At 35.9% G+C, this 72,089-nt stretch overlaps 2 protein-coding genes and 1 non-coding gene across 3 annotated transcripts; 2 read left to right on the forward strand and 1 right to left on the reverse strand.

Annotated features, from left to right (window-relative positions):
- Window positions 1-38,932: 38,932 nt before the first annotated feature.
- LOC141699292 (small nucleolar RNA R71) lies at window positions 38,933-39,039 on the forward strand. Its single transcript, XR_012565765.1, has one exon. It is a non-coding gene; the product is annotated as a small nucleolar RNA R71 (small nucleolar RNA).
- Window positions 39,040-43,837: 4,798 nt separating this feature from the next.
- Window positions 43,838-45,550, forward strand: LOC141695423 (uncharacterized). The gene is made up of 2 exons (XM_074499670.1): window positions 43,838-43,893; window positions 44,818-45,550. The coding sequence occupies exons 1-2, from the start codon at window positions 43,838-43,840 to the stop codon at window positions 45,548-45,550; spliced, it is 789 nt and encodes a 262-aa protein (XP_074355771.1).
- A 4,365-nt stretch (window positions 45,551-49,915) lies between these two features.
- Window positions 49,916-52,612, reverse strand: LOC141696684 (cytochrome b561 domain-containing protein At4g18260-like). The gene is made up of 4 exons (XM_074500796.1): window positions 52,150-52,612; window positions 51,827-51,988; window positions 50,879-51,027; window positions 49,916-50,421 (listed from the first exon to the last, which is right to left on the reverse strand). Exons 1-4 carry the CDS (start codon window positions 52,261-52,263, stop codon window positions 50,073-50,075), a joined length of 774 nt encoding a protein of 257 aa, XP_074356897.1. The 5' UTR covers window positions 52,264-52,612; the 3' UTR covers window positions 49,916-50,072.
- Between the last annotated feature and the right edge of the window lie 19,477 nt (window positions 52,613-72,089).

The following is a 72,089-nucleotide window of genomic DNA, read 5'->3' on the forward strand; positions in this document are numbered from 1 at the left end:
CTAACTTTAAAAAATCATTTTGAAGACTCGAAAATACTTTAAAGAGTGTTTGGAGTAATGCTGATTTAATAAAGTAAATCAGTCCCAATATATTAGAAAATATCTGAATATTATCATTTAAGTAATATTACCATAAGGATAATCCTTATAAAAATAATTGAAGTAAAAGTTTTAAAACTCATACTTGAAATGAATAATAAATAACAAAAGATATACTTATGCGAAAGTACGATCTTTATTTGAATAATCGAAAATATGTTTGATTATCGAAATGTTATTCTTTAATAAAATAAAGAATATTATTTAGTAAATAATCGGAGTCATAGGTCCTCAAATGAATATTCAAATAATATTCATTAAATAATATAAACTGCGTCATAAGTCCTCGAATGAATATTCAAGTAATATTCATTAAATAATATAAACTGAGTCATAAGTCCTCGAATAAATATTCAAGTAATATTCATTAAATAATATAAACTGAGTCATAAGTCCTCGAATTAATATTCAAGTAATATTCATTAAATAATATAAACTGAGTGATAAGTCCTCGAATGAATATTCAAGTAATATTCATTAAATAAAATAAAGTTATCGAATAAACCTTATTCGATTAATAGTTTTGAAAACTATATCAATATATATATAAATATATATATAATATACTCGGGAACATCGACTCCCGGTTTTAGAAAAGGTTCACCTTAGGGTCCCCTACACTCAGGGTATACGCAACTACTGCTTATCTCTAGCTTAGGTATTATGCAACTAATAAGCATTTGAATCAACAGATATATATCAAGATTACGAAACAGACATGCATATAAACCATATCACATGCTCCAATATATCGCAAGAATTTGCTAATTAACCATCATGCATCTATCACAACATAATGCATATACATATGTATACATCACAACAACAGTATAACGGGTAGAAAACTTGTCTGAGCAACTGGGGGTGACAAATGGCTTGGGACGAGTCTGGTAACCTATAAACAACATATAAGTTGGAATTAAACCAAAGTCGCTTATGAATCTATACTTTAACTAATTAGACTCTAACACTCGTTTTGCGCTCAACGATTCCCTTAAGTCGCTCGAGTACCCTTGGCTCCACCATTTTTAATAAATTAACCATTAAGGGTTTTAAGGCGATTCTTTCGCAAGTGACTTACCAACTACCTAATACACTTTAAATAAATGATTCATACTCCAATTAGTCCTTAAAGGTCTTTAATCTATGTTTCAAAGTAAGGCAAGGGGTAATGGTTCATTCGTGAAACGCCGTTACTTAAAACGGTCGTTTCTCCTAAACCGTACATCGGATTCAAACGAACTACATATCAAAACGAAGCTCGTAACATGAACTATCTAATCATGGCAATGGTCAAAATCTAGGAGGGAGTTTTCGGGTCCTAATTTTAATAGCAAAAACAGTCTAAAGTAAATCGGACATTACGACGACTATGTTTACGCGATTACCAATTTTATTCTACTCCAAACCAACCCACAATCAACATCTCAACCAAACTCCATCCATACTTCACCATAACAGCCCCAAAAACTCAAAATTATCAATTTATACTATTCTCAAACATGAATTTAAACTATACTTAAGTTCATTAATCAATACTCCAAGAATTACAACTCCAAAACATCACAAAGCCAACTAACCTCTACATACACAATAATCAAGCCTCTCATGAACTATAACAACAAAACTAAACCTAATACTCAAGTAAAGTTAGGGTTTGGAGGGGTTATACCTTCCTTGGAGAGTGGAGAATCAAGTAATTAGCTTGGAATCACCCTTAAAAGTCCTTATCCAAGCTTAATCTAAACAAAAACTCAAGAACAAACTATTCACCATCTTCTTCCATGATTTTTAGGAAGAGATTGTGAATGAATTAGAATCTCAAACTTATAGGATAGCTATATCTATACATAAGGAGTCTTAGATAATTACCTTGCTAATTAACAAAGCTTGGAACTAGGATTTTGAATTTTCTTTATTTGAAAAAGAAAAGAAGCCGAGAGCTTTTGATGAAGAAGGTGAAATAGCTTTGTGTTTTTGGTGAAAATGAATTGTTGGTTGACTTGGTGGATTTGTTTTGTTTTGATTAATTACCTTTTTAACTATGAAAAATTGTGTGGTTATTAATCAACCACACCTCCTTCCCTTATGTCATGCTTAGGTCATCATGTGATGTCACTCTCCCACACTTGTCCTCTTCTTGTTGGTTTGATGACATCATCATCCCTAACCTCCTTGATTAACTCTTAATTGCTTGTCTAATGACCGCTGATCTGTTATACGGTTCACTTAACTTTCGTTCTCATTTATCGTTTGAGGGATCATACCCGGGATCTTATTACTTGGGTTCCCTTAACCTTTCTCAATACATTATATTCCTTTTATGATCCTCTCTTAAAATACTTGAATTTAAATCCTTTTTATCCTGTTACCTTATACTCAATTCTTTCGGTATCTGGTGGATTTTCGGGAAAAATCAAAGTGTTCGGATTTGGATTCTGACGATCTTTACATACACTTATTTAACATATAGAGCACTAATACGATCTCTGAATAACAATAAAAGAACCCCTACATAGTGTGGCATGAAAAGTTTTCTTATTCAACAATATCAGCAAAAACACTATTCATAAGGGTTACAAAAAAAGTTCAAAATTTTGGGGTTATTACACTCTTACTGCTAATCCTGTGTTGTATCTGGATTTGTTAGGAGATTTTTGGAACACAGCAACAACAAGGACAGTTGTGCATGAGAATCAAGCTGCAACCATTGTGATAAACTGCACAATCAAGGGACAAAAGGTGAAGATTCTTGAGGATGATGTCAATAAGGCTTTGGGCATTCCTACTGACAAACTGGTGGAGGCTCCAACTCAGGATGAGCTGTATGAATTCATGGACTTCATCAACTACTCTGAGAAGATCAACCTGGCCAACATGAACAAGAAACATCTAAAAAGGGAATGGTCATTTCTGTTTGACTCTGTGATAAGGGAATTCACCTGTAGGAAGTCAGGGTTTGACAACATATCCAGTGTTGTCCAGAAGCTGGTTTACTCAATGGCCACCAACAAACAGATTAATATAGGACACTACATACTGGAGGAGTTGAGCACCATGCTAACAATGTCATTGGAGTTAAGAGGTAAGGAAATTTTTCTACCTAGATTTATTATATCAGCTTTAAACTATAAGGTTAATGACATACATATGTTCGAAGAAGTAGACAGGTCATTAATTGGAAATTGTAAGAAAATATCTAAAATTTTATTTGGATCATTTCTTACTAAAAATAAGGTTCCAGTAAGTCTTAAGTTATCACCTTTCATGATTGAAATATTTAGGAATTATCCTTACTATATGCCAGACATGAGAGGTAATGCAAGTCAACCCATTGCAACAATAGTTCCTGAGCCTGTGAAAGCACAAACACAGGCACACCCACAGGAACCTACCCATGTTGAGCCTATTCTTTCAAAACCAGTAGTAGCTAGGAAACAACCCACTTCATCCTCTCAAAAGGATGAGGTGAGTAAAAAGAAGAGAAAGGAGGTAACCTTAGCAGCTATAACTGAGAGTGGTGAGGACCAAACTGAAACTAAGTCACCCTTGGTCAAGAAATCAAAAAGGAGTAAGAAATCTGAGCTGACCACTCAAGCCACCTCTGTATCCTCCCAACAGGATACAGTTGTAAAAATGGGGACTAAACAAACTCTAGATACATCCTCTCAATAGGGTATGTTTATTGAAAAGAGCATTCACCCCAATGCACCTTGTATAGAGTCTGCACAACTTGCAACTGAAGCAATTCAAGTGTATGGTAGGAGAAATAATAACGGCACACACAATGAGGGCACATCTTTTGAAGCTCGCTCATCCATTTAGGGGAGCTTCCAACATTCACATCTGAGCAACACTCTCTACTCTCTCAAATTTTTTCCCTACCTACAGCACTTGAATCCATTTTTCAAGTGCAAGCTATATCAAGTGACTTGGTTTAAGAAACCTTGCTCACCACCCATACACTACATTTAGATGGTGAGAGGCTACTACCTGGGGTAGACCTTGATGACACAATCAAAACCATGGGGGATTCATCAGTTTTTACTAAAGACCCCAAAGAGATACCTAATGCACCTTCATGTGCAAATAAATCTTCACAGACTGTAAGGTTTGAGGGTAGTACTCCTGAGGTGGAGCTATATAAATCCTCTCCAATTCAATTGGAGGTTCCTCATGTAGGGACAATTCCCCTCAAAACCCTAGTAGAAATTGCATTAGCAGTTGTTGCTAGGAGAACAATTTCCAATGATCCTGCAATGGGGGAGGCAAGTTTATCACATTCAAGTGACAGTGCTTTGCAAGAAGCACAAGGGTTTGAGACGGGTGCACATGACAGTATCCCAGTCAAATCTCCTCCAATTCAATTGGAGGTTCCCACTTTATGTGAGGAGCACCAACTTGTCAAAACCACAGAGCAATCTGTGAGTAAAACTGTGACTTCAGTCACAGGTGGTTCTGATTCACAACCCTCTACCTCTTAATCACACCTCATCTCCCAATGGCTCTAAGACACTAAAAATCAATCAACTACTATTGAAGATGTTAGAGTTGATTACTTGGAGGCCCTGCTCAAATCTCATAACAGCTACTCACATCCAATATGTCCAATCAAGACTACCAAGCTATCATGCTCTCCTACTAGGATGATGTGGAAGATAATCAAGCAAAGATTGTTGATGAATCTGGTCAAGATGCTAACTGTGATGCTTGGTTGGACAAGGAGTTCACAATTGAGATGGATGTTGTGTTGGAAAAATTCAAGGAGGAGTACATTACAATTTTGGGAAGCAATGCCAGATCCCTCACTCCACAAGAGGTATATGATGTCATCATTGAGGTCTACATGGCTCAAATAAAGGATTTCCACAATTTTGGAAAAGCTCTACAAATAACATTGAATGGACATCAAGACAAAGTAATGAAGATGGTCAGAGAAAAGATGGACTAAAACATCCCTTCACAAACTAAGATCAAAAACCAATTTAAGATCTTCTCAGAACAAATGTCTAGGTATGATCTTAGTGGGATTGACAAAAGTGTATATCAACTCAAGGAATCATTTGTAGCCTTGCACAAAGTTGTTCAAGATCATATCAGTAAAACCAATGACACAAGGTTGAAGTTAGATCAAATGCACACTGCAAGATACACTCCTTCACCTTTGGTCATGGAAGAAATTTCAGAAATTTGTGCAAGCTACTTTTGGTCAATCTATTACAATCTCTACTACAAGATCTTCTTCTCAAGACATTCAAGATCTCAAGACTCAAGTAGCTTCTTTGGAAAACTCCAATGCTTCTCTCAACACTCAGGTTCAGGCTTTGACTTCTCTAGTTAAAAGTCAACAGACAGACATAAAGACCCTGGTGGACTCTCACAAGCACCTTCAAATGCAAAAATCTGTTGCTTTGGGAGCCATCATGGAAAAGCTCAACATTCCCCTACCATCACTTCCATAACAGATAAGGCCTGAAATTCCTACCCCCTCCTCATGCCTTCCAACAAGACTAAGGGGGAGATAGAGGCTAGGCTAGCAAGATCAAGATCATCTACTCAACAAGTCCATAATGCTGAAAAGAACTCAAATCAAGAAGTAGATCTTGACATGGAGAGACTTTTTAGGGCTGCTGAAGAACCTAGTTTGAGCAGAAAATTTGATAAATTGCTCAAGGCCCTAAAAGAATCTCTAAACAATAATCACTTCACATAAAAAAAGGCCCTGGACAAGATAAGAAACTTCTTAAAGGTGATCATGGTGAATCAAGATATTTTCTACAAAAGAGGATTGTGGTAAATACAAATGACTCTGGGATAGACAGATGTATGCAGGTGTCCCTCAATTATCTTTTCTCGAGGAGGGCGTCTGAGTTGGATATTCTGATAAACAAAGTCAGAGTTGTGACTCATGAAGACACCTTGCTGCTAACTGAATTGAAGAATGCTCAAGTGGCTGCTTTTTTTGAAGCATACCTATAGCCAAGCAAAAGAATGTCATACATCTGTCCAAAAACCAAACACTTCAAACATTTCCAAATCCCTAAACAATGTGTCATGGCCAACAAGAAGCTTATCATGATTTTGGAAACTGACTTAAAATCAAAGAAGAATAAGAATTATGATGATGTAGAAATGATAAAGCTGTTGGGGAGATATTTGAGCAATATTGAAGCCAACTTGCCCAAAACTCAAAATCAACAAGGATAATTTGGATGATGATGAGAAGAAGAAAGATTATCAAAATCCTTCTGGCTCAAATCCAAGTCAATCCACTAAGTCACCTAGAAGCAAGGATGGAGAGAGCAAGAATGAGGATAAAAAGAAAAATGATGAGAAGAAGAGAGCAAGTGAGAGAAGGAGTAAGAGGAGACATGATGGGTCAGAACCATACAAAACCCTAAAAATCCAAACACAACTAGCTCAACCTTTAGCTCAACCTTCAAAATCAATTATCTCAAACATCAAACCACCTCAAGCTTCTAAGCCTAAATTTCTATACAAGCAAACTGCTAACTCTTTCCTAAAAATTCCAATCACCTCAAGCCAAACATCTCTGAAGAAAATCTCAGTCCTACCTTTTGTTAAACCATCACACAAAACTCATTTCAAATCTGTTGGAAAGAAATCTAAGAAAGCCAAGTCTACTGAAAATGTTGAAGTTACTGAAAGGGCCATCTGGAACTGCTTTAAGCAAAGTGAATTTCTACCTTTAAATTGGTGCATCTAAGATGAGGATTATTTCCAACATCTAGCTGAAGAAATAGTTAGAGTCTGGGTTGTATCTCTAAGGGAAGTTAGAATTTATCGTGAAGATGAGTCCTTCACCTTCCTTGGCTGTGATTTTACTGGATTCTCTTTCTCCCACAGAAATTAAAAGAATGATAAGTTTGCTAAAGGACATGGATACTGCTACAAGGGCATGGAGATCAGTTCTAGCTGAATGGTTGATTACAAGGGAGGAAACAAAGAAAAGAAATGAGGCTGAATCTGAAGAAAGGGTGAGGAAGTATGATGAAGAAATTGAGATGTTCATAAAATGATCAGAAGAGCTCAAGGCCAAAGGAATGAGTAGAATCTCTAAGGATGGGAAATTTTTGAACATTAAAACTGGTGGATTCTCAAGATTTTGGATTGATTTACTAGACAGTGGTTATCCAAAGGCAGCAAGACAGAAACTTGTAGAAGCTCTAAGTGGAACACCTATTAAAAAAGAACTTGAAATTCTTGATCACTTAAAGGATCTCCTTAGAGAAGAAGCAAATACAAAAACTGTCTTTACCTGATACTTATAACCATTAAACTTTATAAATCTCCTAATGTATAAAAGTTGTAATTCTATCAAGCTTTATGTATTAATTTCATTTTCCATTTTTTTAAACTTGGGGTTAGTCTTGTTAACAGGCAAGAATTTGTGTGAAGCAATCTTCTCAAAAATGGGGAGAGATTGTTGTGCAAGACATGCCTGTACTTCAACAAGACTAAGTCAAATTGACAACCCTAAGTAAGTTGTATTGTAATCTTATTTTTCACTTTGTATTGTAACACTAAAGTCTGTAAAAATGTCAAAGAGTAGACTGAAGTCTTTTTCTTTTAAACTATATCAAGCCTAAAAATTCTATCTGGAAGAAGATCAAGAGAAGATCATGCCTCAGAAGAATTATGAAGAAGCTTGGAGTTGAATAAATTTGTTTTGGGAAAAATGTTCTAAGTCAAGATCTCTACAAGTCACAAATTTAGTGTTATAGAGAAGCCATTCAAGAACTCCAAATGACTTATCAAGAAGTCAGGAAAGCTACTAGAGAACTCATAGATATCGACAAGCCAAATTGAAGATATAAAGATTGGAGATATCGACAAGTCATTTCTTCACAAGAGAACTCAGAGTTATCGACAAGTCAACATTCATTAGAGAACTCTGAGTTATTGATAAGTCAAATTCCACTATAGAACTCATAGATATCTATAAGCTAAAATTCACCAGAGAACTCTAAGTACAAATTTGACTAGAGAACTCTGAGTTATCGACAAGTCAATAAACCACTAGAGAACTCAGAGATATCGATAAGTCAAGTGAAGATTTGAAGACTAGAGATCTCGACAAGCCAAAATTCTCTTATAGAGAACTCAGAGACCTCTACAAGTCAAATTAACAATGGAGTATTAGAGATCTCGATAAGCCAATATACTTATTGAGATGTCAAGTTCTCTATAGACCAAACTGGAGATCTTAAGGTAAAATCTCAAAGTACAAAATTGCAGACCAATTCAATATCCAAGATTTAAAATCAACAAAAAATCCAACCAGCTGGATTGACAAGTCCACAAAAAGCAGCTTGAAGAGTGTGCAAGATCAAGGGTGAAGATTAACTGACAAAGGAAGATCAAAGTTAACACAATATGCAAAGATATGCTAAGCCAGAAACGGAAGATATACTTTTCCTTAAATGGAAATGACAAGTGACAGTTTACTAAAGTTAATAGCATGTCTTATTATACACTATGTAAACCAACAGTTAACTGAGTTATAAAGTTAACACTTGTCCTTTGTTAAAAGTAACAATTTAGATCAGGAACTCTGGTATTCTATCAAGAAAGAAGATAAGCTCTTTATCAACAAAAAGCCTAGAAATTTTGTAGCAAAACATTCTTAATTTTAATATAAAATTAAGTGAGTTTTGAAAGATTTGTGTTCTTTATTATTGCATGTTTAATTTTGGCATGAACACATTTCACAACAACGATTGATTTACTTTGTTCACAACCAAAATAGTTCAAGAAAAGCATTAAAACATGAAAAACACATTCACCCCCCCTGTGTGTAATTCATTACCTAACACAACTCATTATGCTCCAAAAGATCCTTCTGAGTACACTGAGCCTGAGAAAGAGAAAGTTTCCCTGGATAGTGGCTTCCAGCTAATATTGATAGAGTCACTTGACAATGTAATGTACAAAACATTGTCAACTGTGACACTGCCAAGCATATCTGAGAAAAGATTGAAATACTCTGTGAAGGAACTGAGGAAGTTAGATCTAATCAAAGAAGGATATTGATTTCACAGTATGAGAGTTTCATGGCTAAGCCAAAAGAAAGTATCACTGATGTGTTTGAAAGGTTCAACAAGCTGATAAATGACTTGCAGCTCCATGACAACTACTATAAAGCTGAAGAAGTGAACTTAAAATTTTTGCTTACACTCCCTGATAATTTGGAACAGAAAATTTCAGCAATCTGAGAAGGGAGAGACTTGAGCAGAATAACTCTGGAAGTTCTATATGGAATCTTAAAAATATATGAATTAGAAATGATTCAAAGAAAATCATTAAGAGCTGGTCAAGGGCATGTTGTAGATGGTCCAAGTGCTCTAATTGTCAATGAAATCCATACCTCTAATGATGAGCCAAGATCCCAGACTCCAGATGCCTCAACAAGTGAGCAAAGAACCAATAATTTACAGGAACAAGTCATTCTGGAATTGGAAGAAGATGAGTTCTACACCCTGGATGAATTTGATGAGCTTGATCAGTCAATGGCCTATCTGGAAAGAAAGTTCTCCAACATTAGAGTAAAGAAGCCAAGATTCTTCAAGGATAAAGGACAATCATTCAACAAAGACATTAGCTAGAGAGGAAATATGAAGTACACATCTGATAGCAAAAATGGCTACAAGACTGGATCTGTTGACTAATCAAAGATAAGGTGATTCAATTGTGATGAACTAGGCCATTTTGCTATAGAATGCAGGAAACCCAAGAAAGAAAAGAAAGACAAAGATTATCTTGAATTGGAAGTAAAGTATGAAGCTCTTCTGAAGAAACAACAAAGCAAAGCTTATATTGCAAAGGAAAAAAGTTGGGATGACTCTGATAATGATGAAGATGGAAATTATGCACTCATGGCCTTGGAGCAAGGAGAATCATCCTCATCAAAATCACAGGTACCAACTTTCACTACCATTGATTTAAATGTGAGTCAATATAAGGAAACTGTATAAAAGATGAGCACTAAATGTTTCACATTCATACAAGTATGATTGTTGCTAATGAAGAAGTTAGCAAACTGATAAAGATAAATGAGAAGCTTGAAAATGAGAAACAAGAAGCTGAATTGTTGTTGGTAGAGCTTGAAACGGTAAGACAAGAAAATGCATATATGAAGAACATGCTCAAGTGTGCAAGTGAAATCGAAGCAGTTCTAGAAGAGAAGCTGGAAAAGAATGAGGTGAAGTTGAAGTCCTTCAAGAATGCATCTAATTTGGTTGGACAAAATCATGAGAAAAATAAGCCATGTGCAAATATTGCTATTGGTGACAAAGGAAAAACAACAGAAAATGAAAATGTTCCAGCAATGCTAAAGAAGGTTGTTTCACCTATGTTCAAGGCATGTGAAGTTAACTTCAGTGAAGAAGAATTGATTATCAAGCAAGAAATTGCTGATGAAGATTATGAGAAGAAAAATGCATAAGCAACTCAATCTTCCAAAGCTGAAGAGAAGCTCATAGACAACCAAGGTTCCAAAATACCTGTCAAAAAACCAAAACTGAAGATGCAAGAAAGAAGAAGAAAAATAGAAATGGGAAAATTGGGATAAACAAAATCAATAATTTTTTTTATGTTGCAGATGCTCCAAGAAAGAAATGTGAGAAATGTGACTCTGTGAATCACCTAACTCACCTTTGTAAAAAGGTTGTTAACAAGCCAGTTGAAGGAGCCTGTAAATACAATAAAGCAGATGCAAATGATCCCTACTCAATTTGTGACAAGTTTTATTGCATTCCTTACAAGTTGAAAGTGATGAAAAGGTGCCACAAACTGAGATTAGACCTTAAAGAAAAAAATGGGTCTACAGCAGATAGGGAAAATGCACATCAGTCATTGAACTCTATTTTATTTTAAATAACTCATTATACTTCTGCTAAATCAGTTAACAAGAAGAAAGTAACCAACACTGCTTGGGTTGCTAAACACACTTAAAACTCATTGTGTGAAGGGAAAAATGAAGAAAGTCATATGGATCATAGACAGTGGGTGGTCCAGACATATGACAGGTAATAAAGCCCTTTTATCACAGTTTGAGGAGAAGGTTGGCCCTTTGGTGACCTTTGGAGACAACAGCACGGGATTCACAATGGGATATGAAAATATTTTTTCTGGAAATATTGTCATTGATGATGTAGCATTAGTAGCTGGTCTTGAAGTGAATCTACTCAGTGTTAGCCAATTTGCAGACAAAGGTTTTAAAGTTTTATTCAATAAAGAATAATGCACTTTTATCAGCAAGAAAACTGGTGAAGTTGCTCTGAAAGGAGCAAGAAAAGGAAGCTCGTTTGTTGCAGACTTGGACTCAATAAATAAGGATGGTATTTATTGCTTCTACACCAAGGCATCAGAAGAACAAAGCAAGCTATGGCATAAAAAGTTGTCTCACTTTAATTTCAAGGCAATTAGTACCTTGGTCAAAAAGGAATTAATAAGAGACATGCCAAATCTAGAATTTGCTCAAGTTGAAGTCTGTGAAACTTGTTAGAAAGGAAAAATGAAAAGATCAAGTCACAAGTCAAAAACTGTAAACTCTATAAGTGCACCATTGCAGCTTATTCACATGGACTTGTTTGGGCCAGTAAATGTCATATCAATTTCAAGAAACAAATATGCACTTGTGATGGTGGATAATTTCTCAAGATAAACTTGGGTATAATTTCTGCACTCTAAAGATAAGACTCCATATATCATAATTGAGAACATCAAGAAGATAGAAAAATAGGCTGAAGATCATAATTGTGTAAAGAGATTGAGAAGTGATAATGAAACCGAATTCAAGAATGCAACATTGAGAAAATTCTGCAAAAGCAAAGGCATTTTTCAAGAATTCTCAGCTGCTAGAACACCTCAATAAAATGGAGTAGTTGAAAGAAAGAACAAAACATTAGTTGAAGCTGCTAGAATAATGCTGCAAGATGCCAAGTTGCCAACAAGTTTCTGGGAAGAGGCTGTTAACACTGCATGCTATACTCAAAACATATATCTCATTAACAAGGCACATGGAAAATCACCTTACTCAATCATGTCTAAGAGAAAGCCTACTGTAAAGCATCTTCATGTGTTTGGAAGCAAGTGTTACATTTTAAAAGACAACTCTGAATATATGGGAAAATTTGACTAAAAAGTTTTTGAACAATTTTTCTGGGATATTCATTGGAGAGAACTGCCTACAAGGTCTATGTGATTGATCAAAAGAAGATTATAGAAAGCACGGATATGATTTTTGATGATGAAAAGTGTCCAAGCTTGGAATACCTTGATGAAAATGAAGCTGAAACCCTTGCATTTGAAAACCTCAACATTAATAGTGATTCCGATGAAGAAGATGAAACTACTGCACAACAAATGATGAATGAAGTGACTAATGAACAGGAAAATCATGGAAATAGAAGCTCCTCTCAAACACTTGAATTTGATAGCACAAACTTAGGGGGAGAAAGAGATGAAGGATCTACAAGTCATACCAATGATGAAGAAACTGATGAAGGCACAAGTCAACCGACTCACACAAGAAAGTAGGATAGAAGTCATACTAGAGAAGCATTTATTGGTGATTCTACTTCTGGTGAGAGAACTAGAAGTGCAACTACTAATGAGTGGCTACATGCATGTTTTCTGTCTCAAGTAGAGCCTGAGAAAACTGAAGAAGCTCTAATGGATCCTGATTGGATATCTTCTATACAGGAAGAGCTGAATCAGTTTGAAAGAAACAAAGTTTGGGAGTTAGTTCCTGCACCAAAGAACAGAGGTATAATTGGAACAAAATGGGTGTTCAGGAATAAGATGGATGAAAATAGTATAGTTACCAGAAACAAGGAAAGGCTGGTTGCTAAAGACTACTCACAGGAAGAAGGAATTTATTATAATGAAACTTTTGCTCCAGTTACAAGACTTGAAGCAATAAGGATTTTCCTAGCATATGATGCACACTCAAATTTTAATGTATATCAAATGAATGTCAAGAGTGCCTTCCTAAATGGTGAGCTAGAAGAAGAAGTTTATGTGCAACAACCATCTGGCTTTGAAGATCCAAAATTTCCAGATTTTGTGTACAAGTTACTCAAGGCTTTATATGGACTGAAGCAGACACCTAGAGCTTGGTATGATACATTTTCAGAATTCCTACTTAAACATGGTTTTATTAAATGTACTATAGACCAGAATCCCTTTTACAAAAAGCATGATGATGATATGATCCTTGTTCTGATTTATGTGGATGATATCATCTTTGGCTCTATAAATGAAAAGCTTTGTCAAAGATTCTCCAAGCTTATGCCGAGTGAATATGAAATGAGTTTGATCGGAGAATTAAATTATTTCCTTGGACTCCAAGTAAGTCAAAAAAGTGATGAAATCTTCATCAGCCAAACTAAGTATGTCAAAGATTTATTGAAGAAGTTTGGTATGGTTGATTGTTCACCTGCATCTACACCTATGTCTACTACAACAAAGTTGGATGAAGATAAAATGGCAAAAGTATAGATATTTCAAGCTATAGAGGGATGATTGGATCATTGCTTTGTTTAACTACAAGTATGCCAGACATCATGTTTGCTACATGTCTGTGTGCAAGATTCACGCCAATCCAAAAGAATCACATTTGATGGTTGTAAAGAGGATTTTCAGATACTTGAAGAGGACTCCAAACTTGGGATTATGGTATCCTAAGGGAACTGGTTTTGAAGATGTTGGTTACATAGATGCAGATTTTGTTGGATGCAGGGTTGACAGAAAAAGTACTAGTGAAAGCTGTCAATTTCTTGGACAAAGACTTGTATCCTGGTATAGCAAGAAACAACAATCTGTATCAACTTCTACAGCAGAGGCTAATACATAGATGCAGGAATTTGTTATGCTCAAGTGCTTTGGATTAGAAATCAGCTAATGGACTAAGGCCTAGTGTTACACAAAATTCCAATTATGTGTGACAATACTAGTGTTATATCTATAGTGGCTAATCCAGTTAATCATTCTAGAACAAAGCACATTGATGTAAGGTACCATTTTATTAGAAAACATGCTACAAATGGTACCATTGAGCTTATCTTTGTTCCAACCAAAAAATAATTAGATGACATTTTTTACTAAGCCTTTCGATGAAACAACTTTCATTAGACTTGTAGGTGAAATTGGAATGCTTAATTCTTCATCCTAAGGAAAGAACTCAGCTAATGTGTTGTAGCAGATTAATTTCTAGTAAATCTAAATTAATTTGATTTAATTGGAAATTAACTAAAATATGAATTATAAATATTTCATAAATCGGTGCATATTTATATCTCAAAAATAAAAATTTAACTTGAAAATTTTCAAATTTTAAGTAAACTGCTAAGTTGTTAATTTACATCTTTAATATGTAAAATTAACACAAAGCAGACTTAAATTGATCAAAAGTATATAGAGAACTGAGTTCTCGATAAGTCTAACTGACTTATCGACAAGTCATTTTGAGACTTCTCTAGTGAGTTCTCGATAAGTCAATTTACTGACTTCTCGAGTGACTTCTCGATAAGCATTATTATGACTTATCGATAAATCATTGTAGAGTTCTCTATAAGTTTAAACTTACAGAGTTCTCTAAAAGTATTATTTTAGACATATAGATACCTCAGAACTAAAATAATTTAATTCAATAAATTATTTTGGTAAAATACTTTGGCAAAATTATTCTAATTTTATTTTGAATTTATTCAAATAAAAATTGGAATCAAATTCAGTCCATTTTTAGACAAACTGGGTATTTATTTGACATCTTGATAAGTCAATTTTTATTTCTCTATAAGAGTAATTTAAAATGACTTCTCGATATGTAATTCTTTTTCAAATTGACTTCTCGATAAGTATATCTCAAACGTCTATTTTTAACTTCTCGATAAGCCATTTGCTTTTACTATAAATATCCAGACATCTCGATACATATATATACTTACAACTTTCGAGATCTCAAGCGACCTAGCTTTTCAACCCAAAACCAATTTCTCTCTCGTTTTTACTCCTTTCTTACTAATTTTTCTTACCCATTTACTCTCACTAAACAAAAATGGCACTTAATATTGTTAGAGCTATTATCCCAGAGAAAGGAATAAATTACCTAGCTTTTACTGATGCTAACCAAGCCCCTGATAGTTTCAAGGGGTTTGTAATTTTTTTGTCTGAATCCTACCTTGCAGGATCCTTAACTGCTAACCCAGTGTTGTACTTAGATGTTCTGCATGAGTTTTGGACAATAATTGTGGTACTGTATCTCTGGTGGTAACTTGCTCAGTTGGAAGCCAACAAATAGAGTTTAATGAGCAAGATGTAAACATAGCCTTGGGTCTTCCAATTACAAACTTGGTGGAGGTGACAACCCAGGATAAATTGACTGAGTTTATGGACTTCATCAACTATGGTGGGAGAATCAACTTGTCAAGCTTGAACATGACAAATTTAAGGAAAGAATGGTCCTTTGTGTTTGATTCTATAGTGAGGGCCTTCACATGCAGGAAGACAGGGTATGACAACATTTCAAGTGTGGTGCAGAAATTGGTGTACTCAATAGCCCACAACAGACAGTTGAATGTTGGTCTATTGATCCTGGAAGAACTTGCAACCAGGCTGACCATGCCCTGTCTGCTAGAGGTAAGGAAATCTTCTTTTCTAGATTCATCATGTATACTTTAAATCATAAAGTAACAAACATACATTTGTTGAATGGTACAGATAACACCAAAATAGGCAATTGTAAGCAAGTGTCCAAAATAATATTTGGTTCACTTACTACAAAGAATAAGTTAAATGTGAATCTGAAAATCACTCCATTTATGATGGAGAGATTTAGGACTTATCCTTACCCGATGCCTGACATGAGATTCAATGCACAATCTAGCACAACTATGGTTCCTGAACCTGTGGAAGTACAAACACGAGAACACCTACAGGGACCTTCCCAAGCTGAAACCACTTCTTCAAACCAACCAATAGCATCTAGGAAACCAACCACCCCATCTTCCCAAAAGGATGAGGTGAGTAACAAGAAGAGAAAGGAGATCACCTAAACGGTTTTGACTGAGAGTGGTGAGGACCAAACAAGAGCTGAGTCACTATTGGTCAAGAGAATAAAGAAGAGGAAGAAATCTAAGCTGACCACTCAAGCCACCTCTGTATCCTCCCAAAAGGATGCAGTTGTAAAAATGGGGACTAAACAGACTCTAGATACATCCTCTCAACAGGGTATGTCTATTAAAAAGAGCATTCACCCCAATACATCCTGTATAGAGTCTGCACAGCCTGCACTTGATCAAATCCAAGTGTATGGAAGAAGAAATAAGGATGGTACACACAGTGAGGGCACATCTATTGAAGCTCCCTCATTCATTCAGGGGGAGCTTCCAATACTCACTTCTGAACAACAACTTCTAATCTCACAAATTTCTTCTCCACCTACAGCACTTGAATCTATTTTTCAAGTACAAGCTAAATCATGTAACTTGGTTCAAGAAACCTTGCTCACCACCCAGACACTACAATCAGATGGTGAGAGGCTACTAGCTTGGGTTGACCTTGATGACACCATCAAAACCATGGGAGATTCATCAGTTGTTACTAAAGACCCCGTAGATGTCTCAAATGCATCTTCATGTGCAAATCAGCCTTCACAGGTTGTTAGGTTTGAGGGTAGTACTCCTGAAGGGGAGCTATCTAAATTCTCTCTAATTTAATTAGAGGTTCCTCATGTAGGAACAACTCCCCTCAAAACCCTAGCAGAAATTACATTAGCAGTTGATGATGGGAGTACAATTGCCAATAACCCTGCTATGGGAGACGCAAGTTTATCACATTCATGTAACAGTGCTTTGCAAAAAGCACAAGGGTTTGAGACTGGTTCACATGAGAGTAACCCAGTCAAATCCCCTCTAATTCAATTGGAGGTTCCCACAACTAGTGTGGAACAACTGGTCATAAACATATAGCAATCTATGAGTAAAACTGTGACTTCAGTCACAGGTCGTTCTGATCCCTCAACATCTCAACCTTCATCCTCACAACCTCAATAAAAATATATTATTTCTCAATGGCTACAAGAATCTGACTCTCAACCTACATCTGTAGATGATCTTCTAGTTGAGCAGATTTCTGGATTAGTAAACATCTCACAACATCTACTCACTTATGACATGAGCAATCAAGACTATCAAGACATCATGCTCACATATAATGAAGATGTTGAAAAACAGAAAGAGAAGATTATGAATGAAGAAGAATAGGATGGTAATGTAGATGTATGGCTATCTGAGAACTTTGTATTGGAGATGGATCAAGTCTTGGCTAGGTTTAGGGAAGAATATGTCACTATTCTTGCAAGTAATGCCAAGGTCTTGACTCCACAGGATGTCTATGATGCAGTGATTGAGGTCTACAAAACTCAACTCAAGGCTTTTTATCTATTTGGTAAAGCTCTAGAACTCAAGTTGGCTGGTCATGAAGACAAGATAAAGAAGCTGATGAAGGAGAAAATGGATGAGATTATACCATCTCAAGTATAGATCACCTCCAAATTCAAGCATTTTGCTGATCAAATGACTAGGATGGATCTGAGTACTATTGAAAAAGAAGTCAAGAATCTTAAATAATCCTTCATTGCCCTTCATGAAGTTGTTCAAAAGCAAATCACCAATACAAATTACTCAAAGGTCAAACTGGAAAAGCTTCACCATAGCAGATTTGAGCCCTCTGCCTTGCTTATAGATGGCATCAAACAAGCTGTGGAAGCAACCTTTGGCTCCACAAACTCTTATCAGCCTGGCTCAACCTCTACAAATTTGCAAATCCAATCTCTCCAACAACAAGTCTCAGACTTGCAGACCTCTAATGCTTCTCTCAATGCACAAGTACAAGCCTTGACCTCTCTAGTCAAGAGTCAAGAAACAGACATCCAGACCCCGGTGGACTCTCACAAGCATCTTCAAATGCAGAATTCTGTTGCTTTGGGGGCCATCATGGGGAAGCTCAACATATCACTGCCTGCTTTACCTGAACAAATAAGGCCAGAGTTACCAACTCCCCTCCTCATGCCTGTCATCCAGACTAGGGGGATTGAGGTTATGATTCAACAATGTAGGGATGCTAAGGCAAAATCTAAAGAACCTGTTCAGGTGGGACAAAGCTCAAGTGCTCAAGTTGATGTTGGAAAAGAAAGACTTCTAAGGGTTGTAGAAGGACCCAATCAAGATCAGGAATTTAATGACCTTATTGCAGCACTAAGCGAGTCTCTTCAAAACAACTATATGGCCTGCAAGAAAGCTTTGGACAAGAACATCAATTTCATAAGGGCAGTGATGGTGAAAGTTGATAACTTCCTAAGGAAAAAGATTGTCATGAACATCAATGATGGTGGTATGGACAGGTGTCTTCAGGTGACTCTTCCATATGTTCAAACTTTAAGAGCATCTGTGTGGCGCCTTCCAAACCCAGGTCAGAAGTTGGGGGTCCACACACATACACATACATTATTATAGCCTGCTTATAACAATAATAAAGATAATAATAATATGCAGTGACCCTAGTTACCGACTACCATGGACCGCAACAGGTTAAAGTACGTCCACAAGCCACATACACACACTTATATTACAAACATTCAAATCCTGACTATTCAAACTTAGAACTGAACATTAAACATTATTACAAACATTTAAAACTTAAACTATCTCAAAAGCTTCCAGCTAGCTTAACTTGATCAACCTGGACCCCTAGCTCTCGTACTGGATTGGGGATTCTCGCTACCAAATGGTTCCTTCTTAACTGGAAAAGAACATAAACAACATCGCACAAATGAGCTAACTAGCTCAGCAAGTCACAATGACAAGACTGAGAATAATGATCATCAAGTGAAAAGGATTAAGGTATCAAGTGAAAAATGATTAATAATTTAGAATTGGATCTTATATTTTAATTTTTAAAATCAAGGTTAGGCTGCTGATCAGTCACACACTAACCCCGAGCAAGGCACACAACTCTTCTCTAATTACTGGACCCAAGGCACACAATGGCCTGACTTGACCACCAATCTGGTCTGACCACGAATCTGGTCCACAATTTTATAAAACAATCCAATTCTAACATAATAACAGAATAAACAATGTAAAGCAATAAAAAAAATCATAAGCAACATTGGATATTCAATAATGAAATTGTTGCAATCTTCACAAAGGATCAATATGCCAATTTCAGAGAATGGTTGTTAGGTAATGAAAGAATTGGATAACAAAGGAATCAAAGTATCAAGGTAGCAAGGATTTGGTCTTTCAAAACATAAGGTACAATGGTTTAAGTATGTAAGCAATTTGAGTCAGCGTTTGGCATTTAGTTTGTATGTATTCGTGGAGTGGTATCGTATATCTGTAATTCGTATTCGGGTATACAACAATCAATGGTTCAGAAGGAATAAGGTTTACGGCTCAAAGATCAACAACTGGAATCAAGGTTTAGGGTTAAGTGCTTCAAAGCACTTACAATATGAAACAAGACTATTAATCAACTATAATATATCTCGAGAAAGTTCGGAACACTTTCCTGGTACTAGCTTGCTATACTGCACTAATTTTCAATCACAACCGTCTTACTCCTCGACTATTTGCTTCCCTTTCCTAAACCTTGCCTCTTCTTCTCACACATTATAAGCATCTATCAATACTCAACTCGTACAATTCTATTCGGTGTACACTTCTATCTACCATTCGTTTTACCCAAATCTGATTAACGGACTGAAAGTTACGCTATAAACAAATAAACACCGAACACATTCACCGACAGCTAAACAACAAGTCACATATAACACGTAACACGTCAAACAATCAATGATATATCATTTATAAATGAGTCTCAGGTCATAAACAGGCTTTCGGGTATTTAATATGATTTTTAAAACATTTTTCGGAATTAAAACGGGTCGTTGGATTAATTTTGAAGTAATAAACAGGGTTCGGTTGGGCAAATCTGGCTTCAAAACAATTTTATAATAATTATCGAGCCTTGAAAACAATTTAAAATAATATTTTAAAGCTCGAAACTATTTTTTGGAATTTTTAAATCATTTTTAAATAATTAAATCTAATTAAATAATTAATTAAAATCAATTAATAATTAATTAAATCAATTAATAATTAATTAAATCAATTAATCAATTAATTTTTGAATTAATTGACCAATTAATCAATTAATTATTAACTAAAATTAATTAATAATTAATTCAGATTTATTTTTGAATTAAAAATAATTTTTGGAATTAAAATAATAATTTTTGGGATTTTCAGAAATTAAAAGCGAATTTTTATAATTAAAATAAATAGAAAATATGATTTTTAAATATTTTTAAAACACGAATCCTATTTCTGCAATTTCCTGAAACTTCAGGGACTAAACTTCACCATCTTCAAAAGTACATGGACTAAACTGAAATTTTGCAGTTCAGTCGCCGGAAAATTACGGGGATGGCCGGAGAACACGTTCCCGGCATCCTCACCCCACCATCTACTCCAGATATGATCTACACAATACCAGGAACATAACCATGCCATCAAATCGTCCTAACAATCCCTGAGTTGGCCGAGAATTCGCCGGTTTCCGGCGAGCTCGACGTAACTTTAAAAACACAACTCCCTTCAAACCATGAATCGTCTGTTAACAAGCTATACACCAATCGATTGCAAATTTCATAAGGAACACAACCCACTATATTTCAACAGCTAATAACCCCTAGAACAAGAAGCCCTAAATTTCAATTAAGAACATTCATACGGGTTATAAACCCTAATTTTAAAATTCGAAAATTAAACTCAATTTTGAACATGTTATTGAACTCCAAATCAGTCATATGACATGAAAATCATCAGGAGAACATGCTCTACTGAAAGGAATTTGTCCTAAGTCCAATCATGTATTAGGATTTAGGAATAACTTCCTGTGTAATATGTTTTGATTTCATTGATATTAATAAAAGACTTGTTTTATTTTTATTACGGGCTCTATCTATTTAAGTGTTTAAATAAGATATACCATAGTTTAGAGTAAAGCTTTTTATGGATTATGATGAGATCATAATAGTGAGACCTAAAAGATGATAACTCTAAACTTAAATAGTTCCTGATCATAGGATTACTAACTGGTAATTAATAATCCGCAAAGATCGGTACATACTATGCTTGCTTCATTATGAAGGATGTTTGTTCTCATAGATATTTGTGTGGTGACACTATAGCTAGTATGTAGGTGCTTATTATAGAATAAGTTCACTGAACATGACTCGCACAGCTGAACAACTGATGGAGTTCACTCACGTGTCATCAGTTGTTCACATAGTGATAGTTGTACAAGTATCCTTAGACTTGAGGTCATCATAGTCATCTTGTGTACACTGAACTATGCTTTGGTTTAGTTCTTAGTCTCCAGGGACACGTATTAGGGCTCTACTGGGTATAGGAATTTGTACACGAAGATATTGTATGATCAATAAAGGATCTACCCCTTCCAGTGAAGGAAGCGAATGTTCAAGGCTGATCCACTTATGCTAGTTCAGGAATCTCTGGCCAGAGTGAATGAAATTAGAAAGGAGTTTCTAATTTGCATAGAACTACGTATAGTAAATGGTAAGCAAGTGATTGAATTAGATAGGCTTGACACGAGATCCATGCCTTGTATTTAATCGGGACATTGTAGGGTAGAAGGAGTTTATTGTACGGTAACTATTCACTGAATAGGTTCTTCGTATTCTAAGCAGTGAATTCATATTATCCGGATAGTCGCGATATGCTGAGAAGTATCCCTCACGATGTAGAATAAATGTGATTAATTAATTAATCATATTTAATAAATTAGAGAATTTATATAAATAATGATAAAATAGTTTTATTATTATTTATTTCTACTACCGGCTTAATATTGAACCTACAGGGTCACACCATAAAAAGAGAATGATTTAATGGTGGAGAAATTAATTAATAATGGCTAATAATTATTTATTTATAAAATAAATAATTAATTGGCAAATTTTATAATTGATTAAATGAGATTTAATTGATTATAAATTAATTAAGAAAAGTTCTTAATATTATTAATTAAGAATTTAATTTTTGGAAATTAAATCAAGAGAGAGAATTATTTCTAAAGTGTTTAGAAAAAGGATTAATAATTAAAAGGTGTTTTAATTATTAATGAGAATAATAAATGGGTTAATAATAATAATATTTTATGGGAAAATTTCAGCTGAAAATTTTGCCTATAAATATACTATTATAAACCCTATTTTTATTCTAACCCCAAAATTTTATAAAACCTAATTCTCTCCACCTCCTCCTCCTCCTTAACGTCGTTTTCTTGGTGGATACCGGTGGAGTGCTTCACGTTTGAGGAGCAGCTGCTAAGGATCTCCGATCGTTGCTTTTGGATCGCATATTAAAGGTTAGTAATCGATCCCTACATTTTTACCACGATTTATATGCTTTTATTTGGATTTTGTATGTGTAAAAGTGTTTTGCCATGCCTCCGCTGCGATTAAAATCCAACATCTACAACATGCAAGCATCAAATCATTCAAACAATCATCCGTACAAAAATTCATATTTTTAATCAAAATAATTCAAAAATAAATAAAAATAGAGAAAATAAACCTTTGATTTTGCAGTTCTGGAACTTGTATAATCTGATAGTACTCTTCAAACCCTTCGTTTTGGTTACTCAAGCATTCCAAACGGATTTCAATAACACCTCCGAATTGCTATTTGATTCTTGAAAGTTTATATGAATATATAAATTTTCTCTGTAAAATTATATAATTACTGTTTGCAAATAATTTTCGATACGAAATAAAATACAGTAAAGGCTATTTATAATTACGGAATATTAGTATCCTGTTGGATCATTCTGGATACAAAATGGTACGTTTATTTATAAAAACAGATCCAAACGGTACCGGTTTTCGGGATAATTATCCAAATCAGTACAATTTGTACTGCGGTCTTGGTCTCAGCGCCTGGTTACACGTATTACGAGGTGATAATTGTAATAGTTTAATAAAAAGATCATGTTTATCAAAAATACGAGTTTTATGGATTTACCGAAACGAATAATGTATCGAAAATATTGTGACGGGATCCACACAGGACAAACCGTACGCCGGATCGAAAAAATCGAAACATGGAAAATATTGCAATTAGGTTAGGAAGGAGTTCTCGGAAGAGTTTCGGGTTATAAAAATGGAAAAACGGGTGACGTCGGTTGGTTCCCAATTATATAAAATAGTTTATAAATACTCGGAAAAAGATTTTATGAAATTCATAAATTTCCTATAGAATCATAAATCAACATAAAAATAAATAGGAAGATATGACAATTATCTATATTTTATTTTGGACATATAAAAATTAAAATACTCAATTAATATTATTTTTAAACATCCAAACACATATATCACTTAATTATTAATTCACAGAATAAATACTACACATGCATAATATTTATTTATTAGCAAAAATAATTACACGATATATCCCAGATATTACAATCTGAACTGGATGTAATGATTGACAGGGTGAATCCAGTTATTCAAGAAGACACTCAACTTCTCCAAGAGCTCAAAAAGGCACAGATAACAGCTTTTCCAGAAGCCTATCTATATCCACACAAAGGAGTAGTTTATGTATGTCCAACAACCAGTCAAGCAAGACATCTCATTGTTCCTAAACATTGTGTCAAATCAAACATGAGGTTGATCATGACCATGCAGTATAATCTAAAGCACAAAAGGAACAAGAATCAGGAGGATGTGGAGATGATAAAAAACTTGGACATATATCTTGTAAATCCTGACACCATGTTGTCAAATACTCAATACAATTTAAGGAAAGACGATGATATTGATGAGTAGAAGGATGACAAACAAAAGCCTTCTGCTCAAATCCAAGTCAAGCCTCTAAAGCAACTGGTAGAAAGGACAAGAGACAAGCAGAAAAGAAGGAGGATGAAAAGAAGGATGATGAGAAGAAGAGAGGAAGTGAGAGAAGAAGCAAGAAGAGACGTGATGGCTCAGAACCACAACAAACCCTAAAATTCCAAACTAAACTAGCTCAACCTTCAAAGTCAACAATCTCAAACATCAAACCACCTCAAACCTCTAAGCCCAAATTTCTATACATACAACTGCTAACTCTTTCTAAAAATTCCAATCACCACAAGCCAAACATCTCTCAAGAAAGTCACAGACCTACCTTCTGTCAAACCATCACACAAAACTCATTTCAAGTCTATTGGGAGAAAACCTAAGAAAGCTAAGCCTACTGAAAAAGTAGAAGTTACTGAAAGGGCCATCTGGAATTGTTTCATGCAGAATGATTATCTACCCTTAAACTGGTGTTGTTTAGATGAAGACTATTTTCAACAATTGGCTGAGGAAATAGTTAGATTCTGGGTTGTCACTCTAAAGGAAGTGAGAATCTACTTTCAAGATGGGACCTTCACTTTTCTGGGCAGCAATTTGATGGACACTCTCTCTCCAACAGAAATCAAAAGAGTGATAAGTTTGTTGAAGGACAAGGATACTCCTACAAGAGCATGGAGATCTGTTCTAGCTGAATGGTTGACTACAAGGGAGGAAAGAAGAGCAAGGAGTATAGAAGAAAATGAGGAGAAAAAGAGGAGGTATGATGAGGAGATTGACATGTATATCAAAAGATCAGAAGAACTCAAAGCAAGAGGGATGAGAAGAATCTCCAAAGATGGAAGATTTCTAAATGTAAAAGCTAGCTCATTTTCAAGATTCAGAATTGAAATGTTAGATGGTTATCCAAAGCAAGACAGACTCAATTTGATGAAAACTCTAACAGCGACTCCAATCATAGAAGAACTTGAAATTCTTGTATATTTAAAAGACCTCATGAGAAAAAAAATCAGAAGTTCCAATCTTTGTCCGATGCTTGTAAATACTCGAACTCAAAATCATCTAATGTATAATTGCTGTAATTGTGTCAATTTTTCTATTAGTCTTATTCTCCATTATAACTTGGGGTTAGTCTTGTTAACAGGCATGAATTGGGGGAGATTGTTGTGCAAGACATGCCTGTACAATAACAAGACTAAGTCAACTTGACAACCCTAAGTAAGTTGTATTGTAATCTTAGTTTGCATTTTGTATTTGTAACAATAAAGTCGGTAAAAATGTCAAAAGAGCAGACTAGAGTCTTTTTCTTTAAATAATATCAAGCCTAAGAATTCTATCTGGAAGAAAATCAAGAAAATCATGCCTCAGAAGAATTATGAGGAAGCTTAGAGTTGAATAAATCTGTTTTGAGAAAAATGTTCTAAGTCAAGATCTCTACAAGTCACAGATTTAGTGTTATAGAGAAGTCATTCGAGAACTCCAGAATGACTTATAGAGAACTCTGGAAAGCTACTAGAGAACTCAGAGATATCGACAAGCCAAATTGAAGACATGAAGATTGGAGATATCGACAAGTCATTTCTTCATTAGAGAACTCAGAGTTATCGACAAGTCAAAATTCACTAGAGAACTCTGATTTATCGACAAGTCAAATTTGACTAGAGAACTCTAAGTTATCGATAAGTCAATAAGTCACTAGAGAACTCAGAGATATCGATAAGCCAAAGTGCAGACATGAAGTGGAGAGATCTCAACAAGCCAAATTCTCTTATAGAGAACTCAGAGACCTCTACAAGTCAAATCAACAGTAGAGTGATTAGAGATCTTGATAAGCCAACATACTTATCGAGATGTCAAGTTCTCTATATGCCTAACTGGAGATCTCGAGGTAAAATCTCAAAGTACAAATTGTAGACCAGTTCAATATCCAAGATTAACTATCAACAAACAATCCAATTAATTGGATTGACAAGTCTACAAAAAGAAGTTTGAAGAATGTGCAAGATCAAAGGTGAAGATTTACTGACAAAGGAAGATCAAAGTTAACACAGTATGCAAAGATATGCTAAGCCAGAAATGGAAGATATATTTTTCCTAAAATGAAAATGATAAGTGAAAGTTTACTAAAGTGAATAGTATCTCTTATTATACACTATGTAAACCAGTAGTTAACTATGATATAAAGTTAACATCGGTCATTTGTTAGTTGTAACAACTTAGATAAGAAAATCTTGTATTCTCTCAAGGAAGCAGCTAAGCTCTTTATTAACAAAGAGCCTAGAAATTTTGTAGCAAAACATTCTTAATTTTAATATAAAATTAGGGGAGTTTTGAAAGATTTGTGTTCACTATTATTGCTTGTTTAATCTCAGTATTAACACATATCACTACAAGATTTACATTTACTTTTTCCAAAACATAAATACTTCAAGAAAAGCATAAAAACACAAAAACACATTCACCCCCCCCCCTGTGTGTAATTCATTACCTAACATAGTATTTAGAAGCCCGTCTAAATTTTAGCCAAAAATTCACATCAATTGCAACAGATTTAAATAAATACTGCAATAACACCTAACTTTTTAATACCATCAATTTTTTTTTAGTTTTATTGCAATGCTTTTAAAAGTTCTTGCAGTATATGTAATGTGCCCTTCCAATAGAAACGGTTTTTGATACATGTTTTAAAATATGGTTGCCATAGCCATCTTATGGTGTAGTGGCTAGCAGTGAAGAATACTCACTTACAACAAGCTGAAAAGTTAAATGATGCAACTCCAGGAGCTGATAAAGAAGCTGGAACTTCTTTACCTATTGATGAAACTCTCGAAGAATTATCTAGACTTACTTTGGAAGGTACAAGAGGAAATAGAGCTATTCAGAAGCTTCAAAATATATTTGATGGTGAAGATCTTTCACCTCCTCCTAAGAGAATTCGAACAAATGATGGTCATTGCGCAACATTCTCTACCAAAGTCATCTAAAACTTTGAATAATTATCCTCTATAATTTATTATTGGTGATAAAGTATAAGGAATTAAGACAAGAAAATGTGCAACAAACATATGTGCTTTTGCATCTTTTCTAGCTAAGAAGGAACCAAAAAATATAAATGAATCTTTTAATGATAAAAATTGGATCATGGCAATGCAAGAAGAAAATAATCAATTTGAAAGATGTGATGTTTGGGAAATTGTAGAGCCACTTAAGGATGCTTCTATCATTGGTACTAAATGGGTGTTCAAGAACAAAGTTGATTAATATGTAAATGTCACTAGAAACGAGCAAGACTTGTGGCACAAGGGTACAATCAATAAGAAGGCATTGATTTTGATCAAACTTATGCTTATGTTGGAAGATTGGAATCTATCAAAATGTTACTTTCATTTGCATGCTACAAGAAAATCAAGCTACACCAAATGGATGTAAAGGTAAATATATCTTTTCTACGCAAATATATATTGATGATATTATATTTGGTACTACTAATGATTCTTTATGTGAGTGGTTTTCTATGTGTATGCATAGTGAATTTGACATGAGCATGATGGGAGAGCTCAATTATTTCTTCGGCTTACAAATCAAGCAAACTTCTGAAGGAATATATATAAATCAATCCAAGTATATCAGAAACTTACTCAAAAGATTTGGTTTTGATAATATAACGCCAAAATCAACACCGATGTGTGTTGTCAGCAAGGTGACAACGATGAACAAGGTAAAGATGTTGATATTCGGACATATAGAGGTATGATTGGAAGTTTATTATATCTTACAGCCTCTGGACCTAATATTAAATATAGTGTTTGTGTTTGTGCAAGATTTTAAGTTAAACCTAAAGAGTCTAATTTAAATATTATTAAGAGAATATTCAAATATTTGAGCGGAACTATTACTCTCGGTTTTTTTATCCTATCACAAATGCATTTGATCTTGTTGGGTATAGCGATGCAGATTATGCAGGTTGTCAAATAGATTGAAGGAGTACAACTGGTGTTTGTGCTTACTTAGGACAAAGCTTAGTTTCCTTGTTAAGTAAGAAACAAACATCTATTGTATTATCTACCGATGAAGGAGAGTACCTAGAAACTGGGAGTTGTTACTCATAAATGCTTTGGATGAGACAACAAATGAAGGATTTTAGAATTTCTTGTGGTCAAACTCCTATTTATTGTGAGAATATAAGTACTATTAAAATTTCTGAAAATCCAGTGAATCAGTTAAGAACCAAGCATATTGATGTTGTGCATCATTTCTTGAGAGACAATGTTGCTAAAGGAAAAGTCAAGGTAATTTTTGTTGCTATTGATGCTCAAATTGATGATATTTTTACAAAACCTCTGGTTGAAAAGTCAAGCTAATTCAGTGAGCAAGCTTACAAGTTGATATCGGGTACTATCAGCTTACTCTTAAGCTTTTAATCTTGTTTATTTGGATTGCATGAAGGGATTATTATGTATCTATTTTTAATTTTATATGCTATATGATCTGACCATTATGAGTGTTGATTAATCAATATCTAGATATATGTGTTTGCATCATTTCAAAATTTTCTATTAATTCCTACCTTATTTGAATTCTGAATTGCTATGTGCTCTGATATATTTGGAGATATATTGTTAGATTTGATAATTGTTTTTGCTATTTTTAATTCCTTTTAACATGAATTTTAAAAGTGGATTTAGTTCTTTTAATTTTATTTCTAAAAACACTCATACTTTAGTCAGTAAAAGAAATATTAGAGAGGCATTTCAGATACGACTCCTCAATAACCTATACACTTGCCCATCAATTAGATCTAGAGTTTTTACTCTTTTCTTCAAAAAAAAATTAATCGCGATTGCTACTATTGTCGGTCGTCTGATAATGACGAAGAAATAGAAGAAAAATGTAAAAGGTCAAGTTGGACGCATAGCTGAGGATTCACAGTCTCATTTTAAGTCGAAACAGCTTCGAGATGAAGAGGTATCCAATACGGAGGCTAATCTGGTTACTGTTGACAGTGGAGATGAATAGTCAGGTGTGCACAAATCCGAAATGAGGATTGATCGAGCTTCAAAGTGGGTTAAGTTGAACTTTAGGATCCGAGAAGAGTTTCGATCTTGGTTTGAATAGAAGCATCTTGATACATGCAAGATCATCCTTGGTAAACCTCTGATTGGTAAGAACTTTATAACTGTGGTGCTCTTAAGTTATTTCGAGAGTTAAGGGTTTGGATCATGATTTGCCAAAAGTTTGTTACCCTGTGCTTGTTAGAGAATTTTATTGTAACTTTCATGTTGAGAAAGATCGGTATATATCATTTTTAATGGGGTCAGAATTAATCTTAATGCTGGTGTTTTAAGTAGTATGTTAGATATTGTGAGTCCATCTAATGTTTACATTTATAATAAGAGAGGACCTAAAGATATTGAAGGTTTTACTGCTTTAGATAAGATTAAGTTGATTACTGGTAATGTTGATTTTTCTGAGTATTTTGCTCCTACTATTGCTCAAGTGGTGTCAATGGCTCACTTTTTGTTCAGAGTTTGTATGAAAAATATTTTTCCTAGGTTGGGTACTAGGTCAAACTTTGTTGCACAAGATGTGCTTATTGTGAGTATGCTTTTAGCTTATAAGTGAATTGATTTTGAAGAAAATGATTCAAGTTTTCGATAGGGAACCAACTACTGGATTACATAATGGTCTACTGTTGACCAAGTATTAGTCGCTAAACACGCGCTAAAATACACACAAGTATACGCGTTCGCAAGTAGTATAAGATATAAATCAGATTCATTCCCACAGAGACTGGCTTGGTTAACTAATTAATGTATGCACTTAAGCAACAATGTATGGTTATTATTCAATGTTAAGACAATAACAAATTGAGGTTGTTTATAACTAAGAATTAAACTAACAATTATAACTAAGGGAATAAGAATGATTGAATTAATATATATGACAAACATGGGATTCTAAAATCATTAAATACTTCATTCAATAGCCTTATTGTCCTTAACCTTAGCATGTAATGGTGATGCCACTAATCAGATAACACGGAACTGCTAAACGCCAACTTTCCTTGTGCGAATAACATACTATCAGACATCCACAAAAGAGATAGAAGCTGAATAGACACCAATTATATTGAGACCCTATATGTCTATAGAAGTTGACAACATAACAGTTTAAGCACAAGTTATCTATCTTGATTACATAGGGCAAGTAAGATGGTTAAAATTACCTACGAATCATGCATAACAATAACACATGAACCTATGCTAGCATGGCAAGTTCTAAATAATTATATTTATTGTCACTTCATTAAAGATTAACACGCTATCTTATAAGTTCGCAATGCTCATAAGACGAATAAGCACAACCTATACTAGGTTATTATATAATCACCACACATTATGGCATCAAAACAAATTAACTAAATAAATCCATAAATAAATCCATTAGAGCCCACGATAACGATTAGCCCATAATCGGACTCATCATCAACGTGGGTTCCAATAAAAGCATGGTATAATAAACGTAGTCTTTATACTTTAATAACAAAACCAAGTACGAAATAAGAGTAAGGTTCACAAGTAAGAAAACTAGAATCCAAATTACAACTTAGAACAAAGATTCACAAGTAAAAACAAAATCTTCTTCGACTTCGTTGAATCCGTGCTAAAAAGGTCTTCTTACGGCTCTTCTTGCGCTTTGGTACGTCTCTCTCTTGAAAATGTCCTTTAATTGAATATATATAGCAGCCCCATGCAATCCAGAAGTCCTCCAATTTTAATAATAATAGAATCATGATTCTTTGAATTCGCACCGGCGCGGTAGCGCGCTATCACAGCGCGGGAGCGCTGCCTTTCTGACATCCTGGCACGGTCGCGCGCTTGACCAGCGCGGGCGCACCGTACCTCTGGAAAAAACTTCAGATTTTTGATTTTCTTTTCTGCTTCGAGTCGACTTTCCACAAGATTTTATTCCAACACCACCTTGACACCAAATTAGCACCAAAACAATGCCAAGTCACCTGATTACCTAGATAATGCCTGAAATGCAAAAACACTAGAAAACATGTTAAAAAACTTAACAACTTCAGTACAAATGCATCAATTCAAAGCTTAATATAACATTATAAAGTGTCATAAATGCCACTCAACATACCCCCAAACTTGAATCGATGCTTGTCCTCAAATATAAACTGACTCAAATAACAAGAAACAAAAATGCATGAATGCAACTATTATGAATGCAACGATTCCAATAGAATAACTAAACCAATCAACGAGCAACATCTCAACAAATGCAGTTACTCGCATAAAGATCAATCAAATCATACAAATCAACTTATAAACTTGAGACATGCGTGTGTGCAATTGCTTATAGATATACTATCGTGACTAGATCAATAATCATGACTCACTACTCAACAAGGAAATCGCAAGGTTATAAATAAAATAAAAATCTAGACTCAAAATAACTTATAACACTTCAATTTTTATATTGGAGTTTTATACGGATTCATACTTTTATTTAAACAAAACAACACACATATGTTTATTTGATCATGCAATGAGTGAGGTCCATAAAAGACTTATACAATAGTACCCATGTAGCGAGCATTAGGTTAGCAGATCCCCCCAGACTATAAAAGCCTTAGGTCACTAGGCATAAAGTCCCCTAAGAACTTAATAACTCGAGTACTAAAGAGCCCACTTGTGATCAATTATACATAACACATTTTCTTTTTCTTTTTTCTTTTTTCTAAGTTTTTTTTCTTTTTTTCTTCTTTTTCCTCTTTTCTTTTTATAAATTTCTCAACGAGTGTGTTTCGCTCCATCTCGCTCAACCCTAGACTACTCATATAAATATGAGCCGGCTACTAGCCATTTGACACCTAGCCACACAACTAGCAATGAAATCTAATTTTTCTCCAATTTCTAAAAATTCATGTTATTTTATTATTAAGAGAATATTCTAAATTTTAAATATAAACAAGCGATTAAACCTCGACAAACAAATAAACCATGATCATGATCTAGAACTTAAGCAACCTATAAGACTTAGTGAAATACAATTGTCTCTAACATGCAAATTAATTCAATAAGACTGACATCACTAAATAGACATCACTACACTAGCATCAATATCACAGATTAATCGGAAAAATCATCTAAGGGATCATGTTATTATACAAATACATGAACTATATGAACAAACTAACATAAAAACTATCAAAAATAATAAAAAAACTATTATATGGCAAAATATGCAAACTATATGCACTAAACTATCATAAATATGCAAACTAAATGTGACTCACACAAATATATTTCTTCAACTACTACCCCCAAACTTAAAATATTCACTGTCCTCAGTGAATATAATAGTAAGGAATCAGGCATACCTACTGCGAATCAGAATCATCACCCTCAATGGGTGGAGTGTCAGGAGGCGGATACATGGAATCCTCACCAAAAACTGGCCACTAGATGTCAGCACCGGTGGCTCGAAAAGCTGTCCCCAATGCCTGGGTGATATCACGTGCAAACCTACTATGGATGTAATGCATCGCATCCATCCTCCTAGCGAGATGCCTGTACTGCGTCATGCTCATGCCAGCTCCCACATCAGCTCCTTCCTCCTCCTCATGTGCCTACTGCGATGGCCCTGCCTCATCTCCTAGCTGATATCTCCATGCAGTCTTGCTCGCCTAAGTGGCCCCAGCTGGCTTCCCACCAGGTAGGTGGTCAAAAGTATAACCAAGCCCTTTCAGATCGGGCTTGCCTACATCCCATTCTTGCATCATAGCCAAAGTAGTGCTGTCAATAGGAGCACTCGGGATCTGCAACAGCTCATGTGCAGGCCAATGAACACCAACTGCCACACACAGCTTCGTCGTAACAGACGCATATGGAATAGACCCCGTGGTACTCCCCCTCAAGAACTTCAGGATACCCTGATAAATCACCATCCCCAAATCCACATAATCGCCCTGAAGAATGCCCCATAACAGCCGTGCACGCTCCACAGTAATCTCATGCACATGTGAAGATGGTATGATGTTACCACAAATAAACGCGTTCCATGCACGGGCAAACCTGTTCATGCTGGAAGCCGGGAACGTAGAATACTCGGTAGTACCCCTCTTGATCTTCCTGTGAGTGTCGGGCTGGCACAGCATATCAACAATAAGATCCAGATCAAAGTCCTCTAGAGTCTTATCATTCCACGTTTCTTGCCCGGGCTTCCTCGCGGGTTGCTCAATCACCATTCTAATAGCCTCTGCACTGTACGCCACAGTTCTCCCTAGAACCACCATGAAGCCATTCTTCTCAGCCTTCGCATTCACATAGAACTCGCAAACAACACTAATGGGTATAGCAGCGGGTGCCTCGTGAAAAGTAACTCATCCCATCTCCAGAATCATCTCCAATAACTTACCATCTTTCCTTGATGGTAGAAAACCTCGCTCCTTAATGATCGGCTTCGAGAAAAGCCTCGTATACTCCGCTTCAGCCTCGGGAGTAGAGAACCTCAGACTTACACCACCCACACTTGAAGAATCGGTGGTGCTGCTGCTTACTTCTGTTCTTTGTCTTTTGGGTGCCATTGGAATTGAGTAGAGAGAATAAGAGTTGTGTTTGAGAGAGAATTTGTGTTTGAGAATTTGTGAAGTGGTGAAGAAGTTTGTGTATGAGGTGTATGTATATATAGGTCGTGAAAAGAGAATTATATATGGAATAGAAGTAGGATTTGATTATGGGAGTAATAGGAGTAATGGGTTTGATTTGGAGAGGGAAATTTGGGATGTGGGGGAGTAAAATTCGGTTGGGAATTGATTTTGTAGCAAAAATCCCGATTTCCCCCCTTAAAACTGCCTTTTATGTTTTCTGAATCGGGACCTCGGCGCGGCCGCACGCTAGGACAAAGCGGGCACGCGCTACTTCTGCCAAACCGGCACGGCTGCGTGCTAGAACAGCGCTGACGGGCCGTGTTTCTGTTTTTCAGCGCAGCCGCGTGCTAGGACAGCGCGATCGCGCCAGGGTTCTGTAGTCAGTCCTAAATTTTTTTCATTTTTTGATTTTTTTTGTGATTTTCTCTTTTCTTCTTATTTCCTCTACCTACTAATGTAAAACAAACTTGGGTTATCTCCCAAGAAGCACTTGCTTTACGTCGTTAGCTTGATGTATAACTCGAGATCAAATGGAAAATAAAACGGCATTAACCACCTCGCGGGTTGCCGTGTCACTATAATAATGTTATAACCTTTGACCATTTACCTGAATGCTTGGCCCAGATCATTCACAAAAATTTCCACGCTCCATGTGGAAATACAGTTTTGACAATAAACGGCCCTGACCATCTTGACTTCAACTTTCCAGGAAAAAGACGGAGACGAGAGTTGAACAAAAGAACTTGTTGCCCCGACACAAATGATTTCAGCACTAGACCCCGGTCGTGCCACCTCTTGACTTTCTCCTTATACATTTTGTTATTTTCATAAGTTTGAAGTCAAAATTCGTCGAGCTCATTCAATTGAAGCATCCTCTTCTTTCCAGCTACATCCAAATCCAGATTTAATTTCTTCAAAGCCCAATATGCTTTATGCTCCAGCTCCACCGGCAAATGACACCCCTTACCATAAACCAACTGATACGGTGACATCCCTAGCGGAGTCTTGTATGCTGTTCGATATGCCCAAACAGCTTCATCAAGCTTCAAAGACCAATCCTTTCTCGATGGACACACAACTTTATTTAAAATATGCTTGATCTCCCTGTTGGATACCTTGGCTTGACCATTCATTTGAGGATGATAAGCCGTAGCAATGCGATGATTCACATTATACCTTTGCATCATAGTAGTGAACTTACGATTACAGAAATGCGACCCCTAATCACTGATTATGACTCATGGAGTTCCAAATCTTGTGAATATCTGCTTATGAAGAAAATTATGCACCACTTTCGCATCGTTCGTTGGCAACACCTTAACTTCAACCCATTTCGACACATAATCAACCGCTAACAAGATGTACTGATTGTTACAAGATGAGATAAATGGCCCCATGAAATCAATTCCCCAAACATCGAAGACCTCAACCTCGAGAAGCACATTAAGAGGCATCTCATCCCTCTTAGACATATTACCCACACGTTGACATCGATCACATTTAAAAATGAATTGGTGAGCATCTTTAAATAAGGTTGGCCAATAGAAACCTGCTTGCAGAATATGAGTTGCTGTCATTTTACCACCATATTGTCCTTCATAAGCCGTTCAGTGGCAATCTCGCAAGATCCCCCCCCCCCCGTTTCATTGCAGGGAATATATCTCCTGATAATTTGGTCAGCTCCTTGTCGAAAAAGAAACGGTTCATCCCACATACCACTTCACTTCATGTAGAAACTTCTTCCTTTGAGCATAAGATAAGTCGGGAGGCATGATATTACTCACAAGGTAGTTCATAATGTCTGCAAACCACGGTTCTTCTTCTTGCACTCCAAACAGCTGCTCGTCGGGAAAAGACTCATTTATCAATATCTTATCCAATGAAGTAGCATTAGGGTTCTCTAAATGCGAGAGATGATCAGCGGCTTGATTTTTAGTCCCCTTTATGTCCTTGATCTCTAGTTCAAATTCTTGAAGCAAAAGAACCCATCTAATCAATCTAGGCTTTGAGTCCTTCTTGGAGACGAGATAACGAATTGCAGCATGATCAGTGAAAACTGTCACTTATCCCAAGTAGATAAGATCGAATTTTCTCAAAACCATAGATAATAGCCAAAAGTTCTTTCTCCGTAGTAGTATAATTCAGTTGAGAACCATTTAGGATCTTTCTAGCGTAGTAGACCATATGAAATATGTTGTTCTTCCTCTGCCCAAGAACTGCTCCAACTGCATAGTCACTTGCATCGCAAATCATCTCAAAAGGTTCATTTCAATTAGGTGCAGTTATGACAGGTGCCGTGATTAAACTCTTCTTCAATGTTTCAAAAGCTGCAAGGCACTCGTCATCAAACTTGAAAGAAACATCTTTCTCTAGCAGACTGCATAATGGCTTCGAAATCTTAGAGAAGTCTTTGATGAAACGCCTATAGAAACCCGCATGGCCGAGAAAACTGTGAATTCGTTTAACAGAAATAGGTGGAGGAAGATTCTTAATGACCCCCACCTTGGCTTTGTCCACCTCAAGACCCTTACTAGAAACCTTGTGCCCGAGATTAATGCCCTGTCGCACCATAAAGTGACATTTCTCCCAATTGAGAACCAGATTGGTCTCAACACACCTCTTGAGAACGTGTCCAAGATTTTGCAAGCATTCATCAAAAGAATCACCAAATACAGAGAAGTCGTTCATGAACACCTCCACATACATCTCTGAAATATGGTCGGTGCACTACACAGACCAAAAGAAACTTGTCTGAAGGCGAAAGTACCAAATGGACAAGTGAAGGTAGTCTTCTCCTGATCTTCTGGAGCAATACAAATCTGATTATAACCCGAATAGCCATCAAGAAGATAGTAGTACTCATGACCAGCCAATCTATCAAGCATCTGGTCAATGAAGGGCAAAAGGAAGTGATCATTCCGAGTGGCCTTGTTTAGCTTCATGAAGTCCATGCAAACTCTCCACCCCATGACTGTTCTTGTAGTAATAAGCTCATTCTTCTCATTTACTACCACAGTAATTCAACCTTTCTTTGACACACATTGAACCGGGCTTACCCATGAACTGTCAGAAATAGGATAGATAATCCATGCATCTAGTCACTTAAGAATTTCTTTCTTCACTACTTCCTTCATAATCAGATTAAGTCTTCTTTGCTGCTCAATCGTAGGCTTGCTACCTTCCTCTAGCAGAATTTTATGCATGCAATAAGAAGGGCTGATTCCCTTGATATCTGTTATAGTCCAACCAATTGCCGATTTGGACTCTCTTAAAAGCCTTAGGAGCTTTTCCTCGTCACTACCTGAAAGGTCAGATGCAATAATAATAGGCAAAGTAGAAGCATCACCTAAAAACGCATACCTTAAATGCTCAGGTAGAGGCTTAAGCTCAAGAGTGGGAGCTTCCTCAATAGATGGCTTGAGGCATTTAGGAGCTTTGTTCAATTCCTCCATTCTAAGAGATTCAAAAGGCATATCAATCTTCCTCTTCCAGGGAGAAGCATTCAAATATTGTAATTGTTCTTCAGCTTCGTCATCTTCACTATCTGAATTTCCCAATAAGGCTTTTTTTAAGGCATCGGACCTTAGCAATTGATCAAGTTCTGAAGTAACCATATAAAAAACCAACTCCGCCTTTAAGCACTCCTCATCTCTGTAGGAAATTTTATAGCATTGAACACATTAAAAGTTACATCCTGATCCAGCACTCGCATTGTGAGCTCACCCTTCTACACATCTATCAAGGTTCGGCCAATCGCCAAGAAAGGTCTTCCCAAGATTATGGGAATCTTTTTATCCTCCTCAAAATCCAGAATGACAAAATCAGCAGGGAAGATGAGTTTATCAACCTTGACCAAGACATCATCCACAATACCTCACGGATATGTAATAGAACGGTCGGCCAATTGCAAAGTCATATAAGTTGGTTTTGGATCAGGTAAGTCCAACTGCTTGAAGATTGACAAAGGCATCAGATTGATGCTAGCTCCCAAGTCACATAAGCATCTGTCAAAAGACACATTTCAAATAGTACATGGAATAGTGAAGCTTCCTGGATCTTTAAGCTTCGGAGGCAACTTCTGTTGCAGCACAGCACTGCATTCCTATGTGAGAGCGACTGTCTCTAAATCATCTAGCTTCACTTTCCGAGAGAGAATCCCTTTCATAAAATATGCGTAACTAGGCATCTGCTCAAGAGCCTCAGTGAAAGGTATATTGATATGAAGTTTCTTGAACACCTCCAGAAACTTCTCAAATTGTTTGTCCATTTTTTTCTTCTGCAGCTGCTTAGGAAAAGGCGGTGTAGGATAGATCTGTTTCTCCCTTGTATTACCCTCAGGAGGAGTGTGCTCAACAGTAGTCTTCCTTGGTTCCACTTCTACTTCCTGCTGCTCTACTTTCTTCTCAGCCACAGCTTCTTTAGTCAACACTTGAGTTTGTTCAGGATTTGCAACCTTTCCAGGCCTCAAAGTAATTGTCTTAACCTGCTCCTTAGCTTCTTTCCTTCCTGGAACTTCTGGGTCACTAGGTAGTATACCAGGCTAATGATTTAGCAAGGCATTGGCAATTTGCCCAAATTGATTTTCCATTGTCTTGATAGAAATAACTTGACTCTTGCACATAAGCTTCAACTCCTCTAATTCAGATTTTTCATTAGCTTGTTGCAGCCGAAGTTGCTGTCTTGGTGCATATTGCGGTTGCTGAAAACCAGGAAGGTTGTACTACTTAGCTGGATACTGCTGATAAGGCTGTTGAACCGCATTCTGAGCATTGCTCCCACTGAAATTAGGATGATTGCGATTGGTGGGATGATAAGTGGCTGGCACAGGTTGCTGCAAATGCTGAAAGTTGCTTATGAACTGAGCTGATTCACTAGAAACTGCACGCTGATCAGTCTCATTAGCACCAGCACAAAGCTCACAGACACTCACGATTTGATTAACCCCATGATTAGCCAAAGTGTCCACCTTCATCATCAAAGCCTTAAGTTGGGCATCTATAGCAGTTGCTGTATCCAACTCCAGAATTCCTGCTACTTTTCCCTGAGTCAATATTTGGGAAGGATTCTGGTATTCATTAGCAGCCATCAGTTCAATTAATTCATAAGCTTCATCGTAGCTTTTAGCCCACAAGGCTCCTCCTGATGCTACATCGAGCATAGGTCTTGAAGTAGCACCCAATACATTGTAGAAACAGTTAATAATCATCCAATTAGGCATGCCATGGTGTGGGCACTTCCTTAGCATCTCCTTATATCGATCCCAAGCCTCACACAGAGATTCTCCAGTTTGCTGAGCAAACTGAGTAAGAGCATTCCTGTTTGCAGCAATCTTCGTCATAGGGAAGAATTTAGTGAGAAACTTTTGAGCAAGATATTCCCAAGTGGTGATAGACCCTGTTGGTAGAGAATGTAACTAGCTCTTAGCCTTGTCCCTCAGAGAGAATGGGAAAAGTCGCAGCTTGATAGCATCTTCAGTCACATCATCGAACTTGAAAGTGTCGCAGATGAAATCCCTGATGTGCATGCTGGGGTCTTCAGTAGGAGAACCCCCAAACTGAACCTAGTTATGTATCATCTGAATCGTGCTTGACTTGATCTCAAAAGTGTTAGCCCTGATGGCTGTCTTGATGATGCTTGACTGAATGTCATTGATCTTAGGCTGAGTATAGTCCATCAAAGCCTTAGGATTTTCTGCTTGATCTCCCATCACTACTAAAACTAGTTCTTCGACTTTCTCTTCTTCTTCTACCTTCTTTTCTTCTTCAAAAACTTCCTTTTGAACCACCACAACTTCTTCCTCGGCTTTATCCAGAGTTCTCTTATGAGTACGCGAACGCGTATACATACACCCTCCCTAGAGTACCTGATATAAGACAAGGAAACAGATAAGTAACAATGTCTGAATCAATGAACTTTAACGACCACTGATGGAAAATACATAAACTAAAAATTAACATTGTAGTCCCCGGCAGCGGCGCCAAAAACTTGTTAGTCGCTAAACACGCGCTAAAATACACGCAAGTATACGCGTTCACAAGTAGTATAAGATATCAATCAGATTCGTTCCCATAGAGACTGGATTGGTTAGCTAATTAATGTATGCACTTAAGCAACAATGTATGGTTATTATTCAATGCTAAGACGATAACAAATTGAGGTTGTATATACCTAAGAATTAAACTAACATTTATAATTAAGGGAATAAGAATGATTGAATTAATATATATGACAAACATGGGATTCTAACTTCATTAAATACTTCATTCAATAGCCTTATTGTCCTTAACCTTAACATGTAATGGTGATGACACTAATCAGATAACACGGAACTGCTAAACGCTAACTTTCGTTACACGAATAACATACTATCAGACATCCACAAAAGAGATAGAAGCTGAATAGACACCAATTATATTGAGACCCTATATGTCTATAGAATTTGACAACATAACGGTTTAAACACAAATTATCTATCTTGATTATATAGGGCAAGTAAGATGGTTAAAATTACCTACGAATCATGCATAACAATAACACATGAACCTATGCTAGCATGGCAAGTTATAAATCCTTAAATTCGCTGTCGCTTCATTAAAGATTAACACGCTATCTTATAAGTTCGCGACGGTCATAAGACGGATAAGCACAACCAATATTTTGTTATCATACAATCACCACACACTAAGGCATCGAAATAAATTAACTAAATAAATCCATAATAAATCCGTTAGAACCCCACAATAACGATTAGCTCATAATCAAACTCATCATCAACGTGGGTTCTGATGAAAGCATGGTATAATAAACGTAGTCTTTATACTTAAATAACAAAACCAAGTATGAAACAAGAGTAAGGTTCACAAGTAAGAAAACTAACATCCAAATTACAACTGAGAACAAAGATTCACAAGTAAAAACAAGATATTCTTCGACTTTGTTGAATCCGTGCTAAAATGATCATCTTACGGCTCTCCTTACGCTCTTGTACGTCTCTCTTTTGAAAATGTCCTTTAATTGAATATATATAGCAGCCCGATACAATCCAGAAGTCCTCCAATTGTAATTATAATAGAATCAGGATTCTTTGAATTCACACCGGCACGGTCGCGCGCTATCAGAGCGCGGGCGCGCTGCCTTTTTGACATCCTGGCACGGTCGCGCGCTTGACCAGCGCGGGCGCGCCGTACCTTTGGAAAAAACTTCAGATTTCTGATTTTCTTTGCTGCTTCGAGTTGACTTTCCACGAGCTTTTATTTCAACACCACCTTGACACCATATTAGCACCAAAATAATGCTAATTTACCTGATTACCTAGATAATGCCTGAAATGCAAAAACACTAGAAAACACGTTAAAATACTTAACTACTTGAGTATAAACACATCAATTCAAAGCTTAATAGAGCATTATAAAGTGTCATAAATGTCACTCAACACCAAGGTGTTTAAGTGGTGTAATGTGGAGGTTTCTGACATTGAGACAATTTCTGCTAAGGAGTTTTTAGATGTAAGATGATTTTCAAAGAGTGGGTTAAAGGTTGAAGCCGACGGCTCCCTTGTGGTTGTTGAAGTCCCTAAGCCCTCCCTTATCCCTGTGTGGCCTACTGTTGTTCAAATTGATGCAGACTTGTCAACTAAGTTCAATGAGTTTATGGCCGATATCAAGTCTAGAAGACAGAGAATTCTGGAGAGGTTGGATAGGATTGTTGTTGATAAGAAGATACTTAAGGATGTACTGTGGGGTACTGCTACTCCATCTGGACCATTTGATCCTTTGAGTGCTATACTCCAACAAGAAGATCAGTGGACAACATCTTGGTTGCTGCTGCAGATTAGTATGGCATGCACTTTCATACTAATTCTACTACCACCAAGAATGAAGAGTTCAACAAGGAGAACAGTGAGGACAAGGATAAGGATGAGGATCTTGAAGACAATGCCTAAATTTTACTTCTCTTTAATGATCAATAGGGGAGTAATTTAGGAAAGGGATTATATTTGTTTTGTTTAAGTACTGATATGATGGTTGGAACTTATGTTCTTTGTTAGTTTGAACTATTTGTTAAAGTTTGTTTATTTGAGAATTTGGTGATTTAGTTCACCATAAGTATTTATGGGGTTTGACATGGATGTTTGGATTTTGTTTTTTTAATCTATTATATTTTTATATTAAGTCATTATTTGTGTATTTATTTATTGCTTAATATATACGTTCAGAATAGGTTCTATATGATTTAGGGGAAGTATCATATACTTTCCTAAGGTTGTGTAATCATCAAAAAGGGGGAGATTGATATTCTTATGATATTTATGAACACACTGTTAGCAAGGTCATAGCTTATTTTGTTATCTTAATAGCGAGCTGATTATAATGTATCTATAGTTGTTACTAACATTATTTTGCATAAGTCAAATACTATGATAGAATTGATCTATCAGCAAGCTAATATTATTTTGACAGGTCTATCAGCTAACTGTCGGTTAACGCATGAAATTTATTCAGGATAACTGTTACTTGTGAATTTCTAGTAGATTTGAGCTCCTCGGATATTCAAACTCTTTTATACAAACTATTTCCTATTTTCTAGTAAGGTGTTTACAAAGATTTTTATCCAAACAACTTACTTAAAGATTGATATTAAATTTAAACTAAAGATAGATGTTTTTAAATGGTTTTAAATCTATCTTATCTTTAGTTTAAACGTGTTTTGAATTATCTTAAAATTTAAATTAAAATAAACTAACCGTGAGACTTGGTCAAGATCAAAAGTTCTGTTAATTATTCGAAATATAACCTAATCTATACATACACTTAGGTATAGTTTCTTTTTAGGCTGATCCACGAAGTATGCACCATACCATCTGAAAAAATACAACTTTGTATTCATTGAATATTCATATTTTCAGCTCTAATTTACTCAAGTATATATATATATTCAAAAATTCTTTATTTTGGTTGTAATTTTCATTTAAACTTGCATTGTTCAAGGTATAAACATTTGTTGCTGATTAGTAGAGTTTGGATAACAAGAGTCCGACGAATTAGATTGCTAGGGAAGGCTATACAGGTTTGATATAGGTCTTAGATGACAAATTACTCAAAGAAACAGGTGTTATCAGCAAGCTGCTATGAGGAACAAGGGATAAAGGGAGATATATTATTGAATCTTGTAATCGTATCATTTCAGCGATTAATAATATATTCTCTTACCAAGTTGGTAAGGGACCAGGATGTAGAACGTTAGACATAGGGGTCGAACCTGGCTAAATCTCTCTATGTTATTTACTTGTTGATTAATATTCGGTAACAAATTAAAATCAGTATTACTTAGCCATAACACATATTCACCCACTCTAGGGTAGAATTTTATTTTTAACATGAATATAAAATATAATATAAACTTTTACTTGATTAAAATTTATCGTAACGGGTTTAACTATTTTATAATTTTAATCTAATTTAAATACATCTATAAAATTTTAAAACTGATTTTAACCGGTACGATTATTTTAAAATTCTATTATAATTTAAAATATTCATAACAAAAATGAATATATAAATGTAAAGATATAAAAATAATGCATATTAAAAGTAATCATTTATTGCACATGATATAATTTTATATATTACTAAATCTTAAAAAAAATCTTTTATGTTTTGTTATTTAGATCCAAAATATAATACAAACATATTTTTGACAATCTTTTTTAAAAGATTATTTGTTAAATATCTTATTAATTCATTATTTTTGACAATCAGGTGGCTGAGAGAGGCTAGTACATTTCAATGCTTACATCATAGCATTTACTTGAAATCCAACTTAGAGCATCCACCCCTCGGCTCACTCAAAATGATTTGACCATATACTTTCTCAACCATTTTACATTGGATGAGTTCTGCCATAGGTGGTAAAGGCCACCACAGTAGGCAGTGTCCTACGCATCTTTTGTTAATTGTTTAATATTTTTTAATCAAATTTTTTTGGTTCTTTTCATTTTGTTTCTTTTTCGGTTAAGTTTTATTATTTTATAAACAAACAATTGGCCCGTTGCATTGAATGATCATGGCCTTTTCTTTTCAAAATCCATTTTTGTATGTGGCATTAAATGGAGCCCATTAATAATGAAAAGAGGTCCCGAGTATTGGGGTGCTCTTAGTGTAGGGATTATCAGCTATAAGTATATCTAAAATAGAGATTACAAGAACGAAATTACCAAAAATGTTCGAGTCACGTAAAAATACGCTCTTTTTAAAACTGATAAGCCCCTTCATCGTGGTGCTTGAAGGTGTTGTGGTTTCTGTCTCCCAGGATCAGGTCGGCCCTTAGGTAAGGCGACCAAGGCGGCCGCCTAGGGCACCACCGCGCATAGGGGCACCAAAATATTTCAATAACATATGTATATAGGTGTATTTATTTTTTATATTATTTATTTTTTTTTATTTTTTATATTTTAAAATACAAATTTTAATTAGAATACATTAATATATATGTGATTGGGGGACATATTAAAATTTTAAAATATATTATTATCTTTGTGATAACTTTATTTTAAAATTAAATTATAATTTACTTTAATTTACTTTAAAAATATAATTAATAAATTTATTTAATAAACAAAACAAAGTAAAAATGTGAAAGGTTTGGAGAAATTGAGTTTTTGGACTATGCGCGTCTATACCCATTACCCCAGATGGCCAGATTAAGTCATATAACAAAAGTACAAAACCCTCTCCTTCCCTTTGCTTAGCTACCGAATAAAATACAGAATACAGATTGTTCTCTGTTCATTCTAAATATCAATTATCAAAACACTGGAAGTCATCGACTCATCGTGAAGATCGGATCATCTGTGTTTTGCAATTCAGCAATTATAACACAGGTATGGTTTAAAGATTTCTATTATAATTACTTTTTTTAATAATATTGTAATTTACTATTTGTTTATTATTATTTTTCAATTTAAGGATTTGATGTGAATAATTAGAGAATAATTGATGATTGGCACAATCTTGCTGCTAAGTTAAGATCTCATAAAAGCAGTAATGGTCATCTAGTAAATATGAGCGCTTGTATGGATTGATATTGATATTGCATTGTCAAGATTGGAAGAACTTATAAATTTCTTTAATGAGTTTAGAGAAACTGGTTATGACTCTTGTAAGAAGGAGGCAAAAGAGTTAGCTTTGGAGTTGGATGTGGAGCCTGTGTTTCCTGAAAAGCAAAAAATTTGTAGGCTTGTTCATTTTGATGATCTTGGGGTTACTGCAACTGATGATGATCAGAACTTGAGTGCTGAACAAAAATTCAGAAGGTATTATTTCTTGTATATTGTTGATCAAGGTGCTTTTCAACTCAAAGAACGGTTTAAACAGTTTCAAGATTATAAGGAAAAATTTGGGTTTTTATTTAACCTGAAGAAGCATTTATCTGGTGATGATGAGGGGTTAAAATCTTGTTGCATGAAGCTTGAGGGATTTTTTAGACATGATATGCGATATGATATTGTTGATGCAGAGTTTGTTAATGAGTTACTAGTGCTTCGAATGGTAATACCCGATGAGATAACAAAGGCAATAGATGTGCTTAATTATTTAAGTTCTAGTTCAAGACAAATAAATTATCCAAATGCTTGGATAGCTTATAGAATCGTTGTGGCCATTCCTGTTACAGTGGTAGAGGCGGAAAGGACATTTTCTAGATTGAAACTGATCAAATCTTATCTACGCTCTTCGATGTCTCAAGATAGACTTAATGGATTGGCTTTATTGTCTATTGAAAGTGAGCTGACAAGTTCTCTAGATTATAGCAAAATCATAGAGATCTCAAAAGCCTAGAAAAAAGTTTCAAAATCAATAAAGGTAAACTCATTTTTATAACTTTATTTTGACATTGTTGTGTACTGGTAATGATGACTGTTCTATATTCACGATACTACATCAGTGGCTTGCAAGAGATTATTGCAGGAGGTTAAAAACTTGGATATTTAGCGTACAAGAAATTCAGTATATTCACTTGCTACTTTAGATTCAAGTAAGTTTTCTTTTATACAATGAATATATCTTATTGTAATTTTTTGGTTATGAATATGGGGCACCATTTTTGAATCCCGATAGGGCCGGCCCTGCCCAGGATACAACGAACAAAGGCGACCTTAAGCACAAAAAGATCCACCTTCTACGAAATGAATGAACACGACTTTCTATCTCACAAAAATAGAACCTCGAGCTCTAAGAGTAATATGAAAGAGATATAAAAATGATTGAGAGATATTTTGTCTTTATCAAAACCAAGAAGTTCAAGTCCCCTCTCAACAAGAATAAGATTATGTAACTTATAAATAAAATCAAATTATAACTTATGACATATTGAGCTATAATAATGAATAATTAATATTATGTCATTATTAAGGAGTTACAAATTCATTTTTATAAGTTACAAAATCAACTCAATAAAAACAAAGTGAATTTTTATTCAAAATAGTCCAACAATCCCCCACATGAATAAAATTGACTTTGCAAAATGACACTTTGACACGAAGATAGAAAGTCATGGTAGAAACCAGCATAGGATATGTAGGTGTTACCCCTTGAACCTTCCCTTGGAAGAACATATTTATATTTCTAGAATTTCAGTAGTGGCGTTGACCTTGAACTGTCGTTCTGTATTGTGAAATGATGATATATTCCCCACCTGAGTCTTTCCTATATTTGTTCAGTTCTCACTGTTAAGCTCATTTTGGTCTTGATCTTTAACCTGGTTCTTTGAGTTTTACCAGGAATTAGCCCCCACAATTCTTTCTTGAAGCGACCTCACTTCACTCACATAGCTGATCTCTTAGATAATACCAATGTATTATTTGTTCGACTTATCGACACATAAGGATCATTAAAAGCATAGCTTAGACTTTTTCGTATTTTATCACTATTTTCATCATATGAATGAACCCGGAAGTAAACCCCCATAGTGATCTCACTAAGTCTTTATAGTTAGGTTTTCCCATTGAACCAAGATCTTGGGATCTCCAGTCAACAAGGTTGGGTTTTCTTTGTAACGGCTTTTCACATGGGCTTTAGTCTCATTCATTTCGATGATTTTCAACTAACTCTCTTGTTAGCCCTTTGGTTAGCGGATCTGTAGTGTTATAATTGACCTGATATGGTCAATAATGATAACTCTAGTTGAAGTATTTTTATTATGCAATTAAGTCAACAACAAATATGCCTCGACATTCCATACAAGTCTTTTCCAAAAGTCCAATTTTCCATTATTTATCATTATGTTCGATTTTGTACGATTTCAAAAGAACTACATACTCTACCAAACATCAATGCCCCAATTCATAATTGAAATTACTAATTTTCAGCGTCCCAAAAATTAGAAATATCAATTCATCAATTTACCAAATTTGAGCGTCCTCAAATTGGCAATTCATTTTGATCTATTCACTTAATTTGAGTGTCCTCCAATTAGCAACTTAACCATAATTTTTGAAGTCATTGATTTTGGTGTCCATTTAGACTCACGCATCTTTCACCAAATCTGAGTCTTTTCTCACCTGTCTGATTCGACGAACTAGACCTTCCTTTAATTTTTTTGAGGAAATATATATTCAAAAAATTGAAATATTTCTCGACACCATTAATATATTCTTGTGTATGTCGGGGATTTTTAACTTGTGCACAAGAAACTTATATGACATATTGTCAGACACATACCCAATAAAATTATAATCCATTGTCTTTGGATTAAATTTTACCTTGTTTGGTTCTGGTACAAGAATCTTTACAAGGCACCCCCACACTCATAAGAATTTCGAGTGTTCCCCGTTTGGACTACACTAATAAGTTGAACATCATTCTCATCTTCTTTCAGTTTAGGTGCATCCTCGATTAAGAACCTTATAAGGTTCAAGGTGGTCAGGTAGAACAATAATTTTTTTCCACCTCCTGAAATTCAGCCCACTGACTGAATTTCCCTGTTTTTTCCGCATGAGCGATTACCAACACAGCTGTATTTGGCACCACAAGGGTCACCGTATTAGGCACTGCCTCATTAGTCTTAGGCCCTTCACCAGACAAGCTGGCTCCGAACTCTATCACATCTCAAATGCACATAAGAAATATAATATTAAATAACCCACATTCGGTGATTCTCGATCACATGATGCGTTAGGGTTAATTAAGCACATGTTGAATTCATTTTTCAGCATACAAAATTGATATCAATATTGCTTTATTAGGTATCTCTTAGACTACCATAATAAGCTCATGTGTCACTGCTGTAGTATACTGACACCAACACAAAAAAAAAAATTTAACCGGAAGAACAAATCGAACCAGAAAAATTATTATTTTGTGCCGACCTCAAACCTGTACTTTTTAAGTACCAAGTCTAATGAAGTTTTTTTTTCCCGAATATTTCACATATTATTTAGAACAAGTGATTAATTAATTAATCAACTAAAAGCAATAATTAAAAGCAGACTAAGCCTCCCAAAAATGGTGAATCCTCTCACCACATTATCGTATAACAACTTGTGCACATGCATAGTTACCAAACGTTACAAACACATCAATTAAGGCTCTTAAATAAACAATTTAATATATCAAAATATTTACCTCCCAAAATATTAATGAGAGACAAAAATTAAACTTATTATATTAGCATGTGAACAAAATAAATACCAAATTTATGAACATAACATAATTTGGTTGACTATTTTTCCTAATCACGTACGTATATACAGAATTGCTCTGTATAATTCTAACATTATATAAAGCCTAAAGATGGCAATCACACACATGACTACAATAATTTAAACAAATAGCATTAATTAAACAAAACAAGCCAACCAAATAGTATACTAATGTGCTAACTATTCTAATTATCACCTAAAACAAATCTTGACAATAATGTTTGCAAATTTTATTAGGCTTATTAACACACCCAACACATATAAACATTACCACAAACCGAGTCAATCTAACATTGAGATATGAAGGCCCTTTATTTATTTATTTTCTCATGAGACGTTGATATGCATGCAAAAAAAAACTTTGACTAGTAACAAAACAAATCTAGTCACGTACATAGCACCATATTGAAAAGCAAGTGTATACTAATATTTAAACATGTCATCTAATCTTATTTTTTTTGAGAAAAAAGACGCACATGAACATGACAAAGACATCACACAACATAAAATATCAACCAAATTCATAAGATCAACAAAATGAAATATACGTCAAACGAAAAAAATAGCACCCCGAATCTCAAACTCCAACATACACATCTATATTATAATTCATGATCTAGCACATACTTAAACAAACATGCATAGGGAGAATGAAACCTTCCACCATAAATTATGATTCTCGACAAAACAAAATCATGGTAAACTAGAACTCTTTCATTAAAATATCGAACCAAACATGTAGGCAAGAGACACAACAAATATCATACTCCCAAAAAATTCAAATAAATTAATTTATCCATTAAACTAATTTATAAAAATTAAGTTATTTGTTTTAAGATTGTAGGGATTATCAACTATGTGTATATCTAAAATAGAGATTACAAGAACGAAATTACCGAAAATGTTCGAGTCACATGAAACCACGCTCTCCTTAAAACAGATAAACCCCTTCCTCGTGGTGCTTGAAGGTGTTGTGGCTTATGTCTCCCAGGATATAACGAACAAAGGCGATCTTAATTACAAAAAGATCCACCTTCTACGAACTGAATGAACACAACTTTCTATCTCACAAAAATAGAACCTCAAGCTCTAAGTGTAATATGAAAGAGATATAAAAATGATTGAGGGATATTTTGTCTTTATCAAAACCAAGAAGTTCAAGTCTCCTCTCAACAAGAATAAGATTATGTAACTTATAAATAAAATCAAATTGTAACTTATGACATAATGAGCTACAATAATGAATAATTAATATTGTGTCATTATTAAGGAATTACAAATTCATTTTTATAAGTTACAAAATCAACCTAATAAAAACAAAGTGAATTTTTATTCAATATAGTCTAACACTTAGAACCTGGGACGGTAAACACCGAAAATCCGTCCGAGTGTACCTTATTAAAAAAATTTAATACTGACGCATGTAATCATTATATTTTCTATCTATATCTCTCCTGGAGTTAAATCCTCAGACCTCAAGTATTCGTAAAATCCAGCTCAAGTTATAGAATCCAAGATCCAAAATTTTTTATTACCAAACACCAGTCATATGAGATATAAGTTAATATCTACAAACAGTAAAACTGTAATTTTACACCAATAAACATTAGAAACATGAGCTTCTACATTAGAAACATGAGCTTCTGTTAGCAAAATCTGAGTCATTGAGAATATAACATTAGTTTTCTCAAGGTACCTCTGCTAAAGCTAATTTTCTTCTCCTCTATGGGTACGGGAATCGCATTCATCTCTTGGTCAGTTGGTTGGATTGGTGCATCACCTAAAATTACTCCTTGCTTTTTGATGTAGTTCCATTTGTCTTGAAATAAGTAAAGGAAGGCAATGAAGAACACCTCAGCAGTGAAAATTGTTGTCCATAACCTTATACTTTTCGAACTTTTCTTGTGGTAGGCTTGTAAGCCTGTGTAAATATTTACAATTCCCAGTAGCGATACCGTAGTCCCAAGGATCCAATGCACCAAATACCAAACACTCCTTCCCTTATTTCCCCTGTAAACAAGAAACAGAAACTTCAGTTTTCTCTTATGTAAAGATTTTATCTTCCTTGATATCTGAGACTCGATTCATTAATAGCGGCTGCAATGCTGTGGGGTCATTTTTTTGCTTTTGAAACAATTCTGTCATTCAGGTGGCAAAACATGGCAGGAGAGATGAAGTGGGCAAGCACCTACAAGGCTTTCTGCCCACTTATTACATTTATTGGGTCCTCTATATTTATATTATATTATATTTGTAGAGATGAATTGTCAAAGTCATACATTACAATACTAAAAAGTGATGAAATTAGTAGAAGTGGTCGTGGTCTCTTCGGTGGCCATGCCTTGTTTTTCAGTGTTCGTTCAATATAAATTTATCAATTTTGTCAACCCATTTGCCATTTTATTAGTCCTAACTCCTAAGGCATGAGTTGGGGAGTATTGGAGCTGCTCTGATAGGACACTCTCACCTTTGTGGGCGGAAAAATCCAGTCAAGGCTTGCAACCATATGACACCATAAAGGCCTAATCCCATCTTCTGGTGAGTATTGTTGAAAGTGTTCTCAAACTTTCTTATTGACAACACTGCTCCCGCTGTTACAACAAATACCGAAAGTATCTGCACAATTCATAAAAATTAATTAATATATTTCCTTAACAACAAAACTACTAATTATGTTAATGCAATTCATCAATGATGGCACACAACACAGGTATCCATCACTGCATATCTGTATGATCGCATGTGACGTGTTTAAGAATGTACACATTGCATCATGTGTTGCTTAATTCCGGCCGATAGCAAACTAGTACTCCCACCGTCCCCTAAATTGTTTACATTACTTTTTTGACACGCTTTTAAATATTTGTTTAAAATATAGTTTCATAATTTTTTTTTTTTTAAAAAAATTTGAATAAAAATTTTATGTTTAAACTTTTATTCAAAAAACATTTGAAAAAATATTATAAAACTATATTTTATAAAAATCTCGAAATGCGTGTCGAATAGTAATGTAAATATGTCAGTGGACGGAGGGAGTATTTCGGTGCGAAAAAGAAAATGTTTGTTATTATCTTTTCTTAATCTTCAAGTAATCATAATATTCGCGGAGATAAAGTTCATAGCATGATATATCCCTTTATCAAAACTATGGGCTATATATAAATAAACAATCATTTGCAAGTAGGGTACCATCCACTTTAACTTTATATTTGACCATCATTAAAGGTTAAGAGTATCTTTTGTTGCCCACTTTCTGTGACTCCGATTTATCATTTTTCTTTGTGGTGGTGAGTATTGACTAGATAAAGGTTGGTTACGCCTAAAAAACAATTATACATTCCTGTATTCAGATAAAAGATGATCAAGTAAATCGAGAAATTAATTAGCATAACCAAAAATAACACTTGGAACTTGCCTGAAGAGTTGCATGCATGTAGAACAGAAATTTGGATTTTCTTCCGGATGCTTCTCTATTTGACATTCTGATAGCAAGTATTGCTACAGGCATCAAGAAACCCATTGATGACCAAAGAAGTAATCCATGGACTTGAATGTCAAATAACATCTGAGAACTCAACTGAAAATATTGCAATCAAAATCAGTTACTTTATCAGAAACTTAATTCTCTCCTGCTGAGGTTAGCTACATGCAAAATGCATGAGAAATAAAGTTTTTAAATTTTAGAAAGAACCAGAACTTCAATTTCTTCTGTCGGCAGTTTGTGAACAAAGGAATTACCTTATCAGTCGATTTGACATGTTCTTGATCATTTGCCCTCGTAAATGATGGAAGAGTAAGAACAACCGAAGTTATGAGAATGGCCAGATGCACCACCTTCTTCACTTGTGTCATTGTAAAATCTTTGGGTATAGAAATTTTAAAATATTCAGTATGAGGCTGATGCTTCCAATTGAGGATTTGATGCACTAGCAAAGCAATCTTATAACTAGAAGCCAAGTAAAACACAGATATGAAGAAACTATGTGAAGTCTGTGTAGCCTTAAAATGTGTATCTTTTCTATATTTTCCTAATTTGTGTTACAGGTTTGTATATTTGTATATCATCTCTGCTGGATATGAATCTAGAAGGTTGAAGTTTGCCTGTTTCTCAATACTAATAGGCAAACAGCATAATCTTCTGTCTGTTGAAAGAAACCAAAGTTGATAACTTTGGTGGACAATAAGTAATCCATGGGAAGGAGGAAAATAGAAAAAGTTAGAAGAGTATTTAGTTTAGTTTTCAACCAGGTAGGGTCAGTGTAACATGTTTTTTTTGATATATTGGAGCATATAAAAAGTCAGAATATAAATTGTGGATGTATTGTATTTTTGAAAAAGTTGCTAAACTTGTAATAACACTCTGTTATACCAACTTATCTGTGCATTCCAGTATCAGTATGTGCAAGTATTCACTTTTTCTTTGGGAATCAAGACAAGTATATCAGATTAGTTTAGTCATAGATTTGTCACATTATGAAGAACAATGTACAACTCTATTGAAATGAGAAATACCCTCTGTCCTCTGATAACTGTATTCTGGAATGGTATTCAGGGAAATAACCTCTAATTTACTGTATTCAGGATAAACTCCCAGTACATCACTGCTGAGTATTTTAGCTAGTTTTGATTAAGGTCAAGGTAGAAGTAACAATTGTAATTACAGCATGAACTTAATGGAAAATAAGAAAGAATTGCAATCATCAGTACAGATCAAACCACCATGTCATGGATAAAATACTCAACAGATCATATCCCAACCAATAAGGGTACAGTAATCATGAGTTCTAACAAACCTCAAAAGGATATTGGAAAAAAAAGAGTTAAAAAATTAAACAAATATAAATGGACTAAGATGTTATTCCCCACCGGCCACCCCAATGCAACTTTTTTTTTTATTACAATTGTGGGAAATCTACTAGAGATTGCGTAACAGCTAGCAACATATAAATGGCCCTCCCTCAACAAATACTACTGCTTTATAATTTCTTTAACGTCAGGATGATGATCTTGACCCTTTTATATTTCATCATACAGCTCTTTGCATGATATTACTACTATCTTTCTTTTCATTTGCGTGGGAAAGTATTTATGCAAACAGAAATGTACATACCCCAAATTACATATGTAAAAAAGAAGATATCTAAATAATTTGTATGATCAAGTTAAAGACTTGAATTTTTGGTGTCTCTACATGAGATATTTAACTCTTGAAATGAGAAATTTAAGTGACCAGGTGAATGTCCAATTAGAAACAGCAGTGGAAGACTAAATTGTACTAGTGTATTTTAAAATCGTGGACCGGGCACTGCAGGAGAATACATCTTTATAAGGTTATTTATGATCATCAACCTTGCCTGCCACTAACTCATCCCATAATCCATGTACCTGCAACAACTATGTAGATGACTCCTGCCAATTCCGGGATAACTTATTCTAAATCTCATAAGATTTCGAACATGACAAGTTAACTAACAAATGTTTGTTAACCATCTAATATAATTAATGAAAGATATGCCCATATGAAAACTATAAGAACCAAAACGCTTCTTCATTTTTTTTCTCACGTAGTACTGCGGAACCATAGATTTGCAAATTGTGTTCCGCACAATCACTACTTGTCACCATTTTCCGATTCTCGTATGAAGCAAAGCCTGTATATGTAAAATGAATTATGTACACACAGTTGCCCTATGCAACAAACTAACAAACAAGTTTAAATGCTACTATTTTGCTGCTTTTTTACAGGTCCAAGCCCAGCCATTTACGCATCATTAACTTATATTTTAAAAAAAAAATTATATTACTAATTGACAATTGTACCAAAGAAGCATATTGACACATTTAAGAGTTTAAAACAACTTATATAATTATAGTTGATTAAAGTGAAATTTGAAGATATGATTTGTAGTTGCCAAAGGTTTGGTTGATAGCTTGTCAATATATGTGAGAATGGAGAAGAGACGTACTTTGGCGAGACCAATCACAAGTGATTGTCGTAGGGAAAAAGCCCTGTTGATAGATGCCATCTTTTGACGTCCATGGATTCTATACTTAGATTGCATTAGATTGTATGCAAGTAAATTTCCTTTTAAGTTGTTTTTACTTTCAATCGATTTCTTTTTCTGCAAACTATTCGATTACTCTTTGTACGTGGTTGATATATTTATATCTTGATGGAGACTTTTTTGTCACTGATGGTATAAAATTGGGGATATGGTGCGTGACAAACGTTTGCCAAGTAATTTTAAGAAAACAAATAATTTCTGGTTAGTTGGATTAAAAAGTTAATGGTTGTGATTTCAAAAATCTTTGTATCGGGAAGGCCATAAATAGTCAGCCTTAGATAAAGTGACAGAAGTCCAAATAAAGAGTACCCCAGGCCCAAATCAGGGTGGTCCTCAGGACACGTGACAATTGACAGAAATTTCAACTGTCTCATTGTCTCATGTTATCAGAAATGCAACAACTACATATCAGCCGTTCATGTGTATGAATCTGAGGACAACCTAGTGGCAAAAGGACAGTCAGGGCCCACTGGCCATCTGAGCCATCCATCACACACCAACCAAGAAGGATCAAGGACTAGGATGAAAAGGTACAAACCCCTAAAATCCTAAACCTCGAGGCCTATAAAAGACCCCAAGAAGAGGGTTTTAGGAGTTGAAAAGATTTGACGTCTACACACATATACACACCTACATACATATTTGAAATAGTTCATTCTTCCCTCTTCTTCTTCTTCTTGAGACCCCATTCTCATTATCACACCGGAGTGGACGCGGTACAACCCCCCTCCGGTTCTGTTTTACAGAGTCCCCCCGCGTCACAGCTTCACCACACTGCATCCACCCCGTGGACCAGACTCGGACTGACGTGAGAAAGGAGAAGACCTGGGAAGAAATAGAGTTATCATTGGCGCTAGAAGGGGGGGATAAGTTTCCGGCTACACCATACAGTTTCCAGAACCAAGAATACCCCTTAATTAAGGACAGTATCCCATCCTTTGTATCTTTCTTTCTAACACAGTCACACACCTCGTTGCGGTTGTGATATTTTTTCCACACCTTGCTTTGAAAAAAATGGCCACAAGAAAGAGCAAAATGTCGATCTCGGGAATCGTTCAACCCACAGTTATCCCGCCCAGGGATGGCGAGATGGAGGAGATAGAAGAGGTGCCCCCCATAACTCGTGTTTCATCTCAACTCCAGCCCGGAGACCAGAGGCTAACCATCGAGAAAGCGACTCACAAGTACGCAAAAACTTCTACAAACCCGTGGGAAAAATGACCCCGGATCAAATCCAAGCAGCTGTAGAATTGTGGAAAGGAAAGAATCACAAGGATCTGGAGACCCGTCCGGGCGGCCAAGAGGAGCACTCCGAAGAGTCTCGGGGCTCCGTCTTGGACCGAATCGGCAAAACCAAGAGACTGTCTGAAGATGCCCGAGATGAAATCAAGAGGGCAGCTCTCCGGGACCGAATCCGGAAGGAAGAGGAGGCCAAGACCAAGGCCAACATTGAAAAAAGAATTCAAGAAGATGAGGCAAAATAAAAGAAGAAGACACGCAAAGTACATGCCTCTTTAGACTCTGAGCAAGAGAAAGAGTCTAAACATAAACAGATGGCCCGGGCTCTCTGGTACCTCAAAAGAAAGGTAGAAGGAGACACGGAAGTCGGGGCAGCGGCCACACCTTTCACCGGAAAACTGGAGTCTACTCCCAGGGAACTCAGCCTTAAACACTTCAACTTTGATTCCTTCGACGGGTTTACTGACCCCGAAGAGCACCTGAACTACTTCGAACAGATCTCAAATATCTACGACTAGAACGACCTCACCAAGTGCCGCTTCTTTGCCTCAACACTAAACGAAGGAGCACAAAAATGGTTTGGCAGAATTTCCTCCAGAAGCATTGAATCTTGGAAAGATTTCCGGGAAGTATTTCTGAAGAGGTTCCGGGCCAACCGCATGAACGAACTCCAGATGTGTCACTTGGAAACCATTCAACAAAGAAGCAGAGAAACACTGCCCGAGTTCATCAAGAGATTTCAGGAATCGGTTAACCAGCTCTCCAACCTCGAGGAGAAAGAAGTTTTCAATATCTTCCGAAGAAACCTCCACCCGGTTTCTTGTGAAGGCTACGTCAAAGACCTGATCCACCGAGAGCCACAAAGCCTTGCTTTGGCTTATGTATCGGCCTCAAAGTTCATTAAGGAAAATGACTTCCTCACCTCCATGAAGATGAACAGGCGAATCTGAGATGATGATGAGTCCCCGGAGCGCTGCTCCTCTTACAAAAAAGTGAAAAGGTTTAAGACAGACCGGCAGGCTAATTACATACAACAGTCTCGGTGAACCCCAACCCGGGAGAGCTACCATAAGCCACCAAAAATCGAGAGGAACCCCAGGCCCATGAAGGAACCAAAACCCGAACCTGTGTGGACATCCCTCAATAGGCCCCGGGCTGACATCTTAAGAGAAATCAAAGGAGACCTTTCTATTACCCCCCGAAGCCGCTGCTGGCACCTTCGGAGAATAGGGCACGGAACAAGCACTGTGGGTATCATGAGGATCACCGCTATACTACTAAAAACTGCTTCTCTCTCAAGATATTTATTGAAGACCAGATCAAGAAGAGTAGCATGAACCAGTACCTGCAGAGGAGACCGAGCGACAAAGACCAGGCCCCCACTAGCGGCAAGCACGTGGTTAACATGATCTTGGGAGGAGCCTCATCTCCATCCCGGAGCCCAGACATGGACAGCGATGTCATGATGATCCAAACCCTCCGAAGATGAACCTATATACTTTTCCAATATCGACTATGAGGGCCTGGACCCAGAACACAAACAAGCCCTAGTCGTGACTCTCGACATTGCCGACAATGAGGTAAAAAGAATTTTGGTTGATAACGGCTCCTCGGCTAACAATGTTTTTGAGCACACACTTAACAGGATGAAATTAGGACACCTTCATATGGACCCCTGAATTGAAGACTCCCTCTACGGCTTCGGGAATAACATGATCCCGATTCGTGGGGTAATACATCAACCTATAGTCTTTGGTACTGCACCCCAGCAGGTCTATCATGCCATGAAATTCTAAGTGATAAACCCTGCATCCTCTTACAACATGATTCTAGGGAGGCCCGCTATCACAAGGCTCCGAGCCATCCCTTCGACAATCCATCTAAAGCTAAAGTACCCCACCCCGGAAGGTATCGAAGAGCTCAAAGGGGACGAAGACGCCTCTGGGAGATGTTACGAACAGGCTCTGGTCATTACAGAAACTAACCGAGAGAACCGGAAGAGGGTAATGGCCTTACCCAAAGGCCAAAGTCGCAAGAAGCACCGCGAACATCTCAGCAAAAGGCCAAAGTTGGACATCAACATGATACAGGATTCGGGGTTCGGCGTAACTAACGCTGATGCCCGGATACAGAAATTTGTGGAAGTAAAAGAGAAAACTAAAGTGGAACCTGCTGCGCAGACTGTGGAAATAGATATATAGCCCGGGAACCCTGCCCGGAAGCTTAAGATCGGGAAAGGCCTGAAAAAATCCTTCCGGGTGGAACTCATCCAACTGCTAAAAGAATACGCGGACGTATTCGCATGGATGCCAGAGGACATGCCCAGGATAGACCAGTCCGTGGAAATGCACAGTCTAGACGTAGATCCGAAGAAGAAGCCGGTCAAACAGAAGCGGAGGAACTTCACCCCGGAGCGACAGCTGGCTATAGACGAAGAAATAGAAAAATTGCTCAAGGCCGATATCATCTGCGAAATCAAATACCCCAACTGGCTTGCCAATATGGTGCTGGTCAAGAAACCGAATGGGAAATGGCGAATGTGTGTCGACTACACAAGCCTCAACGCCGCGTGCCAAAAAGATTTTTATCCTCTCCCCAACATCGACCAGCTAATCGACGCAACTTCGGGACACACTATGCTCAGCTTCATGGACGCCTTCTCAGGGTATAACCAAGTCCGGATGAACCCAGATGACATCGCTAAAACATCCTTTATTACACATCGGGCAGTCTACGCTTTCATCATGATGCCATTCGGGCTCATAAATATCGGGGCAAGTTACCAGAAAATGATGAACACCATCTTCAGGGACCAACTTGGGAGGAATATGGAGTCGTATGTAGACGACATGATCTCCAAGTCAGTCATGGTCTCAGAACACATCAGAGATCTCAAGGAATATTTTGATAACTTGAGGAAGTACAACATAAAGCTGAACCCAGAGAAATGTGTGTTTAGAGTACCTTCAGGAAAATTCCTGGGCTTCCTGGTCAGCGAAAGAGGGATCAAAGCAAACCCGGAGAAAATCAACGCCATAATGGAAATGAAGATACCCCGCACGCAGAAAGATATCCAGAAGTTAGCAGGATGCCTGGCGACACTCCGCAGGTTCATACCAAGGCTGGCAGAAAGATGTCTGTCATTCTTCTAATTGCTAAAAGGGGCACAGAATAGGAAATTGGTAGACTGGACTCCGGAATATACCACAACCTTCGAAGAGGTTAAGAAACATTTAATGAACCCCCCTGTACTATCAAAGGCCAAGCCCGGAGAGCCTCTCTCTCTACATCGCCGCTGGCCCCAGAGCCGTCTCTTCTGCTCTCGTCCGAGAAGAAGGAGGAATCCAGAGTCCCATTTACTATGTCAGCCAACTCCTCAAAAATTCTGAGACCCGGTACCCAAACTTAGAAAAATTCGCCTTGGCTCTCATACACTCTTGGAGGAAGCTAAGGCAATATTTCCAAGGCTGGAAATAAGGGTGGTCATGGATCAAAAACTCGGGAAAATCGTTCACAAGCCAGACGCGTCTGGGAGGCTGGTTAACTGGGTTATCGAACTAAGCCAGTTCAACATTAAATTTATGCCACGGACGGTGATAAAGGCCCAGGCCCTTGCAGAATTTATCATGGAATGCACCTTCCCGGAAAAATAACAACCATCGCCCAGGGGGAATGCATGTGAAGAAGCCAACCCAGGCACCAACTCCTGGAAACTCTACATGGACGGCTCGGCGATGGACGAAAGGTCCGGGGCCGGCCTCATCCTGATCAGCCCAGAAGGTTTCACCATTCAACAAGCGATAACCTTTGTTTTCAAAGTAACAAACAATCAAGATGAATACGAAGCACTCCTCTCCGGACTCAAGTTAGCAAAATCACTCGGTGTAACCAGAATGGTCATTTATAGTGACTCTCATATCGTAGTCAGGCAAACTAGTGGGGAGTATATCGTGAAAGATCCCAAATTGACGAAATATCAAGAAATGGTACGAGAAATCCTGGAAACCATCTCCAATACCACCATTCTCCAGATTAACAGAGAAGAAAATGCCAAGGCAGATGAGCTATCCAAGCTCGTGCAAAACACCTCGGACCTCAGCAGTTCAGTCTATTTCGAAGAACTCGGGACACCAAGCACGGAAAAGGCCGAGATCTTGTGCATTAGCAGTCCGGAGAACTGGATGATCCCCTACATAGCCTACATAAGGGACGGAACACTCCCGGAAGACCAAAACAAAGCCAAGTACCTAAAGCACAAGGCTTCCCGTTTCTTCCTAGAGAACGGTCAGTTATATAGAAGAACTTTCTCAGCACCTACATTGAAGTGCATAAATCCGGAAGAAGCGGACTATTGTCTCCGGGAAGTCCATGAAGGTATATGCGGGGATCACCTGGCAGGCAAAGCTCTGGCGTACAAAGTCATCAGGCAAGGATACTACTGGCCCACAGTCCACTCCGACTCCGTAGCCTATGTCAAGAAATGTCTTCAATGCCAGAAATTCAGCAACGTCCCCAGGCAAGCCCCAAGCTTACCAGCATCGGTGTTGTCTCCCGTCCCGTTTGCTGTTTGGGGCATAGATATCATGGACCCTTTCCCCCGGGCAAGAGGTGACCTCCACTACATTCTTGTAGCCATTGACTATATGACGAAGTGGGCAGAAGCCTAGGCAATGAGGATAATCAACCAACAAGATTGTATCAAATTCATGAACTCAATCGTTATGCGATTCGTGATTCCGGTGGTCTTAGTCTCTGACAATAGCCCACAGTTCGTAGGATCTGACTTTGAAACATATTTAAAAGAACTCGGAATTAAGCACAAAACGGCATTTGTGGCACACCCTCAGGGAAATGGGCAAGTCGAGGTAACCAACGGGACCATACTCCGGGGCCTGGAGAAAAGGTTGGAAGAATCAAAAAAGACTTCGCCAGATGAACTCCCAAGAGTTCTGTGATCATACAAAACCACTCCCAAGGTGGGGACTAGAGAAACTGTTAGTGTTTGTGCGCTAGAGTCAACACTATGATGTTTTAGTTTAAGACATTAGGATTATTAATGTTTATGTTATATCGATTATTCTCTTTATAATTTATTAATTCTTAATTTACTGCGATATAAATGTTAGATTAATAAATGTCCTTAAAATATGATATGCAATTCTATATCTCTAAGTACGTGACTTAGAAATGAGATTATGAGAAAAGTATCAATATTCCTAAAGGTCCCTAGTCGAGTATTATTATTAAGGGACAATAATAATGCATTAAGACTGGTGTGTTTATTGACTGATGATCACATCTCATTGATCATATGTATAGTGATACTAAAGTCAAAAACATAGGCAGATGTATATGTACATGGTGCGGACAGACCCAATGTGAGATTCTATATGTCTGTTGTGTCATAAGTAATTCTCACAGTGATAATGATGCGATGGTCCTTAGACCTGAAGTCATTATATTTCTATACGAGAATTAATATACATTGATTCCATTAAAAGTTATCCTTGATCGGGTAATGATAAAAGTGGACATTGGGTATATTATGAATCGTATAAGAAATATGAATGATCTAGATGGGATTTAACCCTCCTATTTTAGGATTGATATTATTGGCCTCTTGTGTGAGCTAGACTATGAAATGTGTGGTCATGCTCAAATGTTGATTTGATATGATAGTCTACTCATTGATCAAGGAAACTTGGATTAAACTATGATGAGGATGACACATTACAGGCCTCTAGTTTAATCTATAATATTTGGTTAAAGGGATTATATTACATTGTACATTATTCACAAAAGGTTTAATCGACCACCGATTCAATTATTATTACTTGGGTAGCAATGATGTATTAATAGATGTCACTCATTGTTTACGATTTTAAATTAGATTTAAAATTCGTTGCCAACGTAATAATATCCTACAGGGTCACATACTTAGAATGCTTGAAGGATTATTTAATTTAAATTGGATTTAAATTATATTAAAGTAATTCGAATTATTTATAATATTAATTAAGTATGACTTAATTAATTAGATAAATATTGATATTCGAATTTATTAATATTAATTATGAAATTTATTTGTTAAATAATTAAGTGAGACTTAATTATAATACAAATAGAAATTTCGAATTAATAATAACTCCTAATTAGTTAAGAGTTATAATTCTTATTATACTCTCGATATAATATCTCTTGTGTGGCTGATTTTGTATGCAAGGCTTTTACGGAAAATCCTAGCCACCAAGGGAGAAGATGGAGAGAGCAAGAAGAAATGAGTTTGTGCTAGTACACATTCAATCCTTGAGTTCAAGCATTCGTGTGGATATCGATAGAGCGTAGATCGCGAGAGCTGGATGCGTGATGATTGAACAAGCTTTGGATCTCCATTAGTCAACCCATTGGTAAAGCTTCTTAATGTAAACAATCGGATCTATGAATTAAATATATATTTTTCGCATGGATCATGCGGTGGGTTTCAAAAATTCTGATTTTTTACATTTTTATTTACTGTTTCCGTTGCGTTTATGTGCTCAAACCCAACAAAGGCATCAGAGCTACTTGCGAAAAGTGTATAATTCGTTTATGTGTTTACCGGTTTTATGATGATAACATGTATACAATATTTCATGACTATTATGTATGTGATTTTGTATGTTTTACATGTTATGTTTATATATGCTTATGTATGTATATGTTTTGAGTATATGATATTCATGAGAGTTGTATAATCATATGATGATTATACATTCTGTATATATACTGATATTTACATGTTTTGTGTTTGTTCTTATTAAAAGAATCGTATTTGATACGATTCGGAATCGGATGCAGCGGATTTACTGAAATATGTGTCTGGTGTCCGATTTTGGTGAACGAATACGCTATTGTATATGGAATCGAGCGTCTGAACGTAACTGATAGACAAAGCTATCATCGACTAATCTGTAAGGCGTTTGACGTCGTTGAGGCGCTGTAATCTGCGATTTAATGTTATCAGATTTAATTTTGAATTTTCTGATTTTTTTAATATTTGGTTTTTATGATTAGATCATGATGGGTATGATATGTTAAGATCAGATTATGTGTTTTAACATGTTCTTATTAATGGTTTTGGTTTTTTAAATACGACTTGCATGTCCTTTAATCTTGTAAATATTAAATCTCGAATCTAACTCGAGTTCTTCTTGTAAGTTCATTAGATTAGTTTTCATATTTCATTCTTGTAATGTACATGAAGACATGAAGATTCGAAGATCAAGGGTAATCCCACACGGAGGCCATCCAAGGAAGCAATACAAGAAAGAAGACATGTAATAGTTAGCATGTATTTATTTTCCACCTTAGATTGACCTAGATCTTTGTCATTAGCTTGATAAAGATCATATGGGATGAAGCCATAACCAACCACGTTTATTTATTGCACTTCACATATATATGCGTATATGATGAATGTATGTGTATAGTAGTTTATGAGATGCATGCTTAATTAGATTAAGGATGTATGTATTAGATACGACACCCATGCCATGCTTGCTAAATAAGATAAAATCTGTAACGATTCAAGATTTTAAAATGAACAAACGATTATGAGATTCTCGTGTTTATGAAACACGGAATAAAATGCAAATTTTCTTTATTTCTGACATGGGGCGATTTTGTTAAAAGCGAGTTCATTGAACTTGTAAGGTTGTGGGTTTTAAGCAAGACCATTGTGACTCCCTCACTACCTGGAAATCAAATCATTGACGAATATTGATTTGAAGTATTTTATTCAAGGAAAAATTGGGAATCTCTTTATGATGGGATCATGATCGTTTTAAAATTAACAAAACCCTAAAGTTAATATTAAGTTGATCAGATGCCTTCCAATGAGTCCAATATGTTAACCCCTAGATCGACCAGGAGTGGGTTCGCCAAATCGAAGTACTCCTATCTATCGTGGGAGATGTGTTGAAGTATATTGATACTTTTTGACTATTGGGTTTGACTTAACTAAGTTATCACAATAGGATTATGAACTTAGAGGCATAGAGTTTAGCGAGATTTATTAGATAAATATGAACAAATGTTGTTCCATCAAGCTATCTAAGAGTTATATAGTTGATATAATTGATAAATGTTGTCTACCTAAATAATCATGTTCTAGGAGAAATGCCAAAGCTGACCTAACGTGTGGTGAAATATGGATCTTGGCTCACTAGAAAGGATATAGAAGATATATTTTTTCCGAATTAATAGTTAGGGCTATTGATTTGATAAAAATAGTGGGAGATATATTGTGAATATATATATATATATATATGAATAATCACTTGAACATAATTTAATGATCATCTGTAGACTAAGTCATTTTATGCACTTTAATATTGTAGATATCAAATGACAAATAACATAAATAACTTCTCTATGTAATAGTCCTTGAGAAGGACAAGTTGACATGAAATAATTTCCTCGATTGACATGGGAACTTGAGGATTGTCCTCGGGTCCAAGGATGTCACTAAAACCCCTCTCTTATTTCTTCTAGCTGAGAATGAAACATGTGCAGAACAAAATGCTTACTAGAAGCAAATTAATTATACAACTGATGTTACATGTCTCATGCTTGTAATTATGAGTGCTGAGCTTTAGAAGCAACAAGAGCATAATGATGATTATGATATGATTGAGCACCTTCAAAAGATGTGTAAAGGATAGGCTCGTCAGAAAGATTTGACAATAATAAGGCACCACACTTTTATATTAATGGGAGAATCATATCCGGTTGGATCACATATTCTAAAGGTGATAGACATATGTACCTTGATATTTTGGGTTTCAAGAATAGTCTAGAGACTCAGCTTGATTTGATCACATGATCGTTGAACAACTTCCATTCTCAGTTTGTTAAGAACAAAAGGAATGAGATAGACAGAACACTCACTGAGTTATTAAGCATGTTTAGAACTGCTGAAAATAACACGGTAAAGGCATGAATTACGTCCATATTGATGATGTACACATGGAATGCAAATGGGAAAGGAAAGTGGACAGGCAAGGTGAAGATTTGATCTTATTCGGTGCCAAACCAAAGTCCAGTCCCAAAGGGCTTTTGAAGCTTAATAGTGGTGTTGCTAAAGGAGATGATTGCCATTTCTTTGGAAATAACTGGATGAATGGAAGTTAAATTATCGAGCTTATTTGGAAGATCCAAAGAAGAAGACTAGCAATGGTCAAGCTTCAGGTATAGGGTTAAAATTGGAGCAAAAGTTGTTGCTCTAGTTGAAGGAACTCGATACCTAATTTTGTCCATAAGGCGAGATTAAGAACTTGATAAATTGTTATTACGTGCCTGCCTTTAGCGGATACATTAAGTCAATTTATTGTCAGGCCAAGAAAGGTTTTCATTTTAATTAAATAAACAATAGTTGTTTATTCTATTTCAATGATAAGGCTTATAATGTTGCACAATTAGTTAACAATTTATATGTTCTAAGTTGACTCAAATCAAACATTACCTCTAGCATTGTCGTTAAGCCATATTAATGAGAAACGCATTTCTGAGTTACAAATAGATGAATACTTGGATAAGTTTGATTTTGAATCATACGGAAGATGCAAACTTTATCTCATTGGCAAAATGACTAAAGCTTCTTTTACCTGATCAGGTGAAAGGGCCACCAAACGATTATGACTTTTACATAATGATGTATGTGGTCGAATGCGTATGATGGCAAGGGGTGGCTTATACTACTTCATAACATTTACTGATGATTTCAGTAGACATTGATATATATTTCTTATGAAGAATAAATCTGATTCTCTTGAAATGTTCAAAGAATATAAGGATGAAGTAGAAAAGCAAACAGAGGAAAGTATAAAAGTTCTACGGATCAGATCGTGGAGGAGAATACTTAAGCCTCAATTTCAAGAGTTTCTTGAAGGAGTGTGATAGTGTATCATAACTTACTCCTTCTGGAACACCTCAAAGTAAAAGAGATTCTGAGACGAGAAATCGTACCTTGTTGGACATAGTGCGATCGATGATGAGTCAAGCGGATCTTCCATTCAGTTTCTATGGTTATGCTCTAGAAATGGCTGCATATACACTTAACCAAGTTCCGACTAAAACGGTTCAAAATACTCCGCATGAGATATAGAGTTACAAATGTCAAAGCATGTCATTTATCAAAATTTGGGGACGTGAAGCGTTTGTAAAATGTTTAGCCTCTGACAAGCTTGGACCAAAATTAGATAGATGCTATTTTGTGGGATACCCAAGTGAGACTAGGATATAGCTTTTATAATCCTTCCGGGAACAAAGTGTTTGTTGCTCGGGCCGCTGTATTTCTTGAGGGAGAACTACTTTCTAAGAAAAATAGTGGGAGGATAATACATCTCGATGAAGATCGAGAACCACATGATAACATTGAACCAGAGTTGGAATAAGATCAGGATGTACATCAAAATGTTGAAAGAAATCTTGTCCAAGAAACACAGGTTATTCGTAGATCTAATAGGATTCACCATGAGCCCGGGAGAAATTATGAATTTCTTTTGACTCAAGATGGTGATGTGATGCTTACGGATAATGAAAAGCTTCTCACCTACCAAGATGCTATGAACAATTTAGACTCCGAGAGATGGTTAGAGGCCATAAAATTCGAGATGGAATCCATGTATCAAAATAAAGTATTGACTTTAGTTGATCCACTCGAAGGGTTAAACCTATAGGGTGCAAGTGGGTTTTCAAGAAGAAAACTGAAATGGATGGTAAAGTACAGACCTATAAGACGCGACTAATGGCAAAAAGTTTCAAACAAATTCATGGTATAGACTATGATGAGACTTTTTCACCGGTTACTATGGTCAAGTCCATCAGGATTTTGTTAGCAATAGTTGCTTATTTTGACTATGAGATTTGGCAAATGGATGTCAAAACTACTTTCTTATATGGGAGCCATGAAGATGATGTATATATGATACAACCTGAGGGTTTTTTCAATCCAAAGTTTGCTAAGATAGTTTGTAAGTTGCTTCTATCTATTTATAGATTGAAGCAAGCGTCAAGGAGAATGAATATTCATTTTGATAAAATAGTCAAAGAGTTTGGTTTTATTCAAAATGAAGATGAACCATGTGTTTGCAAGAAGGTTAGTGGGAGCCATGTGACATTCCTAGTATTATATGTAGATAACATATAACAAATAAGGAATGCCATACATTCTCTATAGGCTGTTAAGACTTGGTTGAGAAATAGTTTCTCGGTGAAAGACTTATGCGATGCTACCTATATATTAGGGATCAAGATCTATAGAGATAGATTGAAAAGATTAATCGACCTAGTCGGAGTAAATACATTGATAAAGTATTACATCATTTTATGATGCAAGAGACAAAGAAAGGATATATTTCGATGTCTTATGGGATAGTGATCTCAAAAGATAATTGCCCCCTAAATCATTTGATGATAAGGGCAGTTTGAGAAAGTTCCAGATGCATCATGTAATATATAATAGATGATGTCAAAGATTACTGATGCTGACAATGTCATTAGCAATCAGTTATATAATAGATGATGTCAAAGATTACTGATGCTGACAATGTCATTAGCAATCAGTTATATAATAGATGATGTCAAAGATTACTGATGCTGACAATGTCATAACCAATCAGTTAAGCTTGGGGCCAACCCTAAGTAATTTGTATTGTAACCTTAATCTGTAATTTATACTTGTAACACTTAATGTCTATAAAATGTAAATGGAGCAGACTGAAGCATTTTTCCCTAAACAGTGTCAAGCCTAAGAATTTTATCTAGAAGAAGATCAAAAAGGTCATTCCTCAGAAGAATTATGAAGTTATGCAATAACATGTCTTATTACACACTGTGTAAACCAGCAGTTAACTGAGTTATAAAGTTAACACTGGTCCTTAGTCAGGAGTAACAATCTAGATAGAAAATCTTGTATTCTCTCTCAAGAAAGAAGCTAAGTTCTAAACCAAGAACTTAGAGATTTTGTAGCAAAACACTGCTTGATTTTTAATATAAAATTAAGAGAGTTTTGAAGATCGTTTTTTACATATTTGTATTGTTATTTATGTATAACATCTATTCTACCAAATCATTGATAACAACCAACTGCTAAACCCAAAGTCGATCAAAAAGTAAATATTTAAGCCAAAACACATTCACCCCCCTCCGTGTTGTATTCATATCTAACAAGTTGTATCAAAGCAAAATCTGAAAGCAAACAGATTATATCTTGGAAAAATGAATACACAGAAAATCAGTAGTATCAAGATTCCTCCCTTTGATAAGGCCAACTACACTTTATGGAAAAAGAAAATGTTGCTATTTATAAGAATGGCCAATCACCTTTACATTCAGATCCTCAAGAATGGGCCCTTCACTCCTATGGTTAGAGTTGAGGAAACCACAGATGGAGACATGGTTATTCCAGCTCATTTTGCTCCCAAAGATGCCTCTAAGTATACTGATATTGAAAGAGAGAAAGTTTCTCTAGACAGTGCTTTACAACTGATACTAATTGAGTCACTTGACAATATAATGTATGATAACATTGTCAACTGTGACCCTGCTAAACAGATCTGGGAAAAGATTGAGATACTCTGTGAAGGAACTGAGGAGGTTAGGTCAAATCAAAGAAGGATATTGATTTCTCAGTATGAGGGTTTTATGGCTAACCAAAGAAAGGGATTACTGATGTGTTTGAAAGGTTTAATAAGCTGATAAATGACTTGCAGCTTCATGATAACTTTTATGATGTTGAAGAAATGAATTTGAAGTTCTTGCTTACTCTCCCTGATCATTTGGAACAAAAGATCTCTGCAATCAGAGAAGGAAGGGATTTGAGTAGAATCACACTGGAAGTGCTCTATGGGGTTCTGAAAACTTATGAACTTGAAATGATTCAAAAGAAATCATTAAGGGCTGGTCAAGGATATGTAATGGATGGCTCAAGTGCACTGATTGTGAATGATGGCCAGACCTCTAATGATGAGCAAAAATCCCAAACTCCAGAAATTTCTACAAGTGTGAAAAGAGTCAATGACACTAAAGAGCAAGTCATACTGGAATTGGATGAAGAAGATGAGTTCTACATTCTTGATGAGCTTGATGATCTAGACAAATCAATGGCTTACTTGGCTAGAAAATTCTCTAACATTAAAGTGAAGAAACCGAGATTTTTCAAGAGCAAAGGACAGTCCTTCAACAAAGACAGCAGCTAGAAAGGAAAAGGGAAGTACACTCCTGATAGCAAAACTGGCTACAAAACTGGATCTGTTGATAGATCAAACATAAGGTGCTTTAACTGTGATGAGTTGGGCCATTTTGCTATAGAATGTAGGAAACCCAAGAAGGCAAAGAAAGACAAAGCCTATCTTGAATTGGAAGCAAAGTATGATGCTTTTCTAAAGAAGCAACAAGGGAAAGCTTATATTGCTGAGGGTAAAAGCTGGGATGATTCAGATAATGATGAAGATGAAGAAGTTGGAAACTATGCACTCATGGCCTTGGAGCAAGGAGATTCTTCATCATCTAAATCACAGGTACCAACTCTTACCATAATTGATTTAAATGTGAGTCAATATAAGGAAACTGTTAAAAAGATGAGCACATAAATTTTCCACATTCATACAAGCATGGTTGTTGTAAATGAGGAAGTTAGCAGATTGAAAAAGATCAATGAAAAACTTGAGAGTGAAAAACAAGAGACTAAATTGTTGCTGGTTGAGCTTGATACTGCTAAGCAAGAAAATGCTTACTTAAAGAACAAATTAAAGTGTGCAAGTGAAATTGAAGCAGTATTGAGAGAAAGGCTGGAGAAGAATGAACTGAAGCTGAAATCCTTCAAAAATGCTTCTGAGTTGATTGGGCAATATCATGAAAAGAACAAGCCATGTGCAAACATTGCCATTGGTCTTGATTATGAGGGTTTGAACAACAAAAAGAAGTCTATCAGTGATAAAGGAAAATCAACTGAAACTGAAGATGTTCCAATTATTTTGAAGTAATTTGAATCACCTTTGTTCAAGGCATGTGAGGTGAACTTCAGTGAAGAAGAGTTGATCATCAAACAGGAGATAGCTGATGAGGACAAGGAAAAGAAAAATGATGAGACAACTCAGTCTTCCATCTCTGTTGAAACACCAAAAGCCAATCAAGAAACTAAGGAGCCTGTGAAGGAGATTAAAGCTGAAGAGGTCAAAAAGAAAAAGAAGAATAGAAATGGAAAGATTGGGATAAACAAAAGCAATAATTTTGCTTATGTTGCAGATGCTCTTAGAAAGAGGTGTGAGAACTGTGGATCAATGAATCACTTAACTCATCTTTGTAAAAAGATTGTTAGCAATCCACCTGAAGGAGTCTGCAAGTACAATGAAGCTAAGGCTAATGATCCCTATTCATTCTGTGACAAGTTTGACTGCATTCCCTGCAACATGAAAGTGATGAAGAGTTGCCATAAATTGAGAATTGATCTCATAGAATCAAAAATTGGTTCTATATCTGAAAGGGAAAATGCTCAACAGTCTATAAATTCCATTTTATCTGAACATTCTCATTCTACTTCTGCAAAATCAGTTAACAAGAAGAAAGTGCCTAACACAGCTTGGGTAGCTAAACACACTTAATCCTTATTGTGTCTAGGGAAAAGGAAAGAAGGTCATATGGATCATTAATAGTGGATGTTCCAGGCATATGATAGGTGATAACGCCCTGCTATCACAATTTGAGGAGATGGCTGGCCCTTTGTAAAAGAGATGTGTCCTAAGTCCAATCATGTATGATGATTTATGAATAACTTTTATGTAATCTGTTTTGATTTCATTGATATTAATAAAAGACTTGTTTTGATTTATTGCGGGCTTTATCTATTTAAGTATTTAAATAAGATATACCATAGTTTAGAGTAAAGATTTTTATGGATTATGATGAGATCATAATAATGAGACCTAAAAAGATGATCACTCTGAACTTAAATATTTCCTGGTCGTAGGATTACTAGTTGGTAATTAGTAATCCGCAAAGATCGGTACATACTATGCTTGCTTCATTATAAAGGATGTATGTTCTCATAGACATTTGTGTGGTGGCACTATAGCTAGTATGTAGGTGCTTATTATAGAATAAGTTCACTAAACATGACTCACACAGATGAACAACTGATGGAGTTCACTCACGTGTCAGCAGATGTTCATATAGTGATAGTTGTACAAGTATCCTTAGACTTGAGGTCATCATAGTCATCTTGTGTACACTGAGCTATACTTTGGTTTAGTTCTTAGTCTCTAGGGACAATAATAAGAGCTCTACTGGGTGTAGGAATTTGTACACGAAGATAGTGTATGATCAATAAAGGATCTAGCCCTTCCAGTGAAAGGAAGAGAATGTTCAATGATGATCCATGTAATAACCCCAATTTTTGGGAAATTTTTGAAACCCTTATGAATAGTGTTTTTGCTGAATGAGAAAACTTTTCATGCCACACTATGTAGGGGTTCTGATATGGATATTCTGAGATTTTATTAGTACTTTATATGGGATATAAGTGTATGTAAAGATCGTCAGAATCCAAATCCGAACACTTTGATTTTTCCCGGAAATACACTAGATACGGAAAGATTTGAGAAAAAGGTAACAGGATAAAAAGGATTTAAATTAAAGGATTATAGGAGAGGATCATAAAAGGAATATAATATATTGAGAAAGGTTAAGGGAACCTAAGTAATAAGATCCCGGGTATGATCCTTCAAACGATAAACGAAAACGAAAGTTAAGCGAACCGTATAACAGATCAGCGGTCATTAGGCGAACAATTAGGAAGTTAATCAAAGGGATTAGAGAGGATGATGTCACCCAACCAATGAGAAGAGGACAAGGAGGGGAGGATGACATCATGAGGATGACACAAGCATGACATGGGAAGGAAGGAGATGTGGTGGCTTTTTAACCACACAAAATCAAGGGCAACTAGGTAATTTACTAAAACAAACACAAAAATCAAACCAACCAAGCCAAGCAAATCATTTTTCATCAAAATTAAAAAGAAACCAAGGCATTGTTCTTCATGCTCTCGGCCAAAACAGAACCAGAACACTAAAACTACTGTATCTCCTTCATTTCTCACTCAAATATTATGTTCTATAGCTCATTGGAAAGGTATTGAGATGGCCTACAACTCTTGTTCACAAGTCTCGTCCAAATAATCATGGTAAGACCCTCATCTTTACAGTTCTTTAAATCGGACTTTTAGAAACTTCAAAGCCTAACTTTGTGTTCTTGATTTCTTTGGAAAGATCAAGCTTGTAGGAGGCTCCCTAAGGCTTCCTAGCAACTTAACACCTCCCAAGGAAGGTATAAACT

This window comes from Apium graveolens, chromosome 11, assembly GCF_009905375.1.
Source record: "Apium graveolens cultivar Ventura chromosome 11, ASM990537v1, whole genome shotgun sequence".
Taxonomy (NCBI): domain Eukaryota; kingdom Viridiplantae; phylum Streptophyta; class Magnoliopsida; order Apiales; family Apiaceae; genus Apium; species Apium graveolens.

Coding starts and splice junctions, on each gene's coding strand:
- LOC141696684 (XM_074500796.1), bottom strand. CDS start 52,263: ATGACACAAGTGAAGAAGGTGGTGCATCTGGCCATTCTCATAACTTCG. Junction 51,989..52,149: donor ATGTCAAATCGACTGATAAG/GTAATTCCTTTG, acceptor CAATATTTTCAG/TTGAGTTCTCAGATGTTATT. Junction 50,422..50,878: donor GGATTTTTCCGCCCACAAAG/GTGAGAGTGTCC, acceptor TCTTGTTTACAG/GGGAAATAAGGGAAGGAGTG.
- LOC141695423 (XM_074499670.1), top strand. CDS start 43,838: ATGAAAAGAGGTCCCGAGTATTGGGGTGCTCTTAGTGTAGGGATTATC. Junction 43,894..44,817: donor GTAGGGATTATCAGCTATAA/GTATATCTAAAA, acceptor TGCATTGTCAAG/ATTGGAAGAACTTATAAATT.